Source organism: Momordica charantia, assembly GCF_013281855.1.
Source record: "Momordica charantia cultivar OHB3-1 chromosome 2 unlocalized genomic scaffold, Mcharantia_2.0 BLBB01000002.1, whole genome shotgun sequence".
Taxonomy (NCBI): Eukaryota; Viridiplantae; Streptophyta; class Magnoliopsida; order Cucurbitales; family Cucurbitaceae; genus Momordica; species Momordica charantia.
In genome coordinates this window covers 10,654,589-10,726,677 of record NW_028275160.1, presented here as the reverse complement: position 1 = coordinate 10,726,677, position 72,089 = coordinate 10,654,589, and the positions used below count along the sequence as shown (strand labels likewise).

The 72,089-nt window shown below is 30.9% G+C and overlaps 4 protein-coding genes and 4 pseudogenes across 5 annotated transcripts; 3 read left to right on the top strand and 5 right to left on the bottom strand.

Annotated features, from left to right (window-relative positions):
• Positions 1–513, top strand: part of LOC148212799 (UPF0496 protein At2g18630 pseudogene) — a 1,627-nt pseudogene extending 1,114 nt beyond the window's left edge.
• Positions 1–6,327, bottom strand: part of LOC148212798 (patatin-like protein 3) — a 7,979-nt pseudogene extending 1,652 nt beyond the window's left edge.
• Positions 6,328–10,509: 4,182 nt separating this feature from the next.
• On the bottom strand, positions 10,510–12,600 carry LOC148212797 (patatin-like protein 2; annotated as a pseudogene).
• Positions 12,601–20,925: 8,325 nt separating this feature from the next.
• LOC148212796 (UPF0496 protein At2g18630 pseudogene) lies at positions 20,926–23,045 on the bottom strand (annotated as a pseudogene).
• Positions 23,046–39,575: 16,530 nt separating this feature from the next.
• Positions 39,576–42,671, top strand: LOC111021503 (pectinesterase-like). Its single transcript, XM_022298495.2, has 3 exons — positions 39,576–40,388; positions 40,914–41,171; positions 41,816–42,671. The coding sequence occupies exons 1-3, from the start codon at positions 39,626–39,628 to the stop codon at positions 42,502–42,504; spliced, it is 1,710 nt and encodes a 569-aa protein (XP_022154187.1). The 5' UTR covers positions 39,576–39,625; the 3' UTR covers positions 42,505–42,671.
• Positions 42,672–44,632: 1,961 nt separating this feature from the next.
• On the bottom strand, positions 44,633–47,610 carry LOC111021465 (uncharacterized). Its single transcript, XM_022298446.2, has 4 exons — positions 47,164–47,610; positions 45,924–46,535; positions 45,656–45,831; positions 44,633–45,470 (listed from the first exon to the last, which is right to left on the bottom strand). The coding sequence occupies exons 1-4, from the start codon at positions 47,166–47,168 to the stop codon at positions 44,875–44,877; spliced, it is 1,389 nt and encodes a 462-aa protein (XP_022154138.1). The 5' UTR covers positions 47,169–47,610; the 3' UTR covers positions 44,633–44,874.
• Positions 47,611–48,903: 1,293 nt separating this feature from the next.
• LOC148212795 (uncharacterized) lies at positions 48,904–52,797 on the bottom strand. 2 transcript variants are annotated; one of them, XM_088120501.1, is made up of 3 exons: positions 52,388–52,797; positions 50,210–50,459; positions 48,904–49,260 (listed from the first exon to the last, which is right to left on the bottom strand). In XM_088120501.1, the coding sequence occupies exons 1-2, from the start codon at positions 52,634–52,636 to the stop codon at positions 50,211–50,213; spliced, it is 498 nt and encodes a 165-aa protein (XP_087976627.1). In that variant the 5' UTR covers positions 52,637–52,797; the 3' UTR covers positions 48,904–49,260; position 50,210. The 2 variants fall into 2 exon arrangements, with proteins under 2 accessions (XP_087976627.1, XP_087976626.1); XM_088120500.1 differs by having other exon boundaries at positions 48,904–49,267; positions 52,388–52,795.
• A 9,465-nt stretch (positions 52,798–62,262) lies between these two features.
• LOC111021485 (MIZU-KUSSEI-like protein (Protein of unknown function, DUF617)) lies at positions 62,263–63,503 on the top strand. Its single transcript, XM_022298479.2, has 2 exons — positions 62,263–62,628; positions 62,880–63,503. Exons 1-2 carry the CDS (start codon positions 62,319–62,321, stop codon positions 63,332–63,334), a joined length of 765 nt encoding a protein of 254 aa, XP_022154171.2. The 5' UTR covers positions 62,263–62,318; the 3' UTR covers positions 63,335–63,503.
• Positions 63,504–72,089: the final 8,586 nt, after the last annotated feature.

Here is a 72,089-nt window from a genome sequence, read left to right as displayed (position 1 = left end):
GACAAAAAATCCAACACCATGAAGGCTTGGAAGAAAGCGTCGAATCTCATTTTCGTTACGGCGTTTGTATCGGTGGTGATCTTCTCCATCGTAGCAGCTGTGAAGTCTGCACCTCCTCTGGTCATCGCGTTAGCTGCTGCACAGGCGATCCCGCTCGGCCCGGTCGCGAAATGGTGTAACACGATTTGGAATCGCCATTTGAAAAGAATTGAAAAGGAGAAGCAACTCATCATCTCAATGCAACGGCCTACTTTCACGGTTACGAAGGAGTTGGAGGAGATTCGAGTACTTGTTCCGATTTTGTCGAATCGCTTCGGTTTGCTTGCCAATCTCTGCATTATGGAACAGGGAGCTATGCAGCTTGTAGTGAATGAGATCAAGAAAAACCTTCAAGGTTTTGATGAAACCATTGAGAAATTGAGTGTACATGCTGGTGAATGCAGCAAAAAAGTAACAAATCAGACAACAACTGCTCTTCTGCAGAAAATAATAAGGCATCCAGCAGCTGATTAACTCTCGAGAGGCTCATCTCTTCTTTACATGGATGTGCTTCACGTATTTAACTTAATTTCTTTGTTATTCCTGTTTTCTGAAACAAGTTTATGCATATTGTTGATGCGTAAATTTGGTTGATCAAAATTTACACTAAAAGAACTCGATGTTGACATGTAAAATAGGAAAAACTGAACACTGGTACAGTGCTAGCCACATACTATGAAACTTAAGTTAGAAGTGAATGTTGAAGAATGGCGTAGTTTTTAGAGTGAGGTTTTTTGCGTATCTCTAGCCTCGAATTTTTCTATTCTAATAGGAACCAAATCCTCTCCTCTTTAGGAAATTTGATCACTTTTTGGTGGCTTTGGCTTTAGATGTTGCATCATTGTGGGTGGGATGAACACGGGAAAGACAATCGGCCTATTGCTCGACTTTACCGGGGCATGTGGCTCATTCTTCGAGGTATCGGACCACATCATTACATTAGCCAAATTAGACAGACCAAATGTGTTTTTAACCTTAAAAATATTATACCTCCTCGATCTTTTAATATGAAGTTATGGTAAGGATTTTAATTAAAAATAATTCAATTCATAAGAGACTAAATTGAAACTTATAAAGCAGTATGAACTAAATTGAAAAAATACCCCAATGTTACTGGGGAAAAAATAATTTCAAGGAATACATGCTAATTACCGCTGAGCTGCTCACGTTGGCAATTTCAATCCTTTATTGTTTCCACGGAACAAAAATAGAATTCTTTCACAATTTATTGTACTAAAAGGATTAACACACTTAATTATATCATAAAGATTAAGAGGGCGTTTAAGTCTCGGGGTGGAGTTGTTAAATCTGGGGAGTAAATATGTGTTCAAGTTGCAGAGTTTCTTAACTTGAAGTTCTGAAGTCTGTGTTGTGTTTAACCTGTTCAGTTAGTAAGTTTGGGTTAATCATTGGAGTAAGATTCTAATAATTTTTCAATTAATTTTTAATGTCATTTATAATTTTTTTTAGAAAGATATCATTTCTAAAATTTAAATGTTAAGTTATATTATTTTATGATTTTTTTTAAATTAAAGGGGTTATAATTACAATTATATATTGTTTATTTCCTTTATTTATATTGCGTAATCTTATAATTTTATTTAAGTAATGATAAAATTATTTAACTTTTTGTATACATTTTGTTATTTTAATTTGAGTACCTTGAAAATAAAATGCATTCTTTAACTCTTTTAAAATCACTATATTAAAAATAAAACAATATATATTTAGATTATTTTAATTAACTAAATTCAAAATGAATATTATACATCTATATTTGTCATTTTGATTGTGTTTAATTTAAAATTCAAACATTTTTTAATATACATTTTATTTTAGTAGGTTTAAAATATAATAAAATTTATTTTGTTACTAAATATGACTAATTTAAAACATAATATATTATTTTGTTTAATATTTGTTGGCTTGAAATTAAGTATCTTTATTTGTATAAATTCAAAATAAACTATTATTTCTATTCTAAGATCACTCCTTTAAACTTATATATCGTTACAAACTATAATTATTTAAACTTGCAAGAGATAATAGTAATTAAAATAACAATAATAATTCACTAAAAAGGTAAGCTAATTAGTTAATTAATTTCATTTTATAGATAGTTTAAATTTAATTATTTAAGCTTGGAATTTTATTTTATTTTTATAACAAGACATAACCAAAATAAATATATATATATATATATATTGCTTTACAATTTAGAAAACTTTAATATTTATAATTATGAGTATGGAGGTAGGTAAAACCGAAACAATTAAATTGTAAAAAAAAAGTTGAATAGTTGGAAATTAGAAAAAAAAAATGAAAGTAAGAAAGGATAGTATATATAAGAGAGAAAAATTGTAGAACACACCAAAATTAAAAAGAAAAAAAAAAAAAAAAGAAAAAAGGTCATGGGATCCACCAAATTTGAGATTTGAGACGATGTGGCCACATTGTATGAAGAAACATAAGAGAGAAGATATATGATTTGGTGCGTGACCTACTTGAATAAAGATAAATAGATAAAATAAAATAAAGTGAGGAGTTTTTAAATATTTGGCTTGAACAGCCCTAAAAGATATATAAATCAAGGTTAAAGAAATGGTTTTAAGGGCTTAGTCGTAACTTCCTCCCTCCCGATAGCAATTTAGCAAGTTCAATAAGGGCATCTTTATGGAACCTTCTCCATCAACTGGCTCAAACCTTCCAGATTCCAAATCTATCCTTGATAATGGTTTCTTCAACAATTTCTCTCCCACCTCTGCAAGCTTCTGTAAATTGTCTTTGATCGCAATATCCTAAGACGATATGTTTTCCAGTTAATGTATCATCCTGTACAACCACAATCATGTATTATATTAGATTATGTTTGTTTCGTTGTAGTGTTAGTAACAATTTTTTTTAACATTTTTGAAAAAAATTCTACCCAAAGATTAGAAAGATTAAGTTCAATTACAAGTTTAGTACTTAAATTTTCAGAGATGTATCTAATACGCATGTCTCTAAATTTTAAAAAGTGTGTTAATTTTTTATGTATCTAATAAGTCTCATTTTGTAATTTATGAAAGGTTAGGTTCTATTTTGAATTATAGGTGATGATCAAATTTTTAAAAAATCAAATATGAAAGACCTATTTGACACAAAATTAAAGGTTTTGCAACTTCACATAAATTAAAAAATAAAACTAAAAGTGAGTCTAAAAAAATCTTGAAATTTTAGTAAGAATCATAAGTGATCTTCATAGAGAAATCGTAATTGAGAAACAAACTTAATTATATAAACCAAAAAATATTATTAAAATATAAATATATACCTGAATATGAAGATAGTTTTTTTACAATGCGAAGACTGGAAGATGGTAGAAATATGATAGTCGACCATATCAGCACTGGTATCGTTAAAAATATCAACTATTGGTGTTGCTCCAACGTGTAGATCCAATTAAGCATACCCCATTTGGTAGATTTAGCAGCACTATATTGCCATCATTCTTGGCTGTACCAGTGCCTAAAGAAGGGACCAACATCTTTTTTGTTTCCATGGGTTTCATCCTCAAAGATTCACTTTTTTTTTTATTTTGTCTCATGGTATTGATCTCTTTAGTCACATGGGTTATGGCAGCTAAAGCCTGCACATCAATTTCAACCAAAATATTATTAATAAAATGCTCGGGGACCAAACGTGTGTTACATTTATAAATTACGGGATCGACTCATCTCATGATAAAATTTGGGGTAAAAATACTACTTTAGGTCTTTTTAATTTATACTAGATTTTGTAGTTTAAAATTTGTAATGATTTGGTTCCTGAACTCTGACTAAGTTCTTACCAACTTTAAACCATCGTGACCAAATTGTTATATACTAAAGTCTAAGAAATTTATCTGATTTCATCTTTATTTTAATTTTTTTATTACTTTCAGGTTGTTAAATACTTATACTTAATTTTATAATAAGAAAATTACATAAATATCAAAATAAATAAATATTGCAGTATTTTAAAAATTTTACCCACAATTTTATTTGACAACCCAAATGTTATAATAAACTTCATAATAATTTTATAATAGATTCTTTTACTTAATAGTATATTATATAATATTATTCAGGTTATTATATAATATATTTTTCTTGTGAAATTATGGAGCAAAATGAGGCATCAAGAATTACGAACAACCAGGAAATACGATATTTAAAAAAAAATATAAAGTTAAAACCTAAATTTGGAATTTTGAAAATTAAAAACACAATTTTAGAAATTCAACATAAATTTCCACCAAAATCCACTAAATCTTTCACTATTAATTTATCCATGAATTGCCACTATTAGGCAATTTGTACAACCATGAAGTGTTACATTTGGATAGTAATAATAGGTAAAAAAAGACACCTGAGTTATTGATAACTAAGCACATGGATAAGGGTCAACTTGACACTTGGAGACACTAAGCAAATGAAAGAAATTGATACATGGGGTTAAGGTTATTTAGACATCCCATATTTGACACCTAAGGTTGGGCATCTAATTTTGGATAATGTTCGTAATAATTTTATCTTTTCAACAAAATTATTGTTTTATCAGAAAATTATATTTTAAATTAAAAATTGCATACCTGGTGAATGAGAGGAGTGTTTCTTTTATAGGCGGGCGGGGGGAGACAGAACCATTAGATTGTTACGACATACGGTTACGGTTGTCGAGCCCCTTAGGTCGGTGGTCGATGAAGGCATTTCGCTCATCTCGCTCGGTGTGGAGCAATCTGTTGAGTTCCGATGGTTTATTTACTATGATTGGACTTACTCGAATTAAGGATATGCTTACACGTGTCGATTTGATTTCTGACCACCAACAATATATATTATATTATAAATAGATATAGACCAAATTGTTATGTATTAAAGTTCAACCGAAATCGTTACTTCACGAAAGTATCAAACCAAACAAATTTATAATGCTAAAGAGGAGATGAGCTTATGGATTGTTGGCTGCAACTCCACCATCAACCATATTAAAATTACGAGTATTTTCATTGAAGTCCTTAGTTCCAAACTCGTGGCTTGGTAAGAAAGTTGGTGCAGTAAAACTAATGCAAACATCTGCCAACCTGGGATTCTTCAACTCGTTCTATCTTGTCCAAACTATTACCTTTATTAGTTCAATTAAGAAAATTATTTACCTAGTAATTTTTCATACCTCGATTGATGTGAAAAATATGAATAACGATGTGGGTTAGCGTTTACCTAAGAGTTAGGTCTCCAAGAGATCATTTTCCAACAACCTCGACTATTTATCATCGTATTTTCGCGTATAATATTATTATAATATTGAGAGCCACCCACAAGGAATTTATTTATTTTCGTGGGCCATTTTATTTATTTACTTTTTAACTTTCCCCCCTACCCACTAGAGTATTTGCATCATTTTCCCATCCACCAAATAATGCTCTTCAACTATTATTTTCTTTTATCATTTTCTTTATATTTTCAAATGGAAGACACTCCCATTTCCATATGTAAACACACATTCATGGACCAGGAAGGCAAAAATCTTTTGACCTAAAAATTGATAATTTACTTTTGACAGGATTTTATTCTAGTATAGACGTACATTAAACTATATTAGTGACTATAAATCTCCTTATATACTAAAATTAGGGAGATAAATCATTACAAATTTAAAAGTATGGGGATCGAATTGTTATATATTAAAATTAAAAGACGACCAAATCGATATACTCGACCAAAAACTATGAGATCAAAAGTATTTTTTAGGAATTTATATGCTTAAAAATAAATATTCATTTTGTAGCAGAAAGTTTGGAAAATTAAAAAATAACCTAACTCAAATCAAACTCAAACTCAGATTTAAATGTAATATAAAACAATGAAAAGTTACAATTAGAAGAATATACATGTATTCTTTTTTAAGTAATTAGAATACACATTGAATTTATATCATAAAGTGAAATTTATGTCTTCTTCTTTTTAACTGAATTAGGTTGATGAGGCACTACTTTATATTGTAAATTTAGGGTTTTTTTTTTTCGCCATATGTAATTATTTTGTTATTTAATAGATCTTTTTTAATCTTTACTGTAGATACTACATTTGGTTCAAACATCTACCAATATAATCTATGATTCTTCAACTCACTGTTACATTTACTAGTTAAATTTATGAAAAATTTATTTACCCTAGTCAAATAGTAACCTAATAGTAAATTTACAAGCTCGATTGGTGTGAAAATCACAGATTGAAGAAACTTAATGTCAAAAGTATGAATAACGATATGGTATCCAAGATATCATTTACCAACAACCTCGACTATTTGTAATCTACTTTCGCCCTATAATATTATTATAATATTGAGAGTCACCCACGAGGAATTTATTTATTTTGTAATCACCCGTTCTTAACACGTGGGCCATTTTATTTTATTTACTTTTAACTTCCCCTACCCACTAGAGTATTTGCATCATTTTATCATTTTCTTTATATTTTTAAATGGAAGACACTTCCATATGTCAACACACGACCAAACTGTTAGAAGCTATATTTGACGGGTGAAATTGTTATTTCAACTAAAGTACAAGAAAAGACCAAAAAAACCTTTGACCTAAAAGTTGATAATTTACTTTTGACTGGTATAGACTTAACTGTTATCAATGTTGAACTATAGTCACTATAAATCTCCCTGTATACTAAAATTTAGGAAGATAGATCCTTATAAATTTAAAAGTATAGGGACCCAATTGTTATATAATAAATTAAAAAATGACCAAATCATTAACCTTTTTTTCTTTTTTTTCCTTATATATATCTTCCACCTCTCTCATTTTTTTAATTTTTTTCCATCTTCCTCCTCACCTCTCCCCTCTCGTCTAGATCTAGTGTTTCGAAGTTTTGGAATGAGGAGAGGAGGGAGATGGAAATTTAGGGTTTTTTTTTGCCATATGTAATTATTTTGTTATTTAATAGATCTTTTTAATTTTTACTGTAGATACTATATTTGGTTTAGGTCCTTTTTAATTTCATTTCATAATTGTTATTTTTTATAAAAAAATAAATAAAAATATACCAATCTGACTATAATTTGTTTGGTTAGGGCATATACCTCCAATAAAAAAAAAGTCGTGGGTTCCAATCTCCTTTAGAAAGTAATATAATATATAAAAAAAATAACAAACAATAAAAAAATGGAATTCGATATTAAAAATTAAAAAAAAAATCTATTTTTCTCTCATTTCCTCCAACTTTTAGTTGCACAAAGGAAAACCTTTATATGTTTGATATGCATATTAATTTTCAATTTAATTGATGGATGTGATATATTTAGTAAAATTAATCCTGAATACTTATTTATTTGGAGGGTTGGGTAATGTTCTTTCATAAAGTTACATGTAAATGCAAAATTCTCAATAAATTAATTAATTAATTAAATAAAATAAAAAAATCAAATCATGTAATTCTTGCGACGGAGTTGACAATCTAAAATTTCTCAAATTTTTGAAGTGATTTTTTTATTTAAATAAAATTTCTATATGATAATAAATAACTCACTCATTCTATTCTATTGTTGAAGTTGAAAATAAATTGAGACTCTGTGTATATATTTATTTATTTGAATGAAAACATGATGGTCGGATGAATATTCTTTCCGAAATAGACTATTAACATATTTGATAATTTGATAATGTAAGATAATATGTGGTATCATTTTAAATAGGATTTGTAAAGTGCTCGTACCTTTCCTAGACCATACAAATGACTCATGAATCTAACCGGATTTATGCAAATCAATTTAATATTTTAATTGAGTTCCAAATCCACCTTGAAAATTATTCAGGGCGGCTCCAAAATTCTTTTATTTAGAGAACATTCTCAATTGATTGAGAAAGCGTCACCACTTTGCATCGCGACCACATTACGTCCACTAAAACATCAGGTAATTCTTATATTATCCTTATTATTTGGCCCTATATCTTGAATTATGTTGTGACTTATATTAAATTTTTTTACCTAACATTATATTTTAGTTTATTTTTGCACATGCTCATGAGCCTTCTATCCGAACTCAAGGTTAGATTTGAAGACTAAGTAGTGGTATTTTTGTGGAGCTTCGGCTCTCGTGCAGGGATATGGAAATTCCTCGCTTAAGTAAATTCTTGTTATCCAAATATCAAATTAGAAAATGAGTTTGTTTAGGAGCCTTTTTTATATTCTAGGTAGCGTTAACTCAAATGTATATGATTACACAAATTAATTTAGAGTCTACCAACGATTACCCAAAGCTTGAATTTCAATTCATAGTATAAAAGTCATCAATTTTGTGAAAATTCCCAATTTAACAATATACAACCGTCGTCAAAGCGAGTATAGCTCAATCGTAATTGGCATATACCTCCAACCATGAGGTTGTGAGTTCGATCCCCCATCCTCACATATTGTACTAAAAAAAAATATTATACAACCGTGTTTGATTCGTTTCAGGAAAAAAGAGGAAAAAATTTGAAATCTCAAAATTACTCATTTTCTCTCTCTTGAATACCAAAATTACTCTAAAAAAGAAAAATCAATAATTTCATAAGTTATTCCTACCTAACATTACCACTTCAATCATTTAATTTTTTTTTCCTCTCATTTTTTATTCATCAATAGCTCTACTCTGTTATCAAAACAAGCAAAACAAGCATAACTCAACGATAATTGACATATATCTCTAATCAAGAAGCTGAGAGTTCGAATCCCCAATCCCACCAATTGAACTATATTCAAGTTGACATAATTTTATTATATTCACGTCATACATTTTAACTTTTCATATATTTTATTATCTCATGTATTATCATTGATTCTTTCATATTTCTCACGTGGTCCATCAAACTATTGGGAGCCGCCCACAAGGATTTTTTTGTGTAAATAAAGAAAACTCCATAAATTCTAGTTCCTTTCTTCTTTTTAATCATCAATTTTTAACACGTGCCCCATTTTATTTTATTTTTGACTTTTCCCCCAACCCCTAGAGTATTTTCATCATTCCCATTAAAAATACTTTTCAACTATTGCTCCCATTTTCCTTTATATTTAACAAAAATAGTTAAAATGTGGGAGAAATATATTTTAGTCTTTTATTGGTCCTTAAACTTTTCTTCATGTAAAAAAGAAAAATATATAGGTACTTCCATAGCAGAAATTTTGAAAATAAAATAAAAATAAAAATAACGTGATCTAAATCTCCTCAAATGTATGTAATATAAAACACAACGAGAAAAGTTATAGTCATGTTATATTTGAAAAAAAAAAAAAAAAGAAAGATGTGACATTTTCAGGACACATGCGTTCTTTTTTAAGTAATTAGAATAATTTTCTCTCTTTCTCTAAATATTTTGTTGACTCTATGTTATATTGTTAAGGTGACAATTTTTTAATTAAATATTAATTAATTAAGCGAATCACTACACTTTTTTTTAGTACACCTTGAAAGAGGGGGAAAAACCTAGTAAAAACATCACCCTTCTTCATGAGAGAAAAAGAAAAAAAAGAAAAAGAGAGGGAGAGAGCCCAAGAAACTATGCTTCTTTTTCTTTGCAAAGGAAAAAGAAAAAGAAAAAACTATTAAAAAAAGTTAGAAAAAAAAAAAATGTGGAGAATGTGATGAGAACGTGAGTAGTTTTTTAGAAGTAAAGAATTAGTATGTAAATAAATTTTGAAAATGTGTTTATATGATATTAATACATTAAAATTTGGTAGTAAAAAGTTGATAATGAGAGATTTTTTTCCTAGTACAACATGTGGAGGTGGAGATCGAACTCATAATCTTTTACTAGGGATATATGTCAATTACCGCTTTGCTTTGACAAATGGTGAGAATTTATTGTTAATAAATAAGAACCAAATGTATTTTACTATAGTGCTTACATCAACAAGGATCAGAATGCTAAAGCGAGCATAGCTTAGCGGTAATTGACATATATCTCCAACCAAGAGATTATGAGTTCGAATCCTCATCCTACTAAAAAAACAAGGATCGTATGTGTCTTAATCAACTGAATCGACGCAGTGCAACTTATGCTAGTAAATTCCTATCATCGAGATTTATTATTTCAGCTGAGTAATTAATATTGTGATTAGCATAGAACTCAAATTTGAGATTTCAAGGTATTTCATAATTCAAGCTATCACTCTGCCATCCCCACGGAACACCACTTGAATATTTTCATGTTGGCCTTTGAACTATTATTATTGTTACATTCAAACCCATATTTTTACAATCAATTTTTATTTTATTTTCTTAAATTAAGATATTGGCCTAGATATGAAAACAGAGAAAACACCAAAACATTACAAACTAAATTAAAAAAAAAACACCGAAAAAAAATTAAAAAAGTTGGGATAAGGTAATTTCTATCCTTTATTGTTTTCAATATAACAAAAAAAATGGAACTCTCCACAATTCATTGCACACAAAAGATTAAACACACTGAATTATTTCATAAAGATAAAAAGAAAAAAGAAAAAAGAAAGAACATAAATCCCGGTGAAGGAGAAATGGGTTCAAGGGCTTAGTCGTAACTTTCTCTTCCGATAGCATTTTAGCAAATTCAGTGAGGGCATCTTCATTGGTAGCTTCTCCATCAATTGGCTCAAATTTTCCAGATTCCAAATTTACCCTTGATAATGGTTTCTTCAGCAATTTCTCCCCCACCTCTACAAGTTTCTGTAAATTCTCTTTGGTCGCAATATCCACAGACGATACATTACCAGTTAATGTGTCATCCTGTATAACCACAATTATATATTTATATTAGATGATGTTTTATTTTTTTTTAGTTTTAAGAGTTTGTTATCTCTGATAATTAGAATAAGCTTCTAAAAATATACCTGAATACGAAGATAATTTTTTGACAATGCGAAGATTGGAAAATAGTAGAAATATGGTAATCGACCATATCAACACTGGCATCGCTAAAAATATCAACTATAGGTGTTGCTCCAGCGTCGTAGACCCAATTAAGCATACCCCATTTGGCAGACTTAGCAGCACTATATTTGCCATCATTCTTGGCTGCACCAGTGCCTAAAGAAAGGACCAACATCTTTTTTGTTTCCATGGGTTTTGATCTTCAAAAATTCACTTTTTTGTCTCATGGTCTTGATCTCTTTAGTCACATGGGTTATGGCAGCTAAAGCCTGCACATCAATTTCAACCAAATATTATTAATTGGGTAACAAGACAAAAATATAATGGGTTAAAACATAATTTTAGTCTGATCAAACCATTCGATTTTGATTGAATGAAGTATGATTGTATGTATGATAGCATCTACTATACCAAGAAATATATCAACTAACCAAGGAATGAACTAGGATTATGAACTAATTGTAATCTATAATCTAATCATAAAGTCGATTCCATGATTATAAGTTTTGTTCTTTCGTCGTTCAAGTAACAATTTAGTGATATTTTCAATCTTTGTAGAATATTTTACCCAAAAAAGTTTTTAATATTAAAGAGAGAGGAGTTTACTGGATTGTTGGCTGCAACTCCTCCATCAACCATATCAAAAGTACGAGTATTTCCATTGGAGTCCTTAGTTTGAAATTCATGGCTTTGGTAAGAAAGTTGTGCTGCAGAGGTACTAATGCATACATCAGCCAACCTTGGATTCTTCAACTCATTCCATTTCGTCTGACACAATGTAAGAATCCATAAATCAGTGACGTGTATCATGTTAGATATATCAGTGATGTACGAGAGAAAAAACTTCCATTTCACCGATGATTTTTTTTGTGTGATAAATTTGCAAATATAATTAACTACTAGTTTTGCCATACGTCGATTGTGGTGAAGATGATAGGTTGAAGACGTTTTATATCGAACGTGGGAATAACGATATGGGTCAGCGTTTGCCTAAGAGTTAGGTCTCCAAGTAGTCCATTTATCAACGACCTCAAGTATTTCCGTCGTACTTTGGTCCCGTGACTTGGCCAAACAAGTTCACCACTGACTTTGAACTTAACAAATGGCTGCAGATTCCACCACATACGACGCAAGTTTAGTAAATGAAACAATAACGAAAGTGTTGGAAATTGAGGAAAATGGGATATAAACTTTCTTTGTGGGAAGATTTTTGGAGCATGTTCTAAATAAAAAACGAGTGATGTCTTTGCTGCGTATATAAAGGTCGATGTGTTTTGTCGGGAGCTGAAAGCATGGTGCTAACCAAACCACCCGTGCTTGTTCCTGCAATTATGTCGAAGTAATATGCTATTCTCACATCTGGACCGTCCAATTCCTAACCAAACCAAATCACCAAAAAAATATTATTAAATACACATTAACTTATCATTCGTTCTAATATCATATAAAACTATCGCTGGACTTAAAATCTTAAATTGATAAATTAGGACATATTTGACATTTGAAACATATATTATGATCCTTACCTGAAGCTTGGACTCGAGAGAAAGCAAGAATAGTTCCGGGAATGATGCCTCTAATGCCGCCTCCATCAACACTCAAAATTGTTACCATATTTCCCTTTCCCAAATCAGTTGCCATGTCAAATTTCTTGATGAGGGAGAGAGCTCTAATTTCTTGATGGAGAGAGAGAAATGTTTGCTTTTCAATTAGAATTTGGAGTGTGGGAAGTAGCCATCTCCAAAGGGGTTTTTATAAGGAAAGAAACTCAAATAAAAGGAACTAATAGAATAATATTCAACAAAACTATGGGAAATAAAAAATATATATTGTGTTATTTAATCTTCACGTGATGAAATTTTTGGTCTTGTGTCCAAATTAGTGTACTCTTTCCAGAAGATATATATATATATTAAAGTATTGCTGTGTAAATGAAGAAGCTTCATAAATTCTTGGTTTTATTTTATTTTTTTTAGTTTAACCACGTGGCCCATTACTTTATTTTACTTTAACTTTTAACTTTTACCTCCTACCCACTAGAGTATTTTCATCATTCCCATCCACCAATAACTTTTTCTTTATATTTTCAAAGGGAGACACATCCACATGTTTAATAACCATAGGTCAAATGCGGGAGAAATATATTTTTAGTGGTACGGAGAAATATATTTTTAGTGGCCTGTTTCGTACCGTTCTGACTTGTTATTTGTTATTTTTAATTTTACGGAGAAATCTTAAAGTTCGATAACTATTTTTATTGTTTCTCTTTTTCTTAGAGATGTATATAAAATTTTGGAAACAACAAAAACAAGTTTTTTGTTTTTTTTTTTTCAGTTTCCAATTTGATTCAAAATAGAATTAAGATATTGTTTTATCATTATTGGATTTATGGGTATTGGAGTTATGCAATTCTATTTTTTTATTAATTAAAATAAGAAAACAGAAACAAAAAACGAGAATGTTAACCAACGGACTCTAGTTTCATTTTGATCCATACATTTTTCTAATCTTAACTCTTTTTTTATATACCTAAGCTAGGCTAGTACTCTAGCTAGGAACACACTTAACATTTTAACTTTAAAACTAAGTGACTGGACATTTTTTTTTTCACGAATTTACATGCCTAAACTAATATGTATTTTCATAGCATAAAGTTTGAAAATTAAAAAAAAAAAAAGTAACATAAAAGCCCAATCATACTCAAACTCAATTTAAAATGTAATTTAAAACATACTTTGAAAAGTCATAGTTAGGCCATACTTAAAAATTGTGACATTTTTGTAATCCATATATAATTTTCTAAGCAATTAGAATAATTTATCTTTTTCTTTAATTAAGTTATTTTATTCTTTCCTAAAATAAAATAACTATTAATTCTAAAAAAATAAAATAACCACTATTAATTACACCACCACTCTCCATCAATCAAGGAGATTGACAAAATCTATTGACCGTGACTACAGATTAACATAATACTACCTTACAATTGGAGGAGCCACTAAAAAAACGTAGTTTTCCATCATGATGATAATGGACACCATGGCAAATGAAGATGAAGCATGGGAAGCTCGAATCAACCTAGCTAATACCCTGTAGAAATTCCACACGAGGCATTTTTCACCTAACTCTCTCCTGAATAATGTGGCTTTTCCCTTATCCAACATATGCAGTATTAAATAAATTGTCAAAGAAGATAAAAGGTACGTTGTGTATAAAATGGATGGAAAATGAATCCTTTTTATAGTTGTATGTCGGAGGAGTTCAACTTTTGGTATTTCTAATTTTTTAAAATTCTATGAAGTATATAAATGAAGGTAAAAGTAAAATATCCATCTTATTGTGTTTTAAATTTCCTTCATTTATCAATAATTATAAGAGGAATTAATTTTATTTATCAATTCAATTTTCCTACCCTTCTAAAAAAAGTTTTAAAAAAAAAATCATTTAATTTTGATGTAAACATGTGGGCAGTGAAAGGATTTTATACTTTTTTTTTAAGTTATTTAACCATTCGAATTTAAAACTTTCAAAGTTGCATCATTTTTAAATAAAATGGTCTTTTTTTTAAATTCAACATTTTATATTCTAACTCTACGCATTCTTATCCTTCTTCAATTTTATGATTTATGGATGCATTTAAATTAGAACCTTCACTTTATTTTAATACTATTGTTTTTAGAAATTATTTAAATATGAAATTCTAAAATTTTTATAATTCTATTATTCTATTATTATTATTAGAGCTACTCTATTAATTTTTACCCCATTTTCAAAAAAAAAATACTACTTAGAAATATATTAACAATTAATTAAATAATGATGATACTTTAAAATTTAAATACTTTATTTATTAAAAAAATAATTAATTGTTAATTGCATGCTATGTAAAGTTAGAAATGAATAAATGGACAAAATATTCCATATAAAGTTCAAATAATTGTATTATTTAATATTTAAATCGTAGAATTTAAAAGTTTCAGACAAAAATTAGAAAGAAGAGAAAGAAAAAAAAAAAAAAGGAGAAGGCAAAGAATTAAAAGAGATGATATTTAATGTTTTTAAAACGGTAAAATTTATAAGTTCTAGAAAAAAAAATGAAAAAAAATGGAAGAAAGGAATTTGGATGAGTGGGATAAAGAATAAAAAATTTAACCGAGTGAGAAAAATTAAAATTAAATGAGTTGAGAAATGAATGTGAGAGAGGGGAGATATGGAGGAGAAAAATATAAATTAATAGAAGGATAACTTAGGTATTATAAAAAAAAAAAAAAGTAAGAACGTTTACATATTGATTCATTATAAAAAAAATATTTAGGTACTTACAGATTTATTAATTTTACTCACCACCGTTGATCTTTTTACCGGCAGGAGAAATAAATGCAGAAAAACATAATTTTTTCTATTTTTTAAAAGACTAAAAACTATTAAATTCCTCACAGCATGGTCATATATCCTCTCAAATTCAATGGATCCCACCATTTTCTCTCTTTTTTTTTAAATAATTTTAGTGGTTCTACCATTTCTCTTTTTTTTTTTTACCCTTTTCAATTAGTGATTTTTTTTTTTTGACAATTCAATTGCTTCGATTTCACCTCCCTCTGTACCCGCAACAATACATCTTCAAGTTTTCTAACTTATAACACAAATCTATTTTTTAATTTATATATATAATATACTATTGAAATATATAGATTTATATGCATTATAATTCAACTTATACTTAGTTTTTTCGTTTTTTTAAAAGATATATATATATGTATTTATGTTTTGATATAAAAATTGAAAAATGTTAAACTTAAATAATTAAACTAAAACATTTGATGCAATCAAATTAATTAAATACTTAAATTTAGTCTTAAGTCTGAAAATTTATAATTATCATTCTCTCTTATCCATGTTTAAATAATTATAGTTTGTACAAAAATTTTAACCGAGTGATTTCAAAATGAGAAGAGTATTTTATTTTTGAATTATATTTAAAATAAATATACTTAATTTCAAGTAACAAATATTAAAATAAAATAAATTATTATTTTTCAAATTATTTATATTCAAAATTAACAAAAATAATTGTATTATATTTTGAACTTAAAAAATAAAATATATTTTAAAAAGTGTTTAATTTTAAATGAGACACGCTCAAAAAACAAATATAAATGTATGATATTATTTTAAATTTGGTCAATTAAAATAATATAAATATGTAATTTTATTTCACTATAGTGAATTTAAAAAAGTCTATAGAATGTATTTTATTTCAAGGTAATCAAATTAAAATAATAAAAATTGTAAAAATAAAATAATTTTGTCAATACAATAAAATAAAAATAAACTATTTTGAAATTTTAATTTAAAATTTATTAGAATATAACTCTAATTTTAACTTTAATTAAAACGAAACAGCAGCATAAATCTAAGCTAAAAAAAACTCTACAACTTGAGCACTATCTCAAGGATTGTTGTCTAAGCTAAAAAAAACTCTACAACTTGAGCACTATCTCAAGGATTGTTGTCCGAAAACTTCTAGGTTTGTTGTCTCTTTTCCTTCTCTATTAAGAAAACATGCCTCAAGATTTGGAACACCATCATTTTGATTTAACAAAATTACATTATTTACACGTGTTTATTAAATTAGAATATACATGGGAATTACCAAAAATAAAAACAAAAACATTGCATTCAATAAGTTAATTTCAAGGCTAGAAGCAATATAAATGAATCCAATTCATATAATCAATTACTTTATTCCTTTGCTAGAGATTTGAAATATGGATGCTCATCGTTTGACTTTTAAAGTAGTTTACTCCTTCTCAAACAGCTTCTTAATTTTCCACCCGGCACAGAACCGACTTAAGCTATAAGGAGTGAGGCGACCACCTAAGACCCATATTTTAGGAAATATTGGTATCTATTTACTTTAGTTTTTAATTAGAAATTAAATTTAAATATAAAATAACTTACTTATTACTTTTCATAATTATTTTTATAATATTGAAATACACACCTACTAAAAAAAATCCACAATTAATAGGCTCATGAATTTCTCTCCATTTTGATTATTTATTCGGGACTTCTTCCAAATTTCCTTAAAATTCTCAACCCATTAATATAAGCTCCTCCTAATTCTCTCGAGTTTACTTTAGGAGAGTGGGAACCTTCCATATTTTATCTTTTTATTTATTTCTTTCACAACCAGAACTTTTCAACTTCTCTAAAAACCTTCATACATGTACTACTTAAGTCGCACTAATTTTAGGTTGAACTCTAGCCTCTATCCGTCAATACTCTCCTTCTCTCACTCTCAATCTCTCTCAAATCTCAAATTTTCATCGTGATCTTCTGTGTGGTCTCACAAGATTATCAATGGTTAGAGTAGAAATAGAAGCTTCTTATTTCCTCAACTTAACCCAGCAGCTTCAAAGTTCCAGGTTTTTCGTTCAAATTCTTTTATTTTTTATTTTTATAAATATTTCATATTGTTGATTGCTCACAACCTAATATCTAATATTTGTTTAAATTTGCTTACTTAGAATATCAATAATTCTAAAAGGAAATATGAATCTGGATATGAAAAGCTTAAAAGAAAAGAATAGTAGAAAAACTTATTGAATCTCAAAAAACTGTTGTCGATAAATTGTTATTGAAAGTAAAAGTAATAAAAACGATGAAATAATAGAAGAAATGATAGGTATAGAAAAATCAAGAGATCAAAGAAATAGTAGATGATGATATAGTTGTTGAAAATGAAGCTATCTAATCCTGCAAAAAAAAAAAAATAGAGAGGAAATACAGAGAAAATGGATTCACAACTGCTATGATTTCAGTTAAAATTGCAAATGTTATGGAAATAAAACCAATATTTTGTGAAAAAAGAACGATTCAAAAAATATAAACAACAATTTGATGAGAATGCTGATATTAAAGAAACATGATCACCGCAAGATTCTTTTAGAATTTATTACTTTTACTATATTATAGATCAAACAATTCTTCACTTTAAAATAGATTTGAACAATTTCACATATATGAAAATATCTTTAACTTCTTATTTGATATGAAATTTTTAAAGTCATTAGATGATGATAATCTGAAAAGAAATTGTATTAATCTTGAAAATACATTAAAAGATGATAGTGGTTTAGATTTATTTTTTGAATTAAAAATATTAAGAGAAGTCTTGCAAAATGAAATTGATTGTCCTATTAAAATTAAATTATATAACAAAGGTAAACTTTTTTCCAAATGCATACATTGCTTATAGAATATTATTAACAATACTGGTAACAGTTTTGCTTCCACTGAAATGAAGCTTTTCAAAATTAAAATTAATCATATTTAGTTCAACTATGTCACAGGAAAATTAAATGGATTGGTCATATTGTTCATTGAAAAGTAATATATTAACAAACTTATAATTTTGAATCTCAAAAAGTAAGAAAAATAAGTTTTAGATGATATTTTCTATATTAAGACCTCTCCATCAAAGTTTTATCTAAGATCCCCTATCATCTCGAGCCGCCCCTGCACCTGCGTGGAATATTATTTGTAATAGATTAAACTTACCTGCCTCTATCTCACAACATCCCATGTACTATTATGGAGTTGCTCATACTTTAATACAATACGTATTTTAAACTTGAGAAAAAAATTGATGGAGGAAGAAAACACAAAATAAATATGGAGAAGACCAAAATTTTTTTAGAAAGAAAAGTAGAAGAGTGAGGATTTAGGTTTTAGGTAGCTATTAAATTTCTAAAACCTCTGAAATTTTTATTATTGTTTGGGAATGTTAAGAGGTTTAAAACCATTATTACTCCATCACTCAAAATAAACATATTTGTAACAAAGATTAACTATTTAATGTAGTAATATTTTATGCTATCATCTTTTTTTATATATATATTTACATTGTTAAAAAGACCCAGATTAATATTGTCTAAAACAAATTTCTTCAAAAATCAAATTTAGCTTTTGAATTGTAAATATGATGAATGATAGTCGCTAATGAATTATGTATATATATTTACCTCTCGCCAATGTACAAACTAGCTACTAAAGGACAGTGTTATAAAAAAAATTGGAATGTGATCTATTATACTAATTAATAAAAACCTTTAAAAAGATGGTGAGAGAGAAAAATAAAGAAGAACAAGAAATACATAATATTTTTCTGAAATTTTGGAACATGATCTTGATTAATAAATCTTTAAAACAAAAGATCGTGAGACAGAAAAAAGAAACAAATAAGAAGAAGAAAAAAATAAACCTTAAATTGTGGTTGGAAATGAGTAAAAGAGTTCTTTTATAGTTCCAATGAAGAAAGAATTTATTTGAATCACAAAATTACCTTCCATTCATGTAAGTGGAGGTGGAGTGATTCAAACTTGTGACCTCTTGGTTGGAGATATATGTCAATTATCACGGAGCTATGTATGCTTTGGTAAAATAAGTTGATTCATTGAAATTGATGGCTTATCCTTTTTTTTTCCTTTTAAAAATAAATGGCTAAATCATTTAATTAAACATAAGAATGATTTTGCAATTATTATTATTTTGTTTATTCCAATCAATGAAGATGTAACCCAAGGAAATACTTGAATGGACCAATCAAATAGAGGATGATAAATGGATTGTCTCTAGAATCCACTTATCGGTTAACAATAATATTACAGTGCAATAAGTGAGGTGAAAGATTCGAACTCAGTATTAATTACCGTTGGAGTAAGTTCATATTGGCGGATAACCACTTATATATATCATAGAGTAAAATATTTATATATATTATTTATAGTAAAATATTTACAAATATGTTAGGTAAATATGCACAATCCAAACCTCTAGGATCCTTTTTGGACGTGCTTACTGTTAGGAGTATTTGACTTTTGTCGTACATTGAAAGATTTAAGAATGCTACAGGATTTATATTTCTCTCTCTTAGTTGTCAACCCTTTAATGGTGACGAAGCGAGTATTTTCCGATAAGGATGGTTGATTTCGGGTAACCATATACTTGCTCGTAAAAAGAAATACTCTTCATTTTTTTATTGATGTTTGGACGAAAAAGGAAAATCATTATCTTTTATTACTGAAATTAATTTCTTGAATTTTAAAAGTTTTCCAAAATTAATTTCATTAAAAAAAAAACGTTTTCCATCTTCACGTTATTGGTCGTCTTCAAGCCCTGATCTAAGCAAGGTTTCCACAACACTAATCGATTCTAATCATTCTTTAACGAGCATACGTTTGAGAAGGGTATTGTGCTAACATTTAGAAGCAACCAATGAGTAGACGATTTAGCACCAAATATAGGCCGAAATTGCTTTCAAAGCAGTCGATTTTTCCACGGCACAACGGTTCTCTCCTACCACTTGCAGCCGAGGCTTTAGCTCTTCTTCATGGAGTGCAACAAACTATGGTTGTACACTTTGGTTCGTTTACTGGGAAAGGAAGACCTGTGATTTTCTCCCTTTTGGAGTACTGTTAGAAGAGATTAAAAATTGGATTAATTATATCCCCATATTCTTTTAATGAGACTGCACATATTCATGCAGAATTATTCCCCTTTATTATTATTTTTAATTTGCAATTAAATAAGATTGAGATTCGATAGTTTCAACTTTGGTATAGTTTATTCTTATAGTCCCTATGGAATGAAAGGAACAACACCACATTAAAAAACAAATCTCTATCTTTCGATATATTTCCATCGACACACCAACCCGACCCTTAAAGTTCCGATTAATTTATTCAAATCCAAACCAATCCAAACAAGCTTATAACCCAACCCAACTTTCACGGTTTGAGTTACTATTGTTGAACAACTATTGTTGTGCCATTTGTTCAGAAGCCAAAACTTTTTTCTTGTCTTGAGTTCATATTTGAATCTAGAGAGATCACAGAGAAATCTACTCAAAATCAGATATCAGAGCTGCCCTCAAACTTTTCTACATTACACAACAGCCTTCCATTTTCAAACATTATCAAGTGATGATTCATAAACTTGGTTCAGAAATAGGATCAACAAAGAGATCATCAAGTTATTATCATACATTCCCACACCTCTTGGTGTCTTGTACACAGTTGTTACATCCATATAAAGAAGAGATAAAAGAAGTAACTAAATCCTTCTGAATCCCGACATGCTTAAAGCTTATCATAAATCAATACCGATCTAGTGAGTGAACTCACTTTGATTGAAGATATCTCAATATTTTGGAGAATCAATTCTCAGGCTGAGACGAGGAGCATATGATTGAGTTATTACCCGTCTTAGTTGTCTTTCTCTGTTTCTCGATGCTAATCGAGTGGCATACGAGCAACCAACGAGACTTGGAAGCAAACTTGCTCACCAGAGGGGTTGGATTATCAGCTGTCAGGATGCCTTACAATTTTCTGCAGAATAACTGTTCTTGCCATTGTTACATCTCTGCTGCATTTACCAGCATGTACACTCAACTTCTCAATGGTTTCATCAAAACCTTCAAGGTTTTTCTTTATTTCATCTATTACAAGCTGCATAGCTCCCTGTTCTCTAATGCCGAGATTGGCATTCTGCAACAACGAACCGAACTGAATCGACAATTTCCGAACAAGCACTCGAATGTTCTCAAAGTCCTTCAGAATTATGTAAGTGTGACCTTGCATTGAGCTGATAAGTTGCTTCTCCTCTTTAATTTTTTCAAATAGCGATTCCACATTGAGTTACACCATTTCCCGACCGGGCCCATTGGAACCGCCAGGGCAGCAGCTAACGCGATGACCACGGGAGGTGCAGACATCGCAGCTGCTACGACGGAGAAAATCAGAACCGATGCAAACGCGGTAACAAAAATGACATTCGACACTTTCTTCCACGTCTTCGTGGTGTTATACTTTTTGTCAAGCCTCCTCTTTTCAGTTTGCAACTTCTTAAACATTGACAAATGCTGCTTATATAAGGACTGAAACAGCTGAACAAACTCCAGAGTAAATGGATCCCCTGCCTCCTGAAACTTCTTCAACTCTTCAAATGTCCTAACATATCTCTCATCACCTCCATTTTCAACTTCCTCCAATTGCTTAACAGCAAGCTTAATGATGAACTGGCTGTCCCGAGTTCGCCGTAGACAGTTCTCCAACCCCGTGCAGAAGTCTAAAGTTTTGAGACTGTTATCAAAGAACTCATTCACAAGCTTAAACATCTCCTTGTTGCTCCACACATCCTCCTTACTTTCAAGGATGATCTTGACCACATCTTGATTCATTTCCAGCAGACAGTCAGTGACCTCCATGAGGGCATCGAACGACAGCGACCGAGCCTCAACTCCCGTGGCTAGAGAATTTAGGACTCGGGTCGTCCGCTCATGGACCGCCACATCAAAGGATTGCAAATCCGGATCATTTTCACAAGCAGCTTCATATGAACTAAGGTCAGCAGCATACTGAGAATCAACATTTATGGGAAGAGGAGAAGAAAAATCTCCACCACTTGATCTGTTCTTGCTAGATTGTCCTCCCATCATTGCCAGACAGTAATGATCTCACTAAACACAAAACTCAAAAAATCCCCAAAATGGGTTTTCAACAAAAATGGTGAGAATTCCTTTTTCACCCACTCTCTCCGTTTCCTATCCCCCCACTGTTTGCTAAAGCAAGAACAACCCCAGAAACTCAAAAAAACAGAACAACTAAGCGAGATTCTTCAAAAATTCCAGAAACCCATCAGAGATTTTGGGTCAAACACAAAAATCCCCAAAATTTTCAGCTCAAAATTGAAAGAACAGGCGCCATTAATTGAAAAGCAACAAGATACCTCGATTTGGGGAAGAATCGGAGAGATCCAACAAAACCCAGATGAGGAAGCAGAGATGAAATCCAATGAGACCCGGAAAAGGGAATGATGTGGAGGATCGGAAGCAAGCTGCGGAGTAAAATTACAAAAAGTTTGTGAAGAAAGAGAGGTCTGAGCAGAAGGAGGGGATCTCCGCGAGGAACATGGAGAAAGGGGAAATGAGAAAACCTAGTGAAAATGGAGCGAATGGTCGAAAGTCAGTCAATGCAGAACAATTATCATACTGTAGTAGTCTTCCAACTACGCGCAGTTGAATTTTCTTTTTCTCGATTTTGTTTTTTGCTTTTGGTGTTTTTCAGGCACCATCGTATGAATATCGAAGGCTTTTCCACGAAGTTTCCTTTGACTTTAACTCACTCTAACGAAGCGTCGAGACGCTTTTGTCTCTGATCAAGGAGTCATGAGTTAACATAATAAATTTGATAAAATGTTGAGAAATATTAGATAATTAAGAGAGAAATATAAAAATGTAGATTTTTTTTTTATAAAAATAATTAGTTCTCAAATATTTAATAGGGGTAAGAACAAGATTTCATTAGCACTATTAAACATTAAGTATTTTCCATAAATTTTTAACTTAATTACCGATAAAAAGAAACCACCATAAAACTTTTGCGATTTGTTCCAAAAATACCACACTATCCTTTCAAAAGTTTCAATACCATCCTCCACTTTTCACAAATGCTTCAAAAATATATTTTGAACGAATATTGATATGGGAAAATTTAAAAAGACGTGGCGTGACAATTAACGTGGAAGCTCATCTCGATTAAGTAGAGAGAAGGACAAAATTGGGTGGATTATAGAGAAGTAAGTTCTCTCAACAATGGAAGAAGAAGACTTTTATCGCAAAATTGGGACCTATATGTCACATCCATATGTTAATTTCCATATTATTCTAAATTCTGCCACGTCAACTTTTCATTCAAAATGATAGAGGTATTTGTTAAACAAATGATAAAGTTTGAGGATTTCTTTTTCTTTTTGTAATTTAGCCTAAAACTTTTGTCTAAAATATATCAAAAGATCCCCAACGTTCGAGGTAATTCTTTGATACTTAATCTTTCAAAATTCTCAATTTTACGCCTATATTACAAATTCTCGAGTAGGTCCTTAGTAAAGAAAATATTAAAACTTACTAATTAAAAATTTATATATGTATTATTAAATTATTATTATAATTACATATTTAGATACATAGATATGACACTTCGATCTCGCCTCGAAAGAAATAGGTTTTATAGATTGATGAGTTATGTTTTTTCAAATGAGTGAGTTGGATTTTATATATGTGATATGGTATTTGAGTAGCATGTTCATTGCTATATGGATAATTAAGAAAATAGCCCTCCATGTGGACATGAACCAAACATGACGTGGCACTCGACTAAACCAATTGGCCAAGTGAAGACTGATTTGGCCAAACCCACACCACTGAACTGACCCATGGGCATCGACCAAGGTGAAGGGGCCCCTGAGGTCAACCCGAACTATGAGCCTCACGCCTCAACAAGGTTACCTTGCCTGAATGTGGAACCAAACTAGAACCACTGCGCTTTACGTCATGGTCGATGGTGCGACAATCGTCAAGGGTTCTGTACGAATGGACTAGGGCATCAAAGTTTTGCATTCTCCTTTTCCCTCTCCCTTTCTTTTCCCTGATATGAACCTTGAGTCATCAAAGCCTTTCTAACTCGACCTGGTCGGGTCAACGTTCTCTATAAATAACAGAACCTACCTCATATTTAGGTGCGTGATATTATTCATGTTTAGCTGGACACAGTTCAATTTAATACAAGCTTAAAGGATGTGAAGTAAGCACTACTAAATCGATGCGCAGGTTTACATAGCTCATTTGCCTCCACCTCATATAGGATTCCAAGCCAAAATTTAGTATCAAACAAACATTAAATTTTTTTTTTCTTTTTTTTTCTCACGAACTTGTGAATTTTTGCAGAGTGAGTCAATTTTGTACGTTGATTAAACCTAATTTGATGTAAAGCTTGCTTCAATTGAAATTGGTGATTAGTTTTTTGGAAATGTTACTTTTTTTTTTTAATTATTGGGTGAATTAGCCAAAAGTTGAACAAAGGATAAAAATAACAACACTATCTAAGTGTAGCATCCAATTTTATAAAATTGAAAGTTTAAAAAGAAAAATCAATAGACCTTTGTCAAGTTTAAGAGTAAAAATAGGAAAAAATTTGTTCTTACCTACGAGCGGCTTTGCTTTTAGTTCTACCAAAAAGATCTCATACCAATAGAGATAATTGTCCTTCCTTATATACCATGGATCACTCGATCTCCTAATGTGGGATTTTGTTTGCCATCCTTACAAATCCAACACATCTACCATAAAAGAAAAAATGAGAAATTTTTCAACAATTAAGAGAGTTCGAGAAAGTGCTAGAGATAACCCATAGAAATAGATACAAATGTTGGACCAAAGAAAATCTTTTCAAAAAACTTAGAAAAAAAATATCCCCAAATGTGATTTTCAATAATAATAGGATAAATGATAAACTAATGATGGAGAAAGGAAAATTTTCAAGGAGGAAAAGTGAAAGACCACTTAGAAATCTTGGGAGACAAGCAAATGTTTTCTAGGGTTTGAGATAGCCTAGTTTGCTCTTCCAAATTAAACCTTGAATAACTCCATGTGTCTCTTTGTGTGGAAAGTCAACAAGTTAATTGAAAAAGAAAGAAAAAAAAACCTAACTAGGATTAAAGATAACTTAAAAAGGGTTTAGTTAAAAAAAAAGAGAGAGATCTTTAAGACCTGTTTGGTAACGCTCATATTTTTCGTTTCTTATTTTCATTTCTTACTTCCCCTTTTCAATTAAGAAAAAGAAAAATTGCATTCGACAACTACTTTTTGTTATTTGTTATTTCCTTTTTATTGAAAAAAGAAATAGAAACATGTTCGGTAACTTTTTTTTATTTTTTTATTCGCTTAAATTTTAAATTGATATGAAAATTAATTTTAAACATGCAAAACTTTTAAGTTGCATTTGCTTTTTATATTCATCTTACTTTTATCTCTATCGGAAGAAATTAGAAATGTAAAAAAAAAAAATTGATTTTGTTGTTTCCAAAAGTACACAGGATTCTGGAAACATTTTCTTAAAAAATGAGAAACGAGAAACAAGAACAATTACCAAACGCATATAATTTTTAAAAATTGAAAATCAAAAACAAGAAACGGGAACGTTTCTAAATAAGCTCTTATATTTCTCATTTTATTATTATTATCATATTCTTGTTTCTAATTTTTTAAAAGCTTAAAGTGCTTGGTAATTTTTCATTATTTCTCGTTTTTCATTTTAAAGACACATCCCTTAACTTGTATTCAAATTTTGAAACAAAACATTTTAATCTTTTCATAAAAATATAGTCTATCACACATATTTTTGTTTCTTTCCAAAAAAATGAAAAATAAGAAAGAAGAAGCGAGAACAATATTAAGGGCATCTTACCGTTATTAAGGGCATCTTACTATTCCTCATTGGCTCAATTCGATCAAATATTAGAAGATAAAATCTTGGGATTTTACATTCTTAATTACCTTATAAGATTATTAAAAAAAAAAAAAAACCTTATACGAAAATTTCATTCATTTTATTTAAAAGCTAGATAAAAATTGATTCACTATAGTTACTTCAACGGTTGGGTGAGTGCAAATTTTAGCACAATTTATCCAATATATTACAATAATAGAACCTACAAATTTTGTAAATATAGAAAAACTATAACATAAACATATCACTAATTTCATTTAATTGGTGATTATATTTAGTCAAGGCAATTTCAATGACGTACAATTAATGAAGATATATCAATTATTTTCTTTTTCTAAAATATCAATTATTAAAATTAATCATTATGTAGGTGCCTCATTGATTGTTATATTAGACATATTAAGGCTTGTTTGGTATACAATCCGATTTATTGTTTTAAGATTTGATTAGTGAATACCTTTCGGGCATATTTGTTTTTCAAAACAGTTTTTAAATTTTGTAATCATAGAAACTCTTAAATAACATTTTGAGTGTATTTGAATTTTAAATTTCAAATTTTAAAATGCATAATTACATTTTAAAAGGTAAAAATTTTGATAAATATGATTTTCAATAAAATTAAAATATGTAAATATAATACATTATAAATTATATAATATTGTAAATAATAATGGTACAAAACTTATAACATATATTTAATAAATTAATTAATAATATTTTAGATTGAACTAAATTTTTAGTCGGTAACTGCTATTAATTTATAAAGATGTTACTAAACACATCATTCAATTTCCAAATCTGCTACCAAACACATGTTCGAAAAAACTAAAGACATATCCCTTGTTTTCAAACTAGTGACCAAATACCCTTTGGTTATTTATACACCGTTTTCTTTTTGAAATCTTAGAGACCAAAGATATCTAACTCAAAACTCTGGATCAAAAATATTTTTGCCATACTTCTTTTACCTCCACAATTGCGGCGAAAAAGCAAAACAGTAACCTCCTGAATGATAATAAGTGTCTTGTATACCGAGCTATGTTTAGATTGTTAATTTATATGCACATGTTTGATTTTTACTCTTATTAGATAATAATTAAATTAGTAGAACATAATATAAGACAGGGTCATTTTATAAAAATGAACTCAAATTTGAATTTATTTTTAATTGAGCTTAAAAACTATATAATAGTTTAAATAAATTAAATTGATGAATTCTGATCCAAACTTAACTAGGTTGTTGGGTTAACTTAACTCAATTAGAGGGGAAAAAACACAATATAATAATATAAAATTACAAAGTTTTCAAACATTGTGGGACATTAGATACGGAGGTTGATCATGGCGTGCGTAATAATTCTTGGTTTTTTTCTTTTTAATAATAATAATAATACTTCTTCCCATTTATTTTCAAAATTTGCTACTAAGGCTTGGTTGAGATGGGTGCGGCTTTTAAATAACTAGTATTTTAGCACGTGCTTCACTGATTATATTTTAAGTTTTTCAATCCAACCAAATTATATGAAATTCAAAAATATTCAGCGAGTAGCGTATACGAAATATTGGGGTATTTCATAAATATGCTTACCGAGGTGTATACAAAATGTTGGGGCTTTTTTTAATAACTACTATATATATGAAGTAAAGTTGAAGAAAAAATGTAAGCTAGACAATCAATCTCCAAATTGTCGACTTCTTTTGACTTCGCAAAATTTAAATAAAATTTATGTACAAAAACAATAAAAAAATTATATGGAAGGAAGATAACAAAATTTAGTTTGTAGTTTTAATATGTAGTGGTTATTGAAAATATATCTATATATATTACACAATCTTTTGTAGTTTTAATTAATCTAGTTTTTTTAGAATTCTTAAAATTAAAAGATTATATAAATAAAAGTTTAGAATTAAAAATTTTGGAGGTAATAATGTGAAGAGAGGTTAATCCATAAGTTTTTATATTTATTTTATTTTTCAATTGAGATATTTAATATTGTTTATGTACACGTGTGAAGTTGGCTTGATATTTACAATAAATTTTCTTTATGCAATTAATATGATTGTGTATATGAAGTTGGAAGAAGAAATATTATTACTACTAATCAATAAAGAAATAACACTAAACAGAGAATGAACAATTTTTTTTATAAAAAAAAATTAAATAAATAAAGAGAGAGTTTTATATAGTTGTATAAGCGAAATAATGTTGCAAAATTTTGCAATTTTATTATTAATTTTTTTAAAGGAATTTTATTATTATTATATTGAAAGTGTCATCATAAATTTATAATTAATTTTTAGAAACAAATTTTATTTTAAGTTTTAACATTATATTGTCATTTCTCAATTGTATGAACTTATTTAAATTATTAATTTTAAATATTTTGATACTGTTGTTTTAAATAAACATTAAATATTAAATTTTTGTGGAATTTGTGTGAATATCTTAAAGAATTTAATATGATATGAAAGGATTTTATTTATGTGTGACCGGATGAGATTTTCATTCATAATATTTACAGAAGGATGTGATATAGTTTAATGTTGAATATATATATATATTGATTAATAAATCTTAAAAATAAAAATATTGTGAGAGATAAAAGGAGAAAAATAAAGAAGAATGAGAAAAAATAAACATCACAATGTTGTTGAAAATGAGTGAAGTGAGTCATTTGACGAAGTTGTTGCAAGACTTTTAAAATTCTACCACCTTTTAAATATTAACACTATTAAATGATAATGAGAAAAGTTTGTGTATTCTTTGCAAGACAAAATCACGTGAATTGAAATAGATTTCAAAGATCAAGACAAATATTAAAAAAAAAATTCAAAACAGAACCTATGCTAATCTAATAAATTAAGGGTACATACGGTATTGAATAAAAAATTGAAATAGAAAAAATATAATTTCAAACCGCAAAACAAAATTAAAATTGATTTCTTTTCATTAAAATAGAAAATAAAATAAAAAAATCAAAACAAACTCACGAAATTGAAATAGAATTTCAAACCGCAAAAGAAAAAAATAATAAAAAGAAATCAAAACAAAACCATACCATTAATTAAGGGCACATATGGTATTGAATAAAAATTGAAGGGTAATATTGCTAAAAAAATTATGGTATATCCGTACAAATATAATATATTATAGATAGAGCTATACTGATTAATAAAATTAAAAATAAAATAATTAAGAAACAAGAAGAAATATTGAATTATATATATATATATATATATATATATAAATGAGTGAAAAAGTCTTTTATATAATGATAAAAGGAAGATGTTGCAAAACTATTAAAATTCCACCCCTTTAATATTATATAATTAAACACCGATGGAAAAAACTCTTTAAATTCTTAACACTCATGGAAAATTAGGTGGAATTGAAATAGAATTTTAAAAGGTAAAAAAAAATCAAAACAAAACCTACAAAAATAAAAATAGAATTTTGAAAGGATAAAAAATATAAAAAATCAAATCAAAACCAATCCATAACCAACCCACGAAATTGGAAAAGAATTTCAAAAGGCAACAAAAAAGGAAATCAAAACAAAACCTACGCATAAGTTATAGCCATGTTTAGTATTACTTAAAAAAATGAATGGTAAGAAAAATGGGGAAAAGAGAAGAAGAATAAGACGAAAAAAATAGACCTCTTGAAAATGAGTGAGGAGAGTCTTTTTATATAGAAGAACTTTTAAAATTCTAACACCTTTTAATATAACTAGTAAGAAACACGTGCGTTGCACGTAGAATCTTATAGTTTTAAATTAAAGTAGAACAAATAGTGTTTTTTAAGTTTATAATATTATCATTTTAAAGAAAGAAAGTGATTATATATAAATATAAATTCAATGTATGATATTGTTGTAATAAAATAAGATGATGAAAGATTAGCATGGAAAGTAAGTACAAATTTGAAGTGTAAAGAAAGATGGAAAAGCACCAACGTGGTTTTTTTTTTTAATGAATGAACGTTCTTAATTTACCTCTAATTTTCTTGATTATAAATTATTATATTACATTTTATTTTTGTTAAATTGTGTGACGTTAAATCATTAAGTTTGTTCATTCTATATTCTAGAATGAAAAAGAAAGGTAAGAATGAGAGAAAGAGTAAACCCTAAAAGGTCCAACCTTATGATATTGAGAGGGATAAAATTGTTTTTTTGCCCTAACTTTGTAAAAATAATTACAACATTTCACATATATAAATCAAAAGCATCACTTTAAAAAAAAAATAAATAAAATTCAAACTCATAAGCATTCTTATTATCCAAATTATGAGAATGATCGAATTTTTCTTGATCTCGATTCCATTGACCACCATCTCGACACATCGTACTCTAGAATTTCTTTCAATCTGAACAATGATAAATTTGGAGAAAGCGAAATAATGTCATCAACTCAGCTTTAATTTGGCTTCTCTTCACTATCAATTATCCTCTCGATCACCCATATGTGCATTGTTGTTGTCGTTGCTAAAGCAAGAGAGTAATCTTTATACCTTCACACCACTTAGAAAATTTTCTACTTTGTTCCATCCACCACCTCTTCATTTTTGGTTGGCATGAGAAAGAGAGGACACATATTTATATATGGATTGGAAGGGGGTTAGGAAGATGAAAGGATTGGGAGAGGGTATGTGATAATTGGAAGGAGGTTAGGAAGATGAAAGGATTGAGGGAGGATATGTGGTAGATGAAAGGAGTTAAAAAAAAATTAAAGATAAAAATAATGAAAGAATAATTAAGAGAGAAGAGAAAATAGGGGAATTTAGAGGGGTGAGATCCTGACGGAGAGAAGAGATAAATTGAGAGAGGGAAAGTTTGTATTTAAATGACACAATTGTCATCAAAAGAAAAATGAAAAGACTTATAGCGAGAGGGCAAAAATAGTATATAGAGTTAATTATATAGAAGCGAGAGAGGAGAGAAAAACACTTCAAATTCTAGGAGTAAAAAATAAATTAAATAGATGATAAAACTTTTCATATTCTAAACCAGATTAAGTGAAATTATAATTTAAAAAAAAAAGATAAATGGTTATTTGGGTAGGTTAATTTGAGTAATGCATTTGGATGGTGGAGAAAATGAATGGAGAGTAGATGTGAAAGAAATATAATGAGAGAATTAAGATAAATGAATGCAAGAAAAGGAATTTGTATAGGTGAAGATAAAATATTTTCAAAGAAAAAAAAAGAGATAAATGAGGGAGTGGGCGTGAGAATGAGAGAGGAAGAAAGTAGGAGAGGTAAATGACAAATTTGCCATCAAATTTTTATAAAAATGAGTTATTGAAGAAGGGTAAAATTAACCTAAAAATTTCTCCTCATCCCACCTTTTATATATACTATAGATTAAACGCGCTATTAAATGATGCATTCTTAATACTTATGTAGAATTGGAACTCTTTACATTATTTAGAATTGAAACCTTTTACGTTCTTAACAGTTATGCAAAATTGAGTATAATTGAAATAGAATTTTAAAAGGAAAAAAAGTAATAAATAATAAAAAAATCAAATCAAAACCAACACCTAACCAATCCACAAAATTGGAAAAGAATTTCAAAAGACAACAAAAAAAATCAAAACAACCCAAGAAATGGAATATGATTTCAAAAGAAAAGACAGACAAATAAAAATTTAAGCATAAATAGTATTAAGTAAAAAAATGAAGGGTGCTATTGTCCAAAAATGTTTGTATCAGATCTGTACTTTTTAATATAATTATAGATTGTTATCAATGATATTTTTAGAAAAATTAGTCTAAAGAGAATTTCAAATTTAAATATGAAAAAAAGTAGGTTACAATGGTTGGTAAATTAATACTAAATTGCTATGATTTTGATATAATGACTAAAATAAACATTATTATTCACACGAGATTTTTGGAGAAAGTTATTCAATTGAACTTTGATATTGTATATTTGTGTAGGGAAGGTAATCTTTTGTATTTATCATTAATCGAATTTGATTTTATGGTTTTAGATGTTTGTTCTTTAACTTGAATTGAAATGTTATACACTCAGATTACTCAATTTACAGTCTGAATTATCTAACTTTCTAAACATTTTGAAATGAGAGTAACTCTTTTATTTATAGATCAGTTTTCTCACAAACTTTTGGATGATTTTAGATGGATGGACTTGGGTTCTATTTGAATCATGGTCCGAATTTAATTTCAAAAGTTCTAGGTTAAAGGTGATTTTGGAGTCAATATATGGACTTATGCCCTATTTTGGTCTTGGGCCAAATTTAATTTCAAAAGGATTAAGCTTGGGTGATTTTTGAACCTAACCACTTAAACTCGGCTTGACTGATTTTGGACCCAACTCAATCCTTTTATGTAGATTTAGACTTATTTAAATTTAGTTAAGTCAATTATCGATCCACTACAACGGTCTTCAACGGATTTTTGAACTAATTTGATTACGAGCCCAATTTCCTATATATTCCAGTTCGACCAATTAAATCCAATCCAAATGTCCAAAGAAAAATGTGTTATTTGAGAATCACATCTTTTTGACTTTAATTTTAATTTAGGGACACATGCAAGTTTGTAATTGATCTCAAATTTAATAAAATAGAGTTTCATCAATAATAACTTGACGGTTTATTAACAATGCAAAATTTACGGTTGTAGAAACATATAATTAAAATTTATGCAATTTATTATTGATAATTTAGAAATTTTTAAAGATAAATTGCTCTTATTATCTATGTCAGAATTTCGACCCATTAGCTTCACCACCAGCATTTACAAAATTATTGCCAAAGACATTAGCTAATGGATTGAAGATGGACAGTACACTGTGAAATCCTCCAAAGGGGAAAGGAGTTATCTTCAAGCTTGACCTCGAAAAGGCCTTTGAGAAGCTAATATTTTGCACTGTAAAGGTTTTGATCTCAAGTGGATTTCATGGATTAAAGGTTGTATATCATCCGTGCCACTCGGTCATTTTGAACGGCAAATCAAGAGGGAGAATTTTTAGAAATAGAGGTATTCGCCAAGGTGGTCCCCTCTCTCCCTATTTGTCGTTGCAATGGATTATTTGAGCCGCATTCTTGAAGAAGCACATAGTAGGAATCTCATAGGAGACACTAACTTTCATGTTTCACACCTACTTTTTGCAGACGACATTCTTCTGTTAAGGATGAATAAACCACCACTCAATCCAAAAGCTTAAGCTGATATGTTGGGTAAATTTAATTCATATGATTGATATCTAATAGATAGTACACTGTGAAATCCTCCAAAACTTTTCTGGCGTCCCCTCCTGCAGAAATTAACTTAGTTTTATTCAAGAATTTGTGGACTCTATCTATCTAAAGAAGGGTAAATTCTTCATATGGTGTGTTACTCATAGAAGCATCAACACAGCCGATCGGATTCAATCACGCATGAAATCCCTCTACCTCAAGCCAAATTGGTGTGTCCTATATAAAAAGAGCAACGAAACTTAAGATTATTTGTTCCTACATCTTGAATTCTCAAAAATTTTATGGAATTTTCTCTTTGAAACTTTCACACTGCCTCTATGTCTCCCTAGTAATGTTGTGGACTTCATTGCGAAAATGCTTTCCAATTGTCCCAAATCTAGGGCTCGATCCTTTGGAGCAATGCAGTAGGCTCGATCCTTTGACACCTTTGGTTGGAAGGCAATAATCGAATTTTTGACAACAATGAGAAGTCGATTATCCATCTTTAGGAGGACATTAAAGTTGCAGCTTCTTTTGTAATTACAATGTATCTACTATATCTTTAAATTGGGAAGCCCTCCTTTAGCTTTCTCTTCCTCCTTGGAAAGCTCATTTAGCTTCTCTTTTATACGTATGTTTCTCACATACTCAATGAATTGATGTATCTTTTAAAAAAGATAAATAAATATTTGTCACCATGCCATTGAGAATATGAACTACTAGATAGAGCCTCAACCATTTAGTAACCTTCAATGAAATGTCAACATGAACTTAGCTCACCGGCGTAATTGGTACCTACCTCTGACCAACAAGTTTATGAGTTTGAATCCCCTCACCCACTTGTATAACTTCAATGAAATAGAAACTTAAAAAAAAAAAACTATATTTAAACTAGATTAAAATTGAAACAAAATTAATGCCTACAAAATTTTTATTTAACAGTTATATTTAATTAAATTTTATCTGTGATAAATTCAAATTGTAGTCAAAACTACAAACCTCTCAACAAATTTAAATAGTGATCCAAATATGAGCTAGCCCTACTTGATTTATCTAAACCACAACTATATTTACCAAATCTTTTACCTATACATAAAATAACTTCATAATTTGTGTCAATGTTGATAAATATTTAGCAGGTTTTTTTTTCATCATTGACTGGCTATGTGAAGGAAGTTGATTCTCGAGCCAAGTCAAAGCTTATTCATTTATTTATTTCTTTTTCAAATTACATGTCAAGGAGTGATATCACATGTCAATCGAATGAGAGCAAATATGGACACCTACTATAAATCCTCATTGTTTTATTTTCCAACTATGTTGATAAACATTTAGTTAGAGACTTTGTTTCATTAGCACTGGCCGCCCATGTGTGGGAAGGTAATTCCCAAGCCAAAAGTTTTTTTTTTTAATTATTTTTTAAACTTCATGCCAAGGATTGATTGAAAGCAACTTTAGACTGTATTTACCATAATAAATACTGACGTTAAATGTTCCTCAAATCGACTCTGATTGAAAGCTGCTTGAAATTGCATTTGTCATAATAAATAACAGTCGTTAAATATTCCTCAAATCGCCCCAAAGTGTGCTAATCCAAAATATCACAATGTGCTCTAAAAAATATATTATAACCTATGCTTAGATTAACTTCATAATTTATGTCCATGTTGATAAATCTTTGGTAGGCTTTTTGTTTTTTTCATTGGTAGAATAATGCACATCCCCCATCTGCTGGCTCCTTTCGCCCAGGGGCATCGCGAAGAACAATGTCAGAGACAGGGGGAGAACCTTTTGTTGGTTACGCGCGAAAGCAAAACTGCATCTCCGCAATGTTGCACAGCCGAAACACATACCCAAACTCACGCACCGGTAGAGGCAGCTCCAGCTCATCGCAATCCTGCTATGCAACCTCCCCAAGCAGAAATTTCCCAATAAGATCTATGGATTGAGTTGAAACAACCTCTGATGCTGTATGGGCTTGAAGCTGGTGCTCATGCAGAGTTTCTAGAACAGTCTCTACATGTTTCAGATACTTCTCTCCCCGTGAGATCCGAAATAGGAAAGGCATTGATGTATCAGATGTGGAAAGTGGTCAGTCAACTAGCTGCGAAAAAGCTAATGAGAAGTCCATCTGTGGAAAGTCAAATCCCAAGCCAAGTCAAAGGGATTCTTTTTTTTTTTAATTTAAAACCCCATGCAAAGTCAAAGTTTTCCTTTTTTCTTTTTGTCTAAAGGGTGTGAAGCATGTGTGCAACCAAAGTGACCAAAACAAAAAAACCAATATAAACAACAAGCAATGCATGTGGGCTTGGATTTGGTGCACTCTTAAACAACATTAACTTGTTAATTAGGTTTTTTGATCTGTTTTAAATTCAAAAGGTTCCTTCTTGATTTCAAAGTTACACAAATAACAAAAAGGGTTGTAACAAATAAAACAATCCAATCTATTGACTTGACTTTGTTGGATTTAGTTATTTTAAAAACTTTGGTCAAACACTAATGCATGATTATAAACTATTCATTAAATATGGTTTTGAAATTACAAAATTAAGCATGAAGGAAGCATCTCTTGTCTTTGTTCTAGCACATGCTTGCATCTTCAAATTGTCTATATATAAAGTTGGTTTCTTTATACAAACAACTCCAACTTGTAAAAAAGTTATTTTTAGAATATCTTTCAAACAAACACAAACTTTAATGTTAATTTTGATCATATAATAAGTAAAATAGAAATTCTTACCTCTTAAAGATTATTAAATAGAGTAGAAAATCCATTTTTACCATTTTAATAAAAATACTAATTTGACATTGTGATTTACTAGTTAACTTCATTATTTATCAAAATTTCCCTGTGAATACTACCAATCTTTCTAAGTTTTTAACCAAAAAAAAAAAAACTCTAAAGTTATCGTCAGTGCTCGATCATTATTGGACACAATGTGTTTTGTTCCCCCTTCATATAATATTACTGTGAGAAATTTAAACTCACGACCTAAGTAGATATAATGATAAATTGAGTTAGAATTATTATATATTACTTTATTTTCTACATACTCACTAAATAAATAAATAAAATATTGTTTACAAATTATACGAGTGAATATGACTCGTCTATTTGTATATTTAATTAACCTGATACCTAGGTTCGTTTAACATCACTATATTGATGTAAGATTTGGATAAGGGATAAGAATACTCCTTACACACAAGAGATCTGCACATTAGTGTGGTGCTAAGCCCAACGTAATACCTGAGTCGTTAAATAAATATCGTTTAGTTTAGAGTAGCAAAAAGTAGGCTGGTGTAAAAGAACGTATCCCGCATCTCAAGCATCTTATCTTATTTTTAGAGGAGTCTCCTCAAGGTTGCTTGATGAATTGACTCGATCAAGTCGGGTCGTGTCTAATATGGTCCGGTTGAATGGTCCAATTAATTTATTGATTTGATCCAATTTGGTTCACGTCCCTTCTTTGACTTTACTTCATGTGAACTTAATACATCTCACCAATAACAAATTTCACTCATGTATAATGTTTTCTATTTTCAAGATATGTGATAATAGATTTTCACACCCATTTTCATGTTCTATTTTTAAAGATAAACTTTTATGCTCAGATTTTTTTATTTTTTTATTTTTTGAAAAAACTAGAAAAATTAGCTTTTGAACCTCTATTTTAGGTTTTTTGTTAAGATAATTTTTTATGGGTTTCCAAAAGTGAAGTATTCGGAAATCCTGTTTTGTGATGACACATCACGCGTTTAAATGCCGCGTGGAATGATCGTGTTAGTCAATCATAGAAGGAATTTTTTTTTAATTGTTTTTCCTTTTCTAGACAGGAAAAAAAAAAGCGACTTGTAAATATAGCAAAAAGAAAAAATTAAAAACAATATATATATATATATATTGTAAATATAGCAAACAAATGGAGGTCGAAAAAAAAAAAAACCAGTAATACCCTTCAAATGGAGAATTGTATATCAGTGATTTACTTAAGAAAATTATAATCTCCATATTTGCAAAATCATAATTATGTTTCTATATTTGCAAATATAAAAATGTGACCACCTATTAAAATTTTTCTCTTTAATTATTTCTAATTTTTAAGCATAATTAATTATAATTAAGAAATTATCAAATTTATATTTTAATTAAATAAAATATTAATTATTTGCTTAAAAATAATATTCACCCTACAATTATATATCACTCTCATAAGTATTTCATAAACATTTTTTCTCTCTCAATGATGTATCTAACATCATCAAACTACATAATTTATAATTCAACTAGTTAATAATTATAATTAGAAAATTTTATAAGGTTGTAACATAATAAAATTTTATAAGGTTATTAGGAAATTAAAAATAAAATTGTTATCAAACCAAATTTTAGTGAAATTTTTTAAAATATGACAAACTAAATATAAACAAATTTTGAAAGTTCAAAAATTAAACTTAGGAAAAAATATTTGGAAAGTACGTGAACCCTCATAACAAAAGTTGGTGGGCTTTACACACAAACACGTTCCCGGTTACAAACTAGAAGCACTCTTATTTTTTTATTTTTTTTAATTATAACTTTTTAATATTATCTATTAAAATACAAAAAATAAAGTCTTGCATCAGATTTTTCAAGATTCTTATTATTTTTTTAATATGACATACTGAGGTGGGGATTCGAATGGATGACATTTTAATAAGAGAGATGTCAATTACTACTAAACTAAGTTCATATTGACAAACATGTTATTATATTTTCCACTTTAGAAAAGAAAAAAAGGAAAAATATATAGATGTGTATGTAAAAGTTTACATCGTGACATGAATATGTTATTATACATATATTCAAGTGTGTTATTATACACGAATTGTACACTATCTCTATATATTTCTAAATTGATGAAAATGAAAGACAGACGAAAATATTGTTGTTCTCTTAAAAGTTTTTTCCTAAAAGAAATTATTCTCTGACCTCTCAGGATCATAAATATGTATTTTAAATATGTATTTTGACTCTTCAAAAATTTAAGATGGAATAAATAAACGTTATGTATAATGTATACATAAGAAGAGAGACCAAAATATCCATAGCTTTAATCTTTTTTTTTCCTCTTTGAGTTGAGCTGCGCTTATCTACTAGGATCTTACAGAAAGAAGTCGTTCAACAACTTGATACATTGCTAGTGGTGGACAATCATTTCACGGTAATCCCATTTTTCAACTTCAACCCTATTTCTTTCAATCAAGTCAGTTTAATCCTTTTGATGGGTCGAGCGGTTGATACTTTCTTCAAATTGCACTAGCTAGTCCAACAATATCGATTTCACGCATAAATCAGAAGTTCAAATCACCGCCTCTTACATGTATTATATTAAAAAAAGGAAAAAGAAGGGAAAGGATTTGTTGGCAACTCAGCATTAGCATATACATATATATGTGTGCAAGGCGTTGACAATTGACAACTTACAATGCAAAACCTCGAATGTGGCCAATTGCGTTACTTTCCCACTCCCAAATAATTTATATACTTGCATCCACGTTCGCTTCACAAATAATTTATTTATTTTATTATTATTATTATTATTTCCAAGATAGATGCAGTGTGGTTTATACGGGTGGTCTCCAGCTATAATCGAGACTCGTTTTCTGGACTGAACAATACTATATATGACTATCATTATGATACATTCAAACCTTCAATTTGATTACCATTGGCCTAAACTCACCATATTATTTCCATTAAACTTTTAAATATTAAAAAATGTTATAAATTAATTTTAACCCAAGGGTTGTTAGAATATTTCTTGAAGTTTGGAAATTTTAAATAGATCTATTATATAGAAAATTAAAAGTTTATAGACTAAACAGACACAATAATGATAAATTTTAAAATACACACAAGACTAGATAATTACAACTACGCTTTCAAAATTGATGAGTCAAAACTTATAAAATTTAACTTTAAATAAACAAACAAATTAATTTTGTCAAGGAGAAGTTCTTGGTTTCACGTGGGGGAGGCAAATTCTTCCCCTATATATATGACCTAATTAGAGCCAAACCTAAATATCAATAAACCATCTCCATATCATCTCTCGAAGCCAACACCAATGGCTTCTTCAAACCCCATCTCCCTCCTCACATTTTTCATTCTCTTCTTCTTCCTACTCTCCTCTCCATCTCACTCCACCGCCCCGGTTACGACGGTGGAGATCTGTCAATCCGCTACCTCTCCCTCTTTCTGCAGGTCCTTCCTCCCCGCCTCCCTGGCCTCCGTCCACTCCCATTGTCGCTTCACCCTTGCCCACGCCCTTGCCCGCGCTCACGCCTTCCTCGGCCTCGTTGATGCCCATCTCGGACTCGCCCCTACTCTCCCCACCCGCATTGTCTCTGCCCTCCACGACTGCCACTCCCTCGCCGCCGCCAACGTTGAGTTCATATCCAGCACCCTCGATACCGTCAACAACACCACCCAGCTCCTCCCCTTTTATGAGGCCGATGAGTTGCTAAGCTTCATAAGTGCCCTCATTACCAATGGAGATACTTGTTACGAAGGCCTGACCGTCGCGGCCGCCACCACGACATCGTCGGTGGTGGGTTCGGTCGAGAAGGTGTTGGCGGCGCTGTCGTATGACAAAAATGTCTACAGCTTGTACCTTTCTTTGTTCAAAATGGGGTGGGTGCCGGAGAACATGAAGGCTCCGGGGTTGCCGGAGGGGAAACATTTCCGGCTCCGGCGTGGGCCGTTGAACCTCAAAATGTCGCCGGAAAACCGTGCGTATTATGACCGGCTGGTGCATAGGAAGAGGCCGGCGGCCCCCGGTAGAAGACTTCTTCAGACAAATTATGAAGCTGAAGGAATTCTTGTTAATGGTAACACTAAATATTAACTACCTTCTATTTTTCCTTCAAAAATTAAATTCAGTTATTATTATTGTTATTTTGGGTTCAATGCAAGAATTCTCAGATCCGTAGAGAGAGTTTTATTAACCACCAAATAAAAACAATATGATATTTCATCTTAATTAGTCCAATAGGATTGGGACTTTTATATATATAAACAAAACAGGGTGGGGCGGGGAACACGACATGAAGATGGTGAACGTATTCCCCATCTTCATCCCTGTTTAGACTTGACAAGGACAAAATGTCTCCATCCTCAACTCGTTAGAGTATAAACGGGTGCAGGGAAGGCCTCCACACGAAGAATAAACAACCCTACGCATGTATTAGACATCTATATTTTTCCTTTTTTTGCAAAATATATTTCCTTGCCGCTAGTAGGTTTGAATCCTACACCTTTATTAGCGATGTAAAGAAAACTAAACCTTTTTCTATTAATGTTTTTTTTTTCTTGGAAAGGAATTTTCTTTTAATGTTGGTTATTTGTGTTAATAGGTATTGTTGCGGTGGATAAAAATGGTAGCTACGACTACACCACCATCAACGCTGCCATTGCAGCAGCTCCGAACAACTCGGCCGCTGGCAACGGTTACTTCTTGATCTTCGTTAGCAGTGGCGTGTACAACGAGAGCGTTGTGGTTCCAAAGAACAAAAAGTACGTGTTGATGATCGGAGAAGGTAACAACCAAACTATCATTACGGGCAACAACAATGTCGTCGACGGTTCCACCACCTTCAACAGCGCTACCGTCGGTAAGCTCCTCTCCAATCTCATCATTGATCGATTAACATTTATCTTCCTACTGATCACTATTAAAAAATTAACCCTCTTAATTTTCTCTTTTATAAAAAAGGAAAAAAAATTCTTTTTATGTCTTTCTCTCCTAAAATGTTGAACCCATGGAAAAAATAATAATTGGTCACTATCATGAGCACCGGTGTTCATTCTAACCACAACTCAAAATTTTATAACTTTTTTACTTTTTCTGAAAAGTATATCGGACTCAGTCCATAATATTATTAAATTGGACAAATAAGAGAGAAGTACTGCAAAACCAAAAACTCTTATTAAAAAAAATAAAAAATACTTGATTCCTTAATGGTAATGAACAATCTTGTGTCTTTATCATCTTTAAATACAAGGAAAAGAGAGAAATATAAAAATATAGAATTTTTATAAAAATTATAGAATTTTTATAAAAATTATAGAATTTTTATAAAAATTAATGGGTTCTCAATTTTTCAAGGGGGTGAGAAACAAGTATTTTTCTTAAAAAATAACATGTAGTCAAACATTTAGTGACAGTGAGAATAAGATTGGGTGGAGTTAGCACCTATATTTATGCTGAACTCCGCTAAAAAATATTGACATGTAATTTGCTCTCTACTTGGCACAGTTGTGGAGGGAACAGGGTTCTTTGGGGTGAACCTAACGATCACCAACACGGCTGGTGCCATCAAACACCAAGCCGTGGCCCTACGAGTCAGCGCAGATTTGACGACGTTTTACAGTTGCATATTCGAAGGCTACCAAGACACTCTCTACGCCCACACCCTTCGTCAATTCTACCGTGAATGCGATGTCTACGGCACTGTCGATTTCATCTTCGGTAACGCTGCCGTCGTTATCCAGAACTGCAATCTTTACACCCGGCTCCCGCTGAGCGGTCAGTTCAACGCCCTCACAGCACAGGGTCGGACCGACCCGAACCAGAACACCGGCACCTCGATCCACAACTGCACGATCAAGCCGACGGCGGAGCTCGCCGCCAGCCCCGCCACCAAGAGCTACTTGGGGCGGCCGTGGAAGGAATATTCTCGAACAGTTTACATGCAGTCGTTTATAGATGCTTTTATTGACCCTGCAGGATGGAAGGAGTGGGACGGGACGTTGAATTTGAACACGTCGTATTACGCGGAGTTTAGCAACTCCGGGCCGGGATCCGACACCTCACGGCGGGTGAAATGGGCGGTCGGCGTCATCAACGCCACCGTGGCTAGTAACTTCACGGTGTCCAGTTTGTTGGCCGGAGATCAGTGGTTGCCGCCGACCACAGTTCCGTACACCGGCGGTTTGATATCATAACCAAATTAAATTACTCCTCTTTGTCTAGTATAAATTATTTCTGTTGAATGTGGTCCATGATTTAATTGCTATATTTTTTTTTCTTCTTGTCAGTTTTCGTTTTTCAAGTGTAATGCAATTAATGTTATTTAATTGGTTCAAAATGTGATACGACTTTGTTCATCATACATGGAATAGAAAGTGTTGTTGCGTGAAAGTTAATCAAACTTCAAAGTGGATCAAGAGAATAATTTCGAGGTGTTTGAGAGATCTGAGTAAATTTCAAAATTATCTCAAGACGAGCTATCAATACACATACATGCACGTATAATGCAATTAATGTTATTTAATTTGTTCAAAAATTTGATACAACTTTACTTATGATACTGGAATAGAAAGTGTTGTTGAGTGAAAGTCTAGTCTCGAGGTGGATTACAAGAGAATTTCGAGATGTTTAAAATCTCTACGTGTCAGTAAGTTTTGGAGTTATTTCAAGACGAGCTATATGTGTATCTGAGACTAGCTCCCATAGTCTCATATTTATACTGACACACTTTTGAGGTATGCTTAGTTATCTATTTACATTTTATGTTTTGGTTATTTGTATTGATGCATTTTGTATTGTGTTATTTAGTAAACAAATCTTCACTGATTTATTTTTTATCTTAAAAAAAATATAGGATATTAGAAAATAAGTAGGAGCACGTAATTGTTGTTGGTGTGTGTAGACAAGTTTTTTTCATAATCCATATTTACTATTCACATAATCATCTTGATGATAACTACTTGGTACAAAGTTTGTAAACACTTTAATTCCTAAATTACCTCAACGATAATTTGGAAGCAATAATTGGTATATATTTCTAAATTGTAAGATTGTGAATTCGATCCCTCACTCATACATGTTGCACTAAAAAAGAGACCAACTTAAGATAGCGTTTTGATTTTTCAAATATAGCATTTTTTTCAAAAAAAAAAAAAAGACGGAGACTCACATATTAAATGACAACATTGCCCCGTAGGCCCAAACTGAAGCCCAGAAAATCTTACGTTTTGATTTCAGTTTGATTTTCAACCCTACGTTTCGATTTCCCTCTGATTTTCATCCGATATAAATGTGATATACTACTGATACAGATATAAATTGGATGTATATCATATATAGATTCGACGTATATCAAATACAGATATACATCGGATTTATATCATATAGATATATATTAGATGTATATCAGATATCATAAGGATAAAATTGGAATAATAAAAATTCTGAAAATAAAAATTCAAATATTTTACATATTTAAAATTTTGAAAAACTCGTGGGATTTTGTGAAATACATAAAATATTTTTGCTACCCTACACAATTATGCAGAAAAAAAAAACAATTTTAACTACAAAAATTAAGATTTTAAATGTTAAGCTAAAATAGAAAATTAGCCATTCTTCCAAGTAATAAAAATCAAAATGTTTTGAGAATTATTTGAGGACTCAAATACAAAGAGACAATTTGGAGATTAAGGCCTCAGAATCTTTCTTCTGAAATTTCAGTTGTAGTTTTTTGGATCTAAAGGAATTCAAAATGAAACTCAGAGTCTGCAAGATAGAGAATGTTTGTAATTCTGCAATTTATTCTTTAATCTTCCTTTGGTTTCAACAAGGCCTTTGCAACCTTCTGTTGTACAAGAAGGACCTTCATCTTTTCCAGCTCAAATTTGCAGACATTTACGACGAAGTCCTCCAGAGAAACTTTTGCAGCCATCGCTAGAAAAGGAATCCTCACGAAGAGCAGATATTTGGCTTGTCAAATCTATTTTGTATGGTTCTGATACCAAGTTGTAAAGATAAGTCCCAACCGTACTATGTTGTAATCACAAGAATTTCCACAGTAGACTTCTGTGTATTTGCACGTGCCGAAATCACTTTTTTCTTTGTCAAAAAAGTCACTTCCATTTTCATTAATCGTGTTTGGAAAATTAAAAATTTGATTTTAAAAAAGCTTAAAATTACTTTAAATTGATTTTTAAAGTATCATTTGAATGGTGATTTTGGAAAATCGTTAATTTATAATATATAGATGAAAGTAATGTTATGTTTCGAAGCTTAATTTTTAAAAAAGGAAAACTAAAAGCGAAATGGCTAAATGCAACCTAAGCAAATAATCCTCCGTTTTATCATATTATTGAATCAAACAGATTGAAGAATCTTAGCTATACAGAAATGAAGAGTCTCTAATCCTTTATGATTCTCAACAAAATGCCCAATTTAACTCAAAGGGCTAAATCTTGTTCATATGCAGAAATTTCTAAAAGGAAAAAAAAAATGGCCTAAAAGGTGGGAAAAAATCTCACATTGGCAATGGAATTACAATATATTTCCTACACAGTTCTTCCTCAAAGGTCGTCAATAGGTTTGGTACCTTTCCAACTCTGCATTCGAGCGTTTTCGCGGTCGAGCCTGAAGTATTTATACAATGGGGTGTAGCACAAACAACAAACGCCGAAAGGGACTGCCATCATTGTAAGAAGCCCCTTGGATAATGCAAGAGCCTTCGGTAATGAAGCTCTAGCTGTGTCGTCGTAACCGAACATTTGCTCTGAGAGAATACCAACCAGAGGAGCAGCAACTGATGAAAACGAACCTTCAAATGCACGGTCGAATGCGTATATCATGGTTCGGTGTTTGGTTGGGACGACCTCAGCAAACATGGGGGCATTGACAGCAGAGCCATTCCAGCTGATGGTTAAGCCCATCAAGAAGAGAGTGACAGCGAATGCGAAATAGCTATCGACCGACTGCGGTATAACTCGGAGGAGGAACAATGAGAATGGTATGCCCATAAAAGCACTGAATTGAGCACACATGGTTCGACCTGAATGAGGATAGATCCTTGACAACCTATCTGCGATTAGACCGCCAACGAGAGACCCCATTGCACACCCAACCGCAAAAAGACTGATGAGAACCGCAGTACTGTTATGACTAAAACCTATAACAACAGCGTCAAAACTCATCAATGATCAACTTTGAAAGACAAAAGGCATGAGAAGAAAGGGTGTTTTATTTGTTGTCGTCTTTATAACCGACATTTCATGACCGTACTAACTAACTTCTTGGCCACGAGACAATATTATACTGTTTTTAGAAGGCGGGGCACATTGAAGCGATACTCACCGATCAGTTCAAACCACATAGTGAAGAACACCATGGCTGTCCACGGCAGTGATCCCACAATGCCCTGCAGCACAATGATTTGAAATGTATGCACTCTCATAACAGCTTTCATTGCAGTCCAAGATTCAGACCATATCGATGATGAACTAGACGGGCTCCGATCGATCAAACTATCCCTGCAACCAGATACCAAGCGAGTAAGGAAAGAAGCATAGATCTCAGGGGAAAATACAAAACAAACTGCTAAAAGGCCTCAGTTAGTACCTACCTATCTGAACTCTCTTGGATGATGCTTGTTTTTCTAGGATCAACTACAAACAAGTAAACGAGGAAACCAATTATTGCACTCAATATAGCCATCAGAATGAAGGCGCAGCGCCATCCTTCTATACCAAAATACTGTTGACCAGCCATAACCGTTGCGAGGACACCTCCTCCGATACCGCCCAAGGAACCAATAAGGCTTAGCAAGCCAAATCCCGTACCCCGTACGCCATCCATATAGCTATCAGCAATGAAAGATTGGAGTGCTGGAATCACAATAGCCAAGCCAAAGCCATTCAGGGCCCTCCAGAATGCAACTTGCTTAAAATCGACACTGATACCGACTGCAGCAGTCGAAAAGGCCCAGCAAAAGGTGCCCATAGCGAGAACCGTAGGACGGTCGTAGTTAAGGACTAGAACACCTGCCAAGGGAGAACATAATCCCTGCACAAAGTTCCGTATGAATGTAAGGTATCCTAGATCAGATGGGCTGGCATTGAAAGCTTCACTAACTTCCTTGTAAACCGACGGTAGGAGATTCTCATCGGCGCGTTCCATGATAGCTGCCATGTTGATGAGAATCAAAGAAATAGAGACCCCAACTATTTTTTTGTTCCTGTGGATTTGTAGATGGTGTAAGGAATTGAACACAACAATGTTGGTGTATAGCAGGAAATAGGAATGTCCAAATTCAGTAACCAAATAAAGTTTTTGTATCAGAACACCATCATGAGTTGGATGAATATGTTAGCATCCCAACAGTAAAAGCATTCAAAAACAGTGTTGCATAAGGTAAGATTTGCTTAAACATCGCTTATTTAGTTCCTTTGATAACGATTTCATTTTTCGTTTTCAGTTTTTTTAAATTAAGCTTATAATCTTCACTCTCTAGAAACACTTTTCAAATCAAAGAACAGCAAAGAAACAAAAAACAACTGAGCAAAACTAGAAAGTGCAGTAATTAAAACTAATTAAGATAGAGAATATATTGTTTTCTTGTACTTGACATCAATCTATCGGAATAAATTGAACAAGTGAACAGAGAACACCATTTAAAAAGCTGCATCTAACCCAGAACTTGAAATGAAAACTGAAGAGAACCCAGATAAAACAGTACAAAAAAAATCCATTTCCGAAACCGTTAGAACACATCCAACATAAATCGGAACCATCGGAAATGGCACCCCAAATTCAGAACACATTCCAAAAGAAAAGGAAACAGGGCAAGAAAACGTGGTACTAACTTCATGTCTTCCAGAATTGTTGGAGGGTCCAATCCAAAATCAGAGGGAAACTGAGAATCTGAGAAATCACATCAAGACCCACAAATCCAATCGCATGAACGGCGGATCTGGAGCACCAACTTTTAGGTTGAAGAAAACTGAGTGGGCTGGGACTCATCGGGAATTGACTCCAGAGAATATTCAAATGGGTTTTCTGAGATTTCCATTTTAATATTGGGGAAGAACAGATTCGTCCAATATCAGGTGCACAGGTAAACGATTGGTGGGTTTTGGGGAAATCTGATAACGAAAACAAAATTTGCCAATGGAAATGGATTAATCGGGAATTGACTCCAGAGAAATGGCGGATTCTGCAAGTAATCCACCTGATCTTAAAATATCTGACGCTGATGAAAATTTGAATCGGCCGGGCCGGCAAGTCAACCTCAAGATAACGTGTGACTCCTTTTTGTGACAATGTTTGATTTCTTGCAATATATGTTTCAATTTGGTATAGTTTAAAAATACATATAATTTATTTATCAAAAAAATAAAAGTAAAAATAAATACATATAACTTTAACAAAAAAATTTGATATACGAATTAACTAACTATCTGCGAGTTTGAATCTCTACCGACCCATTTTTTATGAAAAACCGACTTCACGTGTCCTCTAATTTTTTGTCAATTCACTAAATATCATATCATATTGGAGTTTACTACCAGCCATATTTTACATCCACTCGTAGAAGAAGTATAATTGAAAATGTTTAAACAATAGGGTCTAAAATATATGTTTAGTCTTTTAATTAAGAACCTATTGGTTTATAAATTATTTCTCTGAGTTTCTATGGTTGAAAGATATGTCTATGGTAAGTAAAAGTACCCATTGAAAGAATAAATTCAATTAAAAGTTTCTTATTCATCTATTACTATCCTTATAGATCATGCTAACAAAAATCTAATGATATAGGTAAAAAATTAATTCGTCATTTGTCTTTCTATCCCGCAATTTTGAATCCATAGATTTAGATGTTGTAAAAACTAATATTCTTATTATAAACAATAACCTTTTTACTAAAAGTTAATTTAATATGTTAATAAAAATGTCAAAGTTCCAACGGGATTCCATGGAATATCAATGTAAATGAAAATTTGAGAAAATGATTAAATATTATTTAAATTAATAAATTATAATGTGGACTTGAACAAAATTCAACTAGTATATGAACTGTAATGCTTTAAAAAAAATAACTTTTTCTGAAGTAAAGAAAAATGGGACTTTTTATTTCTAGTTTAATTTGATTAAAATTGATTATATTAGTATATATCATTACAAGAGAGATCAAATATTCAAGCATGACAAAATGACCATAAAGAACTAAAACATTAAACTTTTTATTATATTAAAATTTTGTTGCACGTGGAAATGAAAAAAAAATAATTATTTCTACTCTGATGGACAATTTAGCTCTCGTTTCGGTGATATTCTCATTTTTTTCCTTTCTTGTTTCCGATTCTTAATTCTTGTTTCCGATTTTATTAAGAAGCTTAAGTTTTTATTTTTTAACTATTTATGTTTTTTTATTTCTCATTTTTCATTCTCAAAATTAGATAATTTTAGAAATAACAAAAACAAGTTTCAATTTGTTCAAACTCAACCCTTAAAGCTGTCTTTGGTCCTATTTTTAGGATGAATTTGTTCTAAGTTTAATATAAAAAACAATTCACAAAAATAGATTCACCAAAAAAAAAGAAAAGGAACAAAAGAATTTGTACAATTTTCTTTACAATAACTGGAAAACATCTCATTACAAGTCAGCAAATAGACAAAATAATCATACAGATTCAACAAATTTACAATTTTTCTAACTCAGTCCACACAACAAATCGGCTTGTTTATGATGAGTTAGTTTCATCTCTCTCTTTTTCTCACACACTGTGTCTCCAAATGCCACATTTTTTGTCCAATAACTTGCCTCTCTAAAACATGTCACCATCTGGAGAGCAAAAAATTGAGAACAAATGGTAGGAGTTACATTATGACTTCTTGTCTCTTTCTGTTGCTGAGTCAGTAATGTCAATTGTTTTGCATTCTTTTGCCTTATTGCACTTCATCTGCACTCTGCACCAAAAAATAAAAATATTACTTCAACAAACTTGCGACTTACAGATAGAGTAAATTGCTCTTTCTTCTTTGTCTTCAAGCACAACCGTATACTATTTTTACAGATATCTAGCCTAGTACTTTCTAAAATGCTAAATTTATGTTTTTGGATATCGGAAATTGCCCCCAAACCGCTTGTATGCATCTTAACTAATAATAAGGTCACGGGACAATCATTTCATCCTACTACATCTTTTAAATCCAAGGTAGGTTGCCCATCGTCTAAACTCATTTCCTCTAAGCTCTTTGACAACATGACACCGGCCCTGTGACACATCATTTTCTAAATAACCTAGGAGACGGACATGGCAAGGATGTGTTTGTCAAATATACAATTCTTTTTAAGTATATATCCTTTTTATACTAGAAGGAAATTTAAAGTCATTAAGCTTATGCATTTTTATGTTGTCCTATGTTACTATTTGTGTCTATTTCTTATGTTTAACATGTGTCTTGTACGTGCCTAACAACTGTTAGATCCATATTCACTTTGTACTACTTATGTGTGACACACATCTATTGAACTAACAAATGTCAAAGTGTTCGACACATGTCCAAGGACACATTAGTGTCCATGTTTCTTAGTTAACCACCCAAGACGGTTCAAAATTTGTTTTTGTTCTTGACTATGCTTTCCTACGTTTATTCAAAATATCCAGGAGTATTTACTCCCCATTTGAGTTTAAGAAATAATTTTGGAAATGAAGATGCCATGTGCTTTGCCTATGTTCTTTGATAACTAATGTTGTGTTTGGATGGATTAATCAATTTCGATATTTCATGAGGTATGAGAATTAACATAATTCTTTTTAGAATTTCATATATTTAGTATAAAGACGTAGTTACAGAACGAATAAAATGCAAACTATGGGTTCTTTTAACAGAGAAAGGAACACATACATCAACTTTCTTTGGACTTTCTTGATTCCTGTCTTTGTCTTCTTTCTGAGACTGAGTTCTCAGTTGAAGAGTCCAACCCCAAGCACCTGAGAAAGGCTGATTTTGCAAGCCTTAAATAACTGCAGGGGTGAAGATCTAACTTGGTTTCTTGAGAGCCTTCCCCTCCTAATACAGTGCCTTCTCCCACTAGCACGATTCTTCTGCTCGTACTTGTTTCGATCTCCCCCTGGATGCTTTGCTCGTTATCAACCTGCCAGATCGTTGCATATTGTTTTGTTACAATTTCAGACACATTACGAATGTAGAAATTCAATGCACCCTAATGGTCAATTCAGATTCGATTGACTATATATTACTGTAGGATATGTAGAATTGAATTAATTAATATCCTATGTGTGTGTGTGAAACAAACACAAGCCACGCTCTAAGAAGACAAACTTCTTGTTAGCCAAAGGCTGTAGATGTATATAAAACTTATACCGAGTAAGATTAGGTGTTTGATGTAAATCAATTTAGCAATCCATTATCAGCAAAGAAAATCGAACCCTGCACTAGAACGACATATAAATTTAATAAAAAACATATCACTTCGGTTCAAGGGATCCACTCATTTGGTGTCACCAATTAATAGTTCAAAGGTCGGTAATAGATACTAATTAGACATCAATAATTATCTGAATAGTAAATACTCTATTTGTAAATGAAAGAAAAAACTACTAACATTTTCATCACGTTCAACAAGGACCCCAAATTTAAGAAGCCACTGATTCTGTGCACCACCCCCCCCCCCAAAAAAAAAATTAAATGAAAAGGGAAACATGGGATAACAGCAAGCAGGAGCACATATTTTTTGGGCCTTAGTTACAGGGGATAGGAATATATGAAGAGGTGATCTAAGGTGGGCACGAAGAATCTAGTCGAGAGAGAGTTAATCCTCTGAAAAAGGCTGAAACTATTGCTCTAAGTTGTAGCTTTTGGGATTAATAAAGCACCCTACTTGTATTTGTTTTCTTCTCTAAAATCAGGATTGCATCCATGGTATTAAAGTTGTTCAATCCATTACCATGCAAATGATAGTGCCTCAATGGGTTCCAAGCCCTTTGAAGGAAGTTGTGACAGATTGTTGTCAATGATATCATTTTTGGCATTTGCACCATCCATTGACTAATAACTCTATGGCTGGCGTCGTGGTTCAGTAAAATCATAAGGCTGCAGGCACGGGTCTCCCTGCTCCATTATCTCAGGTTGGGATATAACTTTTTGAGTCACTTCTAGTTCTAGGTGATATTATATCGACTGCACAATATTCACCTTCATGGAAGTACAACTTATCACTTGCAAACTCTAGGGCAAACTGAAGTTATTAATCGTTTAAGGAGAGTTATGTAGACTTAACTACGATGATCCCAAAAAATAGAGCAAATGGATTCCTGAAATGGAATTCTGGTGTGATGCCATTTTCCACAGTTTCACCAACACTACCCCTTTCTTCACAGTCTACTGAAGACACCCCCTCCTAATACTATGCTATGGACAAGTTTGAACTGTAAATTCTGCTCTTGACCAATAGCTGCAAGATTGTGACGCAAGTTCGCTTGAGCTTTAGCAACAATTAGCTCGAGCACAGAGCAAGACAACAGTTACAACAGACATCCATTTCTGAGATTTTTAGTTCGTGTGCCAGCAGTATCATCTATCTCGAATTCCATTCCTAGTGATCACTTGCACTATTCCTGACCTATTTTGCATTCTGAAGAATATTAAGGCACAAGACAGACGGCTGGAAAGGGTACCTATAACTGCTTAAAATGGAAAAACCTACCTGATTTTGAAGTACCACAGGAACCTCTTGACACTATGAACACCAATTTTCCTATGTAGTCTAGACAAAATATTCAATTCATAAAGAGACCCAGAGAATTCTGCATGCCCTAAATTCTCATCCATTTGTCTACAAAACTCCGATCAATCGAGGAACAAACAAACCGTAAAATTGATTCTGTAGCTATTTTGGCATCCGGGAATCCAAAATTGGAAACAAATTCAAACAACACGAACGGATTCGACACACTTAAAGTCCCGGAAAACTTGTTAATTTTCCCAGTAACACCAAACACCAGAAAACGAAAATGAAGAAATTAACCACTTAAATATACAAAACTTTCATAAACGCCATACCTGCGCATTCCGCGATTGATTATTGTCAATTGTGATATCCTCCTGAGCAGCATCAGAAACGACCCGGCTGGAAGTGGAGGAGGAAGCTACGGCGGGAGTGGGTTTGTTCCCAGTATTCGTTTTGGAAAAATCGGAAGCGAAGAAGCTGAGACAACAAAGCGCGAAGATGAGGACCATAAGAAGAAGCTGTATCCAGATTAACCATGAAACTCCGGGTTCAATTATCAGCTCATCTTCAAAATTGAACATTTTGAGGCGAAAGCGAAACGAAATTTCATAGAGAAAGAGAATTGAATGAATTTGATAGCAAAATTGGTTGGTGTGTGGATCGCTTCAGGAGGATGATCGAAGAAGGTATGAGTAAAGTAGGAGAAAGGTTTCAAAATCAAAATGTAGAATCGAAGAATTTCTACTTATAAATACTTTTTTATACTTGTATTTTCAGCCGAACTCACAACTTGTTCTGTTGATTGTAGTTCGCTATATTTTTAATTTTAAATTATTTCATTTTATTGATTTTAAAAATTTTGGTCTCGGATTCCCTATGACCATGTATATGTTAGAAATTAATAATTTATATCTTTCCTGACACTAAATAATATTCTAGGGACAGTAATTGTCCAATGGAATTAATCGAGATACAAAATAATTATAAAAAAAAATTAAAATTTGAATAGATGTTTTAAAAGAAAGTAAACAATTTGATCTTTATTTGTAAAAGTTAAATATAAATATTATATCCAAAAAATTTAAAAATTTAAAAACTTAAATATAAATATTATAGGTATTAAAAATATATATATAAATATTATAGAGAGTGGCTGAAAACTTTTTAATACAAATTTATGTATAAATTAATGAGGTAAAATAAAGTGAAGGAACAAAATGATCCCTTTTTATCGTAAAAAATTTATAATTTAACAATGACTTTAGTCATATTAAAAATATAGTTGAGTAGATAACAAATCAGTTTCTACTTCAAATATTGATAGTTGGAACCCACCCCTACGATGTTTGAATTAAAAAATAGTTTTCATTAAAAAAATAATAAAAAACAGTTTTTTTTTTTTGAAAGAAGACAATTGAACTAAAAAAAACAGGTTATGCATTTTTACAATATTTAAAGATTTAATTGAAATAATTTCCTAACTTTAGAGAGTGATTAATTAAATTAAACCCTGACGGTAACAACTAGTTTTGGAGTAGTGGGTATATTTTACAATATTTAAAAATTTAATTACAATAATTTATAAATTTAAAGATGATTATTGAAATAAAAAATGATTGTAACAATTCCTATCTTTATATATTTTTTTTATACAATAATATACAAGCTAGAGATATATGTTTGAAGTATTTTCACATTAGCAAGATGATCTATAATTTACTCAAGAAAATTCCATAAATAAGTTTAAATCTTATATGAAACTTTTCGTCTTATTTAAAAGGACAAAAAATGAAAAAATATATTTAATTTACTAATAGAAAATCATAACATTGCAAGGTCATCTAAATTTTTTTTATTGAAAATATTAGCTTGATGATTAATAATATATTAATGAAATTAAGTATTTAATTTTAAAAGTACAATGAGTAAATAAGAAAAGTTCCACCGTATTGTACTAAAAGAATAAATAATAAATAAAAGTTAAAAGTAAAGATGAAAATAAATTTTTGAGTATCAAAACTAAAATAAATTAAAGAAACGGTATATGAACCAAAATAATCATCTTGAGATCCTCTCTCCCTTCGTTAAAGCACAACCCTGCCGCTTCCATTAAAGGATAAAAAAAGATTGAACTGATATGAGGTAAGTTGGTTGTTTTGGAAAACATTCTTTCTAAAATAAGACAAGAACTCTGTGGGTATAGGTTGTAGTTTCTTTTCTAAAAGATAATTCATAATCCGATTCAAGATCTAAACCTTTTCACTCCAAACCAACTAATTTGATTCGATAATATAAGAAAAATTAGATTCTCATCAATTAAAACTTATTATATATTACAAATTGATAAATTTATTTTATTATTTATAATTACTATAGTTATAAAAAATATATGATTAAAAATAATAATTATTATTATTAATAAAATAAGTTTAAAATAAAAATATATCAATTCAACGAGTTATCTCATACCACTCTATTTTTTTTCTTTTCTACCTTCAATAAATTTTAATATATTAATTAAAAAGTATGTTCCTTTTTCGTCTCTCATTTCTCATCAAACAAATACAGAAAAATAATCATATTGAAAACGTTCATACGGTGGGTGCCAAAGCTCCGAGTGAACTCGAAATAGGCCATGAACTTGGATCTACCAAATCATAAGAATGCCTCTGAGATTCAATCATAAACCACTTTGCCTCGGTGTTGTATGTAAACCCTCCCTCCCCAAGCTCGATTCTCGAGATTCATGGGCCGTCTCGCGAAGATCTTCGATCTGAACCTTAGCATCGACTTTCTCTGTTAGTCTCAACCACGCCTTCGCTATCGCAAGCATATAGCGAGCGATAAATTTTAATATTTTTTATTTTGAAAATATCATTTTACCTAAATTGAGTCCATAATTTTTTGAAAAAATATTTTATTTATTAATTAAAAATTATAAAGATTTTTTTAAGAATGTTATATATTGAACTTTTTAACTTAAAAGATATAATTATTTTACTAATTTAATCCTTTATTCTCTATAAATGTATTTAAATTACATTATTTCATACCATTTTTTAATGAATTTTAGGTTACATTGCATTATTCTTAATATATTAATTAAAAAAATACGTTTGTATTTTTATACTTTTATTTAGAACTGTTTTTTCTTTTTTATCTAATTTGGGCTTATCATTTTTCAAAAGATATTTTGTTTGTTTATTAAAAATTCTAAAAAATTTTCAAGCTAACATTTTGTCATATATTAAACTTTTTAATTTATACTAATTTAATTTTATATTATAATTAAATTTATTAAAGAAAAATTCTTTAAATTATATTATTGAAAAATGAAGATGCAAAAAATTTTGTATCCCAACTTCTTAGATTCTATACAAATTAATATTGATAATTAATTTATCAATTTAATATTCCTTACCTGAATTTTTTTTCAACAAAAAGAATACGAGCTTGTAATTGGTTGCTCATTATCCAAATGAGCTAGAGTTAATTAAAGAGGAAATGAGTTCAAATTCTAGGATGATTTTTAATAAATTAAAAATATAACAATTTACTATGTATATAGTTTTTTAAATATCGTCTAAAAAAGTGGTTATTTGACCCACTAATAAAGATTAACTACTAATGGCATGATTTAACACAAAACAAAAAACTCTAAAATTAAGATCACTTTTGATATTCGTATCTCACTTTTAAAATTTCTCTTTTTATTTTTTCGAAAGATAAGAACATCATTCATTTAAAATGGCAGGTAAGAAACATAACAAAAGTATCCTTTAATTCGTCCATCCTTGAAAAAGAAATAAACAATGTTCCATCGTTGTTACGAAAGCTAAATGAAAGGCACTCCATGCAAGAAAAAATAATAACAATAATAAGATAAAATTCTTAAGATTTTTGTTCTCTCTCTAACTTTTTTTTTCTTTCTCTAAAACTTTGGTCAATCCCCATTTCTTATATTATTCTTAATCTAAAATTTTAGTCTCTTTCTAATTTTTTCTTTTAAAAATTTTTATACTATCTCTGTCACTTTGTTATTTGACTTTTTTTTTTTAACCCTTGTCTCTAACTTTTTTTTCTCTTCAAAATTTGTCCCTCTGTAACTTTATTTATCTATCTAAAATTTTTTTACTGTCTTTCAAATTTTCTCATTCTAAATTTTTTTGCCACTATCTAAGCTTCTTTCTCCCTAATTAAAAAGTTTTATCCTCTCCCTCTCATTCTATGACTTTTGTCCTTCACCATCCCTAACTAATTTATTATTATTATTATTACTACTTGATCACTTAAATTTTTTATGATATCAAAATCACTTTGGTAAGTAAAGCTTAATTTGATAATAAGGAAGACTCAAATTTTAAATCGCGTTGAAATTCAACATTGAGAGAAAGTCCATTAACAACGAGCAAAGAAAAAAGAAGAAAACTTTTTGAAATAAAAGAAAGAGAAAATGTCCGTGGAAGAAAATTGTGTGAGTTCAAACGAGTAAAGTACCCTCAAGATTGTCACTTGGGAAGATAAGCTGATTAGTCCTTTAACATATTTACAAAGACCTCCGACTTATTAGAGAGAGGGTGTTCGAGAGAGAAAAAAGAATCTAGAGGTATGAAAGTGTAAGAAATGATTAAAAAAAGAGAAAAAAGAAAGAGGTTAGATTTGTGAGAGAAGAAAAGAATAAAAAAACAATGGATGTTAGTTGAGTTCTCTTTCGCGAGGGACCTACAAGATAAAAGGGTGAGCACTTCAATGCTCAAGTAAGTACAGATCTAATACGTATTAAGATATTGTTTTTTAAGAATACAAATCGTAATACGTATTGAGATATTGTTTTCTAGGATTCACATCCCACTGTATCTATTTGTTTCGTGGTGAAGGAGGAAAGAAATTCCAAATCAAGTAACTCACAAGAAGCAATGCTGGTCAAATAAAAAGAAAACTTGTAGAAAAATGTGAAGTAAAATAATGATAAAAATATATATAATAAATGAAAAAAAGAAGGAAAAAAAAAAACTCAGCTACGAAAACAGGCGCAATAATAATCATCGATTACTCACTTTGTAACAATTAAAACTCTAAAGTCTTTCATGTTAATGTTTTTTTTTTTATATTTCCCATGCATTTTATAAGTCAAAAAGATAACCTAATGTTTTTATTTAGGTTTTGGGAAAAAAATCAATTTTCTGTTTACGTCATTTTGGAAACGTTTGTTAAAAATATAAGAATCGGAATACAAGTATAGTTATAAAACGCTTACATTTCTCAAAAATTTAAAATAGAAACAATAAACGAGAAATGAAAATTTGACAAAACGAAGCCTTATCAATAAAATTTATCACAAAAAAAAAAGATGAGAAAATAGGTGACCACACACATAATAGGGAAATAAACTACCTAAAGAAGTATCAATTCACACAAGCTACACAATCATACGTAAGTAAGAAAATTCACCATATCCAATACGACAATATACAATGTGGATTAAACTAAGAATGTGTTTGAGAGTGATTTTGACATGGTCAAAATTACTGTCAAAATCACTTCCCTTTCTTTTTATTGATCATATTTGACAAATTAAGAAATTAATTTTTGGAAAGCTAAAAATCACTCTAAATTAATTTTAAAAGTACCACTTCACTTAGAATGATAATTTTGGAAAATCAATTATACTTGAATCGCCTTTTTTAAAATCATTAATTCTACGATCACTCCCAAACCGATTCTAAGACTATAATATGAGAATTTAATTCATGTGAAATATGGAGTTGTGCAGCTGTGAAAGAACCATTGTAATTTGTAAATCAAAAACCAAAGTTAAATCAACCCTTTTATGGAAGAAAAAGAAGGTATAATTAAAATCAATAGGTTTTAACACTCCTACTCAAAAATTAAACTTACTCTAACCAATTATTCTCAATATGTTCAACAAAAAAGAAAAAAAAATCTCAAAGGCGGAAATAAAAAACTTTTGTTTCTATATATATATATATATATATATAGTTGTTATTAATATTGCACGGCAAGAATTTTTTTTTTTTTTGGCGATGAAGTTTATGGCGACGAAACAGAAATTCGTCCCCCTCTAAGGTACTTTTGGTCGTGAAGGTTTTGAGAAATGTGAGGAAATTCTACTGCCCAATGTTTTGGTGATTAAATTAAAATTTTTTATTCAAAATTTGTTGGGACGAAATTTGAAATTTGTCACCATAAGGTACCCTCGGCTACAATTTCGTCGTCAAAAATTTTGAGAAATAGAAGGAATTTTACCACCCGATCTTTTTGGCGATTAAAGTAAGATTTTTTATTCAAAACTTTTAGCGACGAAATTTAGAATTCTTCGTCATATGGTACTTTTGATGATGAAACTTAATTTCGTCGCTAAAAGTTTTGAGAAATGAGGGAAATTTTATCGTCCAATTTATCTTGTACATTTTTTTAAGTTTCTATGTCTTTAATTCTGTTGGTTTGACGTCTGCCTCTAATTCATTTTCTTATTTTTTGAAGATAAAATAATTGTTTTATGGGTTTTTGTATTGAGAAGTTGATTGTGTTGTTTATGCCCAATTTTTTTGTTTTGATAAATTCTTTAGGAACGACTTAGACATGTTTGTCTTCTTTTAGAAACATTTTCTGCCCTGGGACGTTTTAAAAATTTTTTAGATAGGCTCAAACTAGTTTTGTGTCTAAAATTTTAGTCTTGAGATTATCTAGAATTACTAGGGTGTTCAAAAAACCCGGTAACCCAATGAACCCGAAGAACCCAACCCGAACCGTGAGGGTTAGGTTGGGTTAAGTATATGATCGGTTCGGGTTGGGTTCTAATTTTAAAGAACCGACCGGTTCGGTTCGGTTCTCGGATTAAGAGGGAAAAAAATCGGTTTAACCCGAACCGATATATATATATATCTTATGTTTTTAGGTTTAGGGTTTGTAGTCGGCTCTCATTTCTCTAACCCTTTCAATCACATCACACCTCTCTCAATCTCCCTCTCATCTCTCTACTCTCTCGATCTCATCTCAATCTCTCTCAATCTCATCCCATCTCTCTCAATCTCACTATCTTAAGCCGTCGTTTGCCGCCATTCACCATTGTTCGCTGCCGTTCTCGTTTGTTCGCTGCCGTTCCCCTTTGTTCGTTATCATTCGTCTCTATTTGCCTTTGTTTGTCGCAGTTCGCTTATGTTCATTGTCGTTCGCTTTCGTTCACTGCCGTTCACCTCTATTCACCGTCATTCGTACCGTCGTTCGCCTCTCGCTGCCGCTACCGACATTCCCTTCTGTCTACAGCCATCCGCCGCTCATCCCATCCCAACCCTTGTTTGAAAAGGAAAATAGAAAGTAAAGTAACCCAAGAACCCAACCCGACCCAACCCGAAAAATATAGGGTTGGGTTGGGTTGGTTTAGCTAGTATAGTCGGTTTCATCGGTTCTCCTACCTGTCCAACCCGAATTTTCGAGTTGTTCCAAAAAACCCTGAACCCGACCCAACCCAACCCGTGAACACCCCTAAGAAGTACTAGAACAAACTTATTTACATTTTTAGCATATTTGGCACCACTTAGGCACTACTAGCATGTTTTGTTTTTGAATCTATCCTAAACTAGATTTTGGTTTACTTTATCCACGCTTTCTTTGCTTCAATTTAATACGTTTTGTTCTATTTATGAAGTTCATCTACAATATAGTAGAATAAGTTAGGTAAAGACACTTTATTGTCCCTCTAGGTTCACATAAGTTTATTTCTCATTTGTTTTTTCAGGTTCTTTTGATTTTTCTTCTTATAAGCTTTGGAAATTAGAGGAGATTTCATGGAGCCAAGGACATGAAGCTTTCTAAATTAGGTTTAGATTTACTTTGTAGTCGAAATTTAGCTTCTGCTGTATTTGATTTTCTATACTAAGACCGATTGTAAAAATTACTTTTTGTTTAATATAAATCGAAGTTTATATGACAATTTTGAGTGCTTTTTTATGAAGTTTTATTTAAATTTAAAGAAATATATGGTGACAACATCTAAGAAGAAAATAAATAAAAGGCACGCGCAAAATTGTTAAATCTGTTATGACAAAATTCGTTTTTTCTGTTGCCAAAGATCTACGGCAACCAAATCTGTTTTGTCGCCAAAGACTTTTGGCGACTTAATTTTAGATTTTGTCGTCAAAGGTTTATCGTGACAGGGTTATGTCGACAAACTTCGCAACAAAAAAATATCATCGACAAAGAATTTTTTCGACCAAATATTGAACTTTGACAACAATTTTTTGCGTCAAGAAAACTCAAATTTCTTGTAGTGTTATTTATAATCATGTAAATTTAAAGTTTCATTTATTAGTTTAAGACATTCTCTTTTAAGTTGTTTTGATTTATATGATCCTTAATTATAAATGAATTTTTATGTCATAATCTAAGTCCTAATTAGTTTTGGTGTTAAAATCAGTTTGCTTTCCAAAATGTATGTGTGTATATATATTTTGTGGGTTCATCTCAAATCAATTGGGAAACTCCAAATTGATTTGAGATGAAATCCCAATTGACGGTGGGGTTTCATCTCAAATCAATTATCAAGGAGAGAAATAATTTGTATCTATTATAAATCATTGTTATGTCCTTTCCTTTTTAATATGAGATCCTTAACCAGCAGCGTTTTCATGGAACGAAGAACTTAAGAGAGCAGGTAAAGTTCGACACCAAGAAATTAACAAGCAGCATTTCATATATATCGTTGCAATTAATTAACATGGAAGCAGGTAAAGTACGAAAAAACAGTTGGAATTAAGAGAGCATTCAACTATCAAAAAATATTATTCCACAATCAAGAAAGTGAATTGGGTGAAAAGAATTAAACAACCTATAAAAGATTTCATAAGAGACCGATTCACTAGATTTAAGGTGCCAATCAGTAAGGACCTTAAAAGACAATGCTAATTATAAATTTCTTGTTTAACTATTTCTTGATTCTTCGAATATATAGGCCTCGTTTGTAACGTTTCTGTTTCCTGTTTTTCGTTTTTCGTTTCCTGTTTTTCGTTTTTCGTTTCCTGTTTCTAACATTTTTAGAACTAGGAATAGGAATGCATTTGATAACCATTTCTATTTCTTGTTTCCAAGAAACAAAAATATGTTTGATAATTATTTCTTGTTCTTTGTTTTTAGTTTTAGTTCTTTTAGTACAACAATTTGTGACGATGAAAATTTGAATTTGATATTGATCTAGGATATATACTTGAACAAATATTAGTTTTTTAATGTTCAGCTAAAAGAAATAGTAGATATAATATAAAAAAGATATAACACATGCTCATTCCAGAAAATATAATATATATATATATATATAGACTTTAATAAAGAATAAATTTTTAAAATATTTTTAATTTAATATAAAAGAAAATGTTGTATAAAAAATATAAAATATAAAAAAATCATTTATATAAAATATATAAAAGAAAAGAAAAAAAATATATAAACAAATATTAAAATATATATTTATATATATAAAGAAAAAAATATAATATAATAAAAGAATTAAAACTTGCTGCCATTGAGGATGGAACCAAGATAGGTTACCAAACTTGTTTTTTTTTTAAAAAAAAAATGAAAAACAGGACGAAGAAACAAAGATTGAAACCTTACCGAACAGATCCATAGTTATAAAAATAAATTAGAAACATGATAGGGTGACTTGCATCATTGTGGGGATGATCCAAGATGTTTTTTTTTTCATTTTTCAAATTTTAATGCACAAAATCCACCCCTTAGATAACACTACAAAAATTTACAAATTTAAGAAAAAATCCACTCTAATGTCATTTTCATCTAAATCTTATCTATTTCATATCAAATATGTTTTCTAACTCATTTTACTCGTATGATAAATTTTTTCCAACAATCTTTTAAATGAAAATCTATAAAAAAGGTAAAATTTACATTAAAGTTTAAAGTGAAGATTGCAGCATTTGTATAAATGGTAAGATGCAAATTGATAGACTTTGGTGTTGTACTTATCCAGAGATAACCTATAAAATGGTGAAGAAATAAAATGATTCTCCATTATTACACATAAAACATAGATTAGAGAAAAATTAGGAGGAAATTTTCTATTTCTTGAAGAAAAAAACAAGAGTTTTTGACCAGACCACAAATCAAGGAGGCAAGACCCATTCTAAAACACATTCCAATAACTAACTTTTAACGGCCACTTCCACCTTCTCTCTCCCTCCCACACTTGCCTGATTCCAATCATTATTGCTTCATCACCTTCGGTTGATGGGAGACCCAAAATCTACACCCACCGCCGCCGACGCTGCCACCATAACACCGGAGCCGCCGCCAGATTCTTCAACTCCTCCGCCTCCGCCGCTGCCACCCGCAAGTTCCTCCCCCAATGGCCTCGTCCAACCGTCCAAAAGAAAGAAGCACAAGACCAAAGTCTTTCGAGTATTCCGCTCTGTCTTTCGATCGTTCCCCATCATGACGCCTGCATGTAAGATCCCGTCGCTCCCATCTGGACTATCGGATACGCTTCGTACACCCTCTGGTAGTCGCGTCACCGGGACGTTGTTTGGTTATCGAAAAGGTAAGAGCATGGCAAAGATTTGTCTTCTTTAATTTGATTAAAAGATGTTAGAAATTAAGCTAGATAATATATAATACGTTCTCATATTCTGGTTTTGTTTTTAGATCGGAGCTAGAATTCAATGAGAATTTTTTAAAAATAAAAAATAAAAAAAAGGAATCACTATCATAATAAGAAAGTTAGTATTTCATAATTTTCTATGCTTGTTTGTCGTTGTGAAAATATTTCTGACTCCGCTCCTATTCGATTAGGTCGGGTGAGCCTGTCGATGCAGGAGTCGCCACGATGTTTACCAAGCATCGTGATAGAGTTGGCGATGCAGACAAACGTGTTGCAGAAGGAAATGAGTTCCGGGATGGTGAGGATCGCTCTCGAGTGTGAGAAGAGAGCGGACAAGGGCGACAAGACGAAGCTAATGGATGAGCCATTATGGACCATGTTCTGCAACGGCAAGAAGAACGGCTATGGCGTGAAAAGGGAGGCGTCGGAGGAGGATCTCAAAGTTATGGAGTTCCTCCGGCCGGTGTCGATGGGCGCCGGAGTGTTGCCGGGAAATTCCGACGTGGACGGACCCGACGGTGAGCTGGCATACATGAGGGCCCACTTCGAACGGGTGGTGGGGTCCAGGGATTCCGAGACCTTCTACATGTTGAGCCCGGAGGAGAATAACGGGCCGGAGCTTAGCATCTTCTTTGTCAGAATTTAATTAACTAATAATAATAATTAGAACATTAACGGGAATGAGTGATTATGATGGACGGTCTTGATTTAATCTTGAGAGAGGCTGAGATCATTGCAAAATGCAAATGGATCGTTAATTTGATTGATGGGATTATTATTGGTATTTGCAATTGCAATGCTTGTAATTGCTTCGAGATGGATGGTTAAATTGATTATTAGATTTTTATTGTTTTTAAGTTTTGAGATTGTGTTTATTGAACTTTCTTTTTGGTTTAATTAACTTTTTTTTTTTTTTTTGCATCGGCTTATAAAACTCTTTTCAAAATGTAGGCCAAATTTTGAACATTTCATTTTTTGTTTTATGTACACTACTAGAAAAATTGGATTTTCGTGACGTTCATGAACAGTAAAATACTGGGTTTTCGTGACGTTCATGAACAGTAAAATACTGTTCAAAATAAAAATATGCGTCACGAAAGGCAAAAAATACATTTTTGGAGGGAAAAAACGGAGATTTCCGGATATTTGACATTTCGTGACGTTTTTTAACCGTCACAAAATGGTGGTCAAAAAGTTGGTTTTTCGTGACGACTGAAAAACGTCACGAAAGGTTGAGGCGCGTTTTTGGCGGGAAATGACGGAGTGTTTCGAATTTTTGACTTTTTGTGACATTTTTCTAACCGTCACGAAATGGTCGTAAAAAAAGTTGGTTTTTCGTAACGTTTAAAAAATGTCACGAAAGGTTGAGGCGCGTTTTTTACGGGAAATGACGGAGTGTTCCGAATTGTTTACTTTTCGTGACGTTTTTCTAACTGTCACGAAAGAGTCGTAAAAAAGTTGGTTTTTCATGACGTTTAAAAAACATAGAGATAAAATAGATAAAAAAAATTAATTAATTAACTTAAGATCTTTGAAGCTAATTTGATGGAATATACTATTTTTTTTTTGTTAGGGATTGTTAGAATTTAAGTTAACAAAACATAAAAACCTAAAATTTAGGTGGTAGAAATTCCACTAAGTAAATTTTGAATCCCATTAAAAATAAATATTATTTGTGTATTTCTATTTCAATTTAACAGAAAAAATATTTAGTAATGGGTCAATTTCCATAATTTTATATTAAATTTTCACCCTAAATGTAACAACCCGCGTTCTCGGGTTAGTTTGCTTTTAAGATTTAATTTGTGCTTTCGGATTTTTCCCAAAGCTGATAATTTAAATCCTTCGATTTTCTAAATTCAGGGTTCTATTTTTGGGTAAGTTAGGATTTAAATTAGAATTTAAGTTTAATTTCGTTGGACCAACATAAATTAAGTTAGCGAATTTTACAAAGATAATTTTAATCAAGTCTTAATTCAAAGTTTTGGAAATTTAATTTTTTCTTTTAGATTTTATTCTTTTGTTTTTAAAATTAAGTTATTCTCTTAAAACCTTTTCCAAACACTTTTTATTTTAATTGGATTTTTAATTTTATGAAGAGATTAGAAAATGTCTATTCCTCTTAATTTTTTAGAACATTAGCCTATTGGTGGTTTATCCATGGATTGGTTTCTTATGTTAAATAAAAGAAAACAAAAAAAAAACAGAAAAAAAGAAAACAAAATTAAATTGAAACCGTAAAACCCATTTCTTTTTCCCCTCTTGTAGCAGCTGTTGACACCGTATTTGGTCCGGCCCAAATTTTATTATTTTATTTATTTATTATTAACATTAATATTAATATTTTATATTATAAAATTTTATTTATTTTCATTAAAAATAACATATTTTACGTTATTATTTTTAAGGTAAGGTTTTAATTAAATTTAAAAATAGATTTTGTTTTAAAAGAATTTTATTTATTATTAAAATAAATAAATAAATAAGATTTGATTTTAAGTAAATAAAAAGATTTGTTTAAATTTAAAAAAAAAGTTTTGTTTTTAATAAAACTGATTCTGTTTTACTGGTCAAAACTACTATAACGTGGCCTTTTCTCCGTTATCTTCCTCCTTTTTTTTCTCTCTTCAATTTTGACCCTCCCCACCGTTACATTTTTGCTTATTTAAGGAGGGGAAAGGGAACTGACAGACAGAGAAGACAACGTGAGAGCAGGGGCAACACAAATCTCATAGAAATTGGCTTTAAAAATTCAAATTTCCTTGCGCATCACACAAGTTTGAGAATTTGTCTGGGCGTCAAATCTGACTTTAGTTCACTCTCATTGTCGAAATCTCCTCAAATTCCAATTCATACATGGTAAGTTCAATCATCTCACCCTATTTCGATTACATCAGTCAACTATGAAAGTTTTTTTTTTCCTTTCTTTTCTCTTGTCCCAAGTGGATGATAAACGGGGATGGGGGAGAGCATGAATCCCTGATTTTGGCAATAGAATAGACAAGTTTTATAGTGGGACGAATTATTGAGTTTTCACCCCGTTTAACAGAGAAATAGAGATTCTCCGTGATGGTCTAATGGCAGTCTCAATTCACGTCCTCTCTGTCTCTTTCCATTTCCTCTTGCATTTTTTTTAATCGGTTTCTCCCTTTATTTTTAAATAAAAGAATATTGATTCTTTTTTTTTTAAATAAATTTTGTTTTAAAGTTAATAAATCTAAAATCATACGTATGTAAAGTTTGTTTTTAGAAGATTAGTCATTTAAGATTTGAAAATTTTGAATAAAATATATTAATTAAGTTTGTTTAAATAAGATTTTTTATTTTCATTTTTATTTTTTTTTTATAAAACAGTTTTATAGGAATACAAAATAAAGAGTTTTCTTTTTATTTAAATTTTCGTTTATACTTTTGTTTTCCTTTTTTTTTAAATAAAATTAAAAAATACAAAGGTTTGTATTTTAAAAAAGAGCATAATGTGTATCCTAAGGCAATATCACATTGGCAATGCACTAGGGTATTGACATACATGACACAAGTTCAAGTTTTTGACTGCCTCATTTTTTATCATTGTTTTTATTAAATAAAAGTTTTTTTTCTTTTTAAATAAATTTTTTCGTTTATTTTTTTTAAACAAAATTGAAAATTAAAAATTTTATATTATAAAAAACGATTTTAAATTGCATAGTAAGGTCTTTGCACACTGGCAAGAGCTTTGGTTATTAACAACCATATTAAAAGTTCAAGTCTTTATGTGTGCCTTGATTTCGTTTCATTTCTTTTTTTTATTTATCATTGTTTTCTTACTAAATAATTATTTCGAAAATCCCAATGACAGAAATTGGATCTTTCCAATATTCTCGAGGTCTCAAAATTTTTCTAATGGCTTTCGTGCCACTCATATCTATTAATTCATATTCTCGAGGTCTCAAAATTTTTCTAATGGCTTTCGTGCCACTCATATCTATTAATTCATATTTTATAATAAAATAAGAAAAGTTTTTTTTTTGGACCAAATAACATAATGGGATAATTTTTGACAAAATGTGGTACCGTTTTCAAACGGGTGTCGTAGGGTGCTAACACCTTCCCTACGCTCAGTCGACTCCCGAACCAATGATCTGTTTTTGCAGACCTTATTTTTATTTTTAGGTGACCAATCACACCTCGTAGATGATTGGTGGCGACTCCAAACCCTTATCTCGAAAGAGACCCTTCAAGGGATGACGTCGGCCACTCCGCGTCGCGATGACGTTGCGACAGCAGCCGCCTACCCTTCTCCCCCTCTCTCTTCTTCTTCCTCTCTAATAGCCCTTGTCGGCGACACCAGCGACGACCCAATCCAGTAGCGACGGCAACACGTGTTTTGGACGGGTTCTCGACGTCCTCCGGCCTCCGACTTCCAGATCTTCAACAACCCACGCAATTTCAGCCCTCACCCGTGTTGTTGATCGGATTTGTAGGAGTTCAACGGCTGACCGCAAGCTCTGATTAGAACGGGCGGCGTGACGGCACCTCTGCAGCAGTCCACGATAGTCCGAGCTTTGAGATCTGAGTGGCGGGTTTCTGGGTTGGATTTCATTTACGAATCCGACGCCTCTGATGAGAATAGGAAGATGAGGGGAGTCACTTCTTCAATCGCCGCTAAGTTCGCCTTCTTCCCGCCCACGTCGCCGTCGTACACAGTAGTCGCCGACGAATCCCGCGCAGCCTCCTCTGCTTTCTTGAGATTGCCCGACGGGACGACGTCGATGTTCTTTGCCTTCGGACCCGCCGAGGGAATGATATTGTCGTCGTCCATGTCAAGCATCCCAAGGTATCTGCTACTCTACTTTATTCCCATGTAAATGCTACTGATTTGGGCCAGATGTTTGAGCTCTTTGTTGAATTGAGCGTTCGGCTTCGCGTTAATCTTATAGGGTAATCTTCCTCTTTCCTTCTTTCTCTTTTTCTTTCTAGGGCATGTGGGTACTGCTTTATTTAATAAATTTTCGTTATATAGGAACTCATATCCCTTCTTAATTTTGAAGGGCCATAGTTCATTCATGAGACAGATTTGGTAGGACTTCTTCTTCAATTGAGATTAGTGGAATAATACTCTGACAAAAGCATATACAGATTGAAGTTTTGATCTGACTTATAAGGAAATGATACAGAAGTAAAATTGTGTTTGCAATTTTCACTGGGTAGTTACTGAAGCTACATTTGGAGCTAGCTTCTAAATGTATAACTACCAAGTTACTAAGAAGCGATAGGCACCCCCCCATCTTCCTCTACTTGTTTACCATCGTCGTGCTCCTTTGTGGATTCGTGGCCCAGCTTGAGCTTGTCGAATTTCTCAATTTTTCTAATTCAGTGCCAATTCTGAATTCATTCAATTTTTTATTTTATTTGACTAACTTAAAACCTCCATCTTGGATTTTGGATTTTAGTTTGCCGTACGTCTCTTCGTCTCTCTCACAGTAGTTCAATTACTCCAACAAGATCAAAGAACCACACGAAATTGAAATTAAGGTAATTACTAACTTCTTTTACTTTCTAATTCTTTTTTCTTTTTTATTCTTTCACCCTCCATTTTTACGTTGAACGATTCTTCCAAGATTTGCTCGAAAATTGATTGATAAAATGCCAAAGCCAAATATTAATGCCTTCATGGAACATTATTGAGCTAATTACATCCGCACTGATACACCAATACTTGCAAAAGCGCGCATAAACTTGTAGACAATTATTAGAATGTGATTTCATATATTTGAGTTGAATGGCAATGAGGCATTTCTGCTGTTTATTTGAGTAGAATGTGATTTCATATCTTGATTGCTTCCCATGGACAAAAACTATAGGGACCTTACACTTTTTTTAATGTATTGGGTTGTTCTTTCAACTTTTTTCTTGCAAAAAACATACTACTCATACACAGTTACATATTTCTTGTTTTGCATTTTAAAATAGGGTCAATGTGAAGATTTTTATGTTTTTATCTATTACGAAGATAGTTTGTTTAACATTCTAACTTTGGCATATATATTTTATATTTGTTTTGCTTTTAACTTTATAGTTGTGTAGATGTATTGTTGTGAAAATTTTCTGGGTGCAGAATACACTTTTGGAATTCAAAAAAGCGGTGAATGCGAAAGAGGATGTAGTTATTGGAATAATATATTTCATGATTCTTGAGGCAACTGACAGTGGTTAAAATTTGTAGTACTTATTACAATTCGATTAATTTGAATATTCAAAATTTATGGTAGGATTAAATCGTCACACACATTACTTTGAAGTAGCTATTTTATCATACAAGAAATTCTTGGTTGGGTTCGTACCTCAACGCATATGAGGTACTGCATTATTCTTATTGTTTATGTCAAATGTTTTGAAAAAGCCCCTTTTTCCTAAGTTACTTATCATTGCTTTATATGACAGGAGCAAGCTTCGCACTGGAACGAAAAGTTGTCAAGGTTTTTTATTTTGTCGGATCGCGTCCTGATGAGCTTACATATGTTGTGGCCATTTCCATCAAAGTTCCATTATAACAAAGGTAAGCTATTAACTTGTTTTTCGTCATCATTCATACCATAACATTTGAATCTTAAATCTTTCTGAATCGTCCTTGTTATATGCTGTAACTATAGCTAATTTAGCACATTTATCAGATTATTAAGTTCACAAGGAAGACTGAATACTGATTATAGATAGTGTCGTTAGGCGAGGAATGTACGTTTTCAATCCTTCTGGTATACTAGCTAGTTTGTGTTATACTGTTTGAGTATATTTTGTGCTATGTTATGTAAGTATATAAAAGTTTTATAAATACTGATTATTAATACATTCATTACAGGATGATTGTACTGATATTTTGTGCCATGTAATTGAAGAATGTAGAAGAAGTGTAGGCATGTTGTTTATTTTAATCGCGCTTGTTCTGTTGGGATCTTTCTTTGGTCGTTATGTTGGTTGTTTTATCAAATTATTGAGTAAGTTGATAAGGAAGAATATGAATGTTGATTATTTGTAGTGTTGTAGAAGATTATGGTACGTTTTCAATTATTGTGATGCTTGTTTAATTATGATATTTTATGCTATATTACTAAAGTATGGAGAAGAAGTGTATGTAGGTTGTTTTTGTTTAATCAATTTTGTTGTGTTGGAATTGTATTTGCAAGGAACACTGAATATTGATTATAGACGAGGAATGTACGTTTACAATCCCTCTACTATACTAGCTAGTTTGTGTTATATTGTTTAAGTTCATTTTGTGCTATGCTGCTGAAGGATATAGAAGAAGTGTTCGGTTATTTTTGTTATTGTAACCTCTTCTGTTATGTTGGAACTTTGTTTGATCTTTTTGTTGGTTATCATATCATATTGATACTTTCCTTACAAGATGATTGTAGTGATATTTTGTGCTATGTAATTTAAGGATGTAGAAAAAATGCAGGCATGTGGTTTATTTGAATCACGCTTCTTCTGTTTGGTCGTTTGTTGGTTGTTTTATTTATATTATCGAGTAAGTTGATAAAGTTGGTTTTTGTTTAATCATTTATCTAACTTGGGTATTGTTTTTCATTAGGTCTTTCTTACCCCAAAGATGTCGACAATTAGGAATGCAACTAATTGGTGGCTGAGGATCGTTGTTGGGGTTGGTGTGTAAAGAGCATGTTTAATTCTGTAATTCTGTAATTCTGTAATTTGTGTTTGAGAATACTAGTACATTTTAAATTAATATATTAGCTTCCTTGTTCATGTTTAATATATTTCAACTTTGTTATGGTAAATTAATATATTTGCGTGTTCGATCGACAAGTTGACAATATGATATTTATATTCCGCGACATCTGCAATCAAAATTAAATACATATTCAGTGACCCTCTTTTTATCATCACAAAATAAAATCATTAGTGACGTTTTTAAACTGTCACCAAAATATTTTTTAGGACAATTATCAAACGTCACGGAATAAACTTTTCAATACGTTTAAACACCGTCACGAAATACACTTTTCGTGACGTTTAAACACTGTCACGAAAGGATGTCACGTGACCTGTCCTCCCCTGTTCAAGGTCTTTCCGTGACATTCTATAACCGTCACAAAATCATTTTTCATGATGGTTTATGAACGTCGTGGAAGTCCATGTCTTTCATGACGCTAATAAATCGTCACGTGTGCTAATTTTTGTGATATTTTTTAAACGTCTCGTATACCTTTCGTGATGGGCGTATACGTGACGGCATTAAAAACGTCACGAAAAATTTTTGTGACGCCAAAAAAACGTCACGATAGCTCCAATTTCTAGTAGTGGTATTTTAAAATTATGCATTTGCTCACAATTTTTTTTTATACCATTTTTAAAACACATTTGAATTCTCAATCAAATTTCAAAAGAAAAAAGAAAGTTAAAAGTTAGGTTTTTTAGTTCTCAATTTCTGGCTTAAGTTTTGAAAAATAAAGAAATACATGTGTGAAAGTAGTGTTTACAAGTTTAATTTAAAAAAAACACCCAAAATAAAATATTAAAAAAATTAATTTTTATTTCTAAATTTTAACTAAGAGTTTAAATTTTATTTTTTAATTTAAAAAAAAGGTTAAAACATATCAAACAATTTTTTTTTCTAAGAAAGGTTAAAATGTACTAAAAAATTACGAGTAACCAAGCCTAATTTATATATAAAAAAAAAACTAAAAGTGAAATGGTTATCGTGTCTGAGAATTTTTCTCCTTCGTTTATTTTGTAATCACCTTATCTAGATTGTTATGGTGTTGTTTCACAAAATTGTAAGATATCGTCGAACACCTTAGGATTTCAATAAATAAGGTATTTCAGAGTTTTTATGGCCTCTTTAATTCATGGTTTTTAATATTCATGTCGATTGCTCAAATTTATGTTCTTAAATTTTTGTAATTCGATAAACATTTAGAATATAAGTAAAATCATTAAAGAAAATGCATTTTCTGGTAAGACAGTTAAAGAAAATGCAACCCTATCACTGTTATGATTTTATGAGCATGTATTTTTTTTTTCTTAATTTTGTGTGCATTATGAACTCTTACTGATAAGAATATATTATTTCATTTAAAGTGGGCGAGGACTACAATAAATTTTAGCTAGTCTACTATTTTGAAAATATGTTCAGATGTATAGTTGGAAATGTTACTACTCAAAACAGAATTCACAGTGCTCGTCACCATTGTACGAACACTCCAACACAATTTAATTTTGGAATCTCATGACGTGAAATTTAAATAGAGAAAAGTGAATAAAATAAAATAATGTCACAAATAGTTATTGGCGTATTTTTTGTGGAAAAAAAGAATGGAGATTTACATATTTTCCTTAACCGTCATGATTCACTACAACAATTTTGAGACTTCGGCTTGTTTTTGGCAGGAAAAAAAAAGGAT

Coding starts and splice junctions, on each gene's coding strand:
- LOC111021503 (XM_022298495.2), top strand. CDS start 39,626: ATGGCTTCTTCAAACCCCATCTCCCTCCTCACATTTTTCATTCTCTTC. Junction 40,389..40,913: donor TGAAGGAATTCTTGTTAATG/GTAACACTAAAT, acceptor TTGTGTTAATAG/GTATTGTTGCGGTGGATAAA. Junction 41,172..41,815: donor CTTCAACAGCGCTACCGTCG/GTAAGCTCCTCT, acceptor TACTTGGCACAG/TTGTGGAGGGAACAGGGTTC.
- LOC111021465 (XM_022298446.2), bottom strand. Junction 45,832..45,923: donor ATCCAAGAGAGTTCAGATAG/GTAGGTACTAAC, acceptor ATCTGGTTGCAG/GGATAGTTTGATCGATCGGA. Junction 45,471..45,655: donor TATGTGGTTTGAACTGATCG/GTGAGTATCGCT, acceptor CTGTTGTTATAG/GTTTTAGTCATAACAGTACT.
- LOC148212795 (XM_088120501.1), bottom strand. CDS start 52,636: ATGTTCAATTTTGAAGATGAGCTGATAATTGAACCCGGAGTTTCATGG. Junction 50,460..52,387: donor ATCAATCGCGGAATGCGCAG/GTATGGCGTTTA, acceptor ACGATCTGGCAG/GTTGATAACGAGCAAAGCAT.
- LOC111021485 (XM_022298479.2), top strand. CDS start 62,319: ATGGGAGACCCAAAATCTACACCCACCGCCGCCGACGCTGCCACCATA. Junction 62,629..62,879: donor GTTGTTTGGTTATCGAAAAG/GTAAGAGCATGG, acceptor CTATTCGATTAG/GTCGGGTGAGCCTGTCGATG.